Genomic DNA, 72,089 nt, shown 5'->3' on the forward strand with positions numbered 1-72,089 from the left:
CCAAGATTCTACGGCTGAATTGCAAGAAAACAGCAGAATTCTGCACGAAATCATCAAAATTCTTACAGAAAACCGCATATTTCGACGCAAAACGACGATTTCTCGCCGATTTTCGTTGTTTTCTGGCTTGAATTCGCAAAGAGGAGCACGAAATCTACAAAATCATGACTTTTTACCAAGATTCAACAGCTGAATTGCAAGAAAACAGCAGAATTCTGCACGAAATCATCAAAATTCTCACAGAAAACCGCATATTTCGATGCAAAACAACGATTTCTCGCCGATTTTCGTTGTTTTCTGGCTTGAATTCGCAAAGAAAAGCACGAAATCTACAAAATCATGACTTTTTACCCAGATTCAACGGCTGAATTGCAAGAAAACAGCAGAATTCTGCACGAAATCATCAAAATTCTTACAGAAAACCGCATTTTTCGATGCAAAACGACGATTTTTCGCCGATTTTCGTTGTTTTCTGGCTTGAATTTGCAAAGAAGAGCACGAAATCTACAAAATCATGACTTTTTACCAAGATTCAACGGCTGAATTGCAAGAAAACAGCAAAATTCTGCACGAAATCATCAAAATTCTTACAGAAAACCGCATATTTCGATGCAAAACAACGATTTCTTGCCGATTTTCGTTGTTTTCTGGCTTTAATTCGCAAAGAAGAGCACGAAATCTACAAAATCATCACTTTTTACCAAGATTCTACGGCTGAATTGCAAGAAAACAGCAGAATTCTGCACGAAATCATCAAAATTCTTACAGAAAACCGTATATTTCGATGCAAAACGACGATTTCTCGCCGATTTTCGTTGTTTTCTGGCTTGAATTCGCAAAGAAGAGCACGAAATCTACAAAATCATCACTTTTTACCAAGATTCTACAGCTGAATTGCAAGAAAACAGCAGAATTCTGCACGAAATCATCAAAATTCTTACAGAAAACCGCATATTTTGATGCAAAACAACGATTTCCCGCCGATTTTCGTTGTTTTCTGGCGTGAATTCGCAAAGAAGAGCACGAAATCTACAAAATCATCACTTTTTACCAAGATTCTACGGCTGAATTGCAAGAAAACAGCAAAATTCTGCACGAAATCATCAAAATTCTTACAGAAAACCGCATATTTCGATGCAAAACGACGATTTCTCGCCGATTTTCGTTGTTTTCTGGCTTGAATTCGCAAAGAAGAGCACGAAATCTACAAAATCATGACTTTTTACCAAGATTCAACGGCTGAATTGCAAGAAAACAGCAGAATTCTGCACGAAATCATCAAAATTCTTAGAGAAAACTGCATATTTCGATGCAAAACAACGATTTCTCGCCGATTTTCGTTGTTTTCTATCTTGAATTCGCCAAGATGAGCACGAAATCTACAAAATCATGACTTTTTACCAAGATTCAACGGCTGAATTGCAAGAAAACAGCAGAATTCTGCACGAAATCGTCAAAATTCTTAGAGAAAACCGCATATTTCGATGCAAAACGACGATTTCTCGCCGATTTTCGTTGTTTTCTGGCTTGAATTCGCAAAGAAGAGCACGAAATCTACAAAATCATCACTTTTTACCAAGATTCAACGGCTGAATTGCAAGAAAACAGCAGAATTCTGCACGAAATCATCAAAATTCTTAGAGAAAACCGCATATTTCGATGCAAAACGACGATTTCTCGCCGATTTTTGTGGTTTTTTGGCTTGAATTCGCAAAAAAGAGCACGAAATCTACAAAATCATGACTTTTTACCAAGATTCAACGGCTGAATTTCAAGAAAACAGCAGAATTCTGCACGAAATCATCAAAATTCTTACAGAAAACCGCATATTTCGATGCAAAACGATTATTTCTCGCCGATTTTCGTTGTTTTCTGGCTTGAATTCGCAAAGAAGAGCACGAAATCTACAAAATCATGACTTTTTACCTAGATTCAACGGCTGAATTGCAAGAAAACAGCAGAATTCTGCACGAAATCATCAAAATTCTTACAGAAAACCGCACATTTCGATGCAAAACAACGATTTCTCGCCGATTTTCGTTGTTTTCTATCTTGAATTCGTCAAGAAGAGCACGAAATCTATAAAATCATGACTTTTTACCTAGATTCAACGGCTGAATTGCAAGAAAACAGCAGAATTCTGCACGAAATCATCAAAATTCTTACAGAAAATCGCATATTTCGATGCAAAACGACGATTTCTCGCCGATTTTCGTTGTTTTCTGGCATGAATTTGCAAAGAAGAGCACGAAATCTACAAAATCATGACTTTTTACCAAGATTCAACGGCTGAATTGCAAGAAAACAGCAGAATTATGCACGAAATCATCAAAATTCTTAGAGAAAACCGCATATTTCGATGCAAAACGACGATTTCTCGCCGATTTTTGTGGTTTTTTGGCTTGAATTCGCAAAAAAGAGCACGAAATCTACAAAATCATGACTTTTTACCAAGATTCAACGGCTGAATTTCAAGAAAACAGCAGAATTCTGCACGAAATCATCAAAATTCTTACAGAAAACCGCATATTTCGATGCAAAACGATTATTTCTCGCCGATTTTCGTTGTTTTCTGGCTTGAATTCGCAAAGAAGAGCACGAAATCTACAAAATCATGACTTTTTACCAAGATTCAACGGCTGAATTGCAAGTAAACAGCAGAATTCTGCACTAAATCGTCAAAATTCTTAGAGAAAACCGCATATTTCGATGCAAAACGACGATTTCTCGCCGATTTTCGTTGTTTTCTGGCTTGAATTCGCAAAGAAGAGCACGAAATCTACAAAATCATGACTTTTTACCAAGATTCAACGGCTGAATTGCAAGAAAACAGCAGAATTCTGCACGAAATCATCAAAATTCTTACAGAAAACCGCATATTTCGATGCAAAACGATTATTTCTCGCCGATTTTCGTTGTTTTCTGGCTTGAATTCGCAAAGAAGAGCACGAAATCTACAAAATCATGACTTTTTACCAAGATTCAACGGCTGAATTGCAAGATAACAGCAGAATTCTGCACGAAATCATCAAAATTCTTACAGAAAACCGCATATTTCGATGCAAAACGACGATTTCTCGCCGATTTTCGTTGTTTTCTGGCTTGAATTTGCAAAGAAGAGCACGAAATCTACAAAATCATGACTTTTTACCAAGATTTAACGGCTGAATTGCAAGAAAACAGCAGAATTCTGCACGAAATCATCAAAATTCTTACAGAAAACCGCATATTTCGATGCAACTTACAGAAAACCGCATATTTCGATGCAAAACAACGATTTCTCGCCGATTTTCGTTGTTTTCTGGCTTGAATTCGCAAAGAAGAGCACGAAATCTACAAAATCATCACTTTCTACCAAGATTCTACGGCTGAATTGCAAGAAAACAGCAGAATTCTGCACGAAATCATCAAAATTCTTACAGAAAACCGCATATTTCGATGCAAAACGACGATTTTTCGCCGATTTTCGTTGTTTTCTGGCTTGAATTCGCAAAGAAGAGCACGAAATCTACAAAATCATGACTTTTTACCAAGATTCAACGGCTGAATTGCAAGTAAACGGCAGAATTCTGCACGAAATCGTCAAAATTCTTAGAGAAAACCGCATATTTCGATGCAAAACGACGATTTCTCGCCGATTTTCGTTGTTTTCTGGCTTGAATTCGCAAAGAAGAGCACGAAATCTACAAAATCATGACTTTTTACCAAGATTCAACGGCTGAATTGCAAGAAAACAGCAGAAATCTGCACGAAATCATCAAAATTTTTACAGAATACCGCATATTTCGATGCAAAACGACGATTTCTCGCCGATTTTCGTTGTTTTCTGGCTTGAATTCGCAAAGAAGAGCACGAAATCTACAAAATCATGACTTTTTACCTAGATTCAACGGCTGAATTGCAAGAAAACAGCAGAATTCTGCACGAAATCATCAAAATTCTTACAGAAAACCGCATATTTCGATGCAAAACGACGATTTCTCGCCGATTTTCGTTGTTTTCTGGCTTGAATTCGCAAAGAAGAGCACGAAATCTACTGAATAATCTCTTTTTACCAAGATTCAACGGCTGAATTGCAAGAAAACAGCAGAATTCTGCACGAAATCGTCAAAATTCTTAGAGAAAACCGCATATTTCGATGCAAAACGACGATTTCTCGCCGATTTTCGTTGTTTTCTGGCTTGAATTCGCAAAGAAGAGCACGAAATCTACAAAATCATCACTTTTTACCAAGATTCAACGGCTGCATTGCAAGAAAACAGCAGAATTCTGCACGAAATCATCAGAATTCTTAGAGAAAACCGCATATTTCGATGCAAAACGACGATTTCTCGCTGATTTTCGTTGTTTTCTATCTTGAATTCGCAAAGAAGAGCACGAAGTCTACAAAATCATGACTTTTTACCAAGATTCAACGGCTGAATTGCAAGAAAACAGCAGAATGCTGCACGAAATCATCAAAATTCTTACAGAAAACCGCATATTTCGATGCAAAACGACGATTTCTCGCCGATTTTCGTTGTTTTCTGGCTTGAATTCGCAAAGAAGAGCGCGAAATCTACAAAGTCATCATTTTTACCAAGATTCAACGGCTGAATTGCAAGAAAACAGCAGAATTCTGCACGAAATCATCAAAATTCTTACAGAAAACCGCATATTTCGATGCAAAACGACGATTTCTCGCCGATCTTCGTTGTTTTCTGGCTTGAATTCGCAAAGAAGAGCGCGAAATCTACAAAGTCATCATTTTTACCAAGATTCAACGGCTGAATTGCAAGAAAACAGCAGAATTCTGCACGAAATCATCAAAATTCTTACAGAAAACCGCATATTTCGATGCAAAACGACGATTTCTCGCCGATTTTCGTTGTTTTCTATCTTGAATTCGCAAAGAAGAGCACGAAATCTACAAAATCATGACTTTTTACCAAGATTCAACGGCTGAATTGCAAGAAAACAGCAGAATTATCTACGAAATCATCAAAATTTTCACAGAAAACCGCATATTTCGATGCAAAACGACAATTTCTCGCCGATTTTCGTTGTTTTCTGGCTTGAATTTGCAAAGAAGAGCACGAAATCCACAAAATCATCACTTTTTACCAAGATTCAACAGCTGAATTGCAAGAAATCAGCAGAATTCTGCACGAAATCATCAGAATTCTAAGAGAAAACCGCATATTTCGATGCAAAACGACGATTTCTCGCTGATTTTCGTTGTTTTCTATCATGAATTCGCAAAGAAGAGCACGAAATCTACAAAATCATGACTTTTTACCAAGATCCAACGGCTGAATTGCAAGAAAACAGCAGAATTCTGCACGAAATCATCAAGATTCTTACAGAAAACCGCATATTTCGATGCAAAACGACGATTTCTCGCCGATTTTCGTTGTTTTCTGGCTTGAATTCGCAAAGAAGAGCACGAAATCTACAAAATCATGACTTTTTACTACGATTCAACGGCTGAATTGCAAGAAAACAGCAGAATTATACACGAAATCATCAAAATTCTTACAGAAAACCGCATATTTCGATGCAAAACAACGATTTCTCGCCAATTTTCGTTGTTTTCTGGCTTGAATTCGCAAAGAAGAGCACGAAATCTACAAAATCATGACTTTTTACCAAGATTCAACAGCTGAATTGCAAGAAAACAGCAGAATTCTGCACGAAATCATCAAAATTCTTACAGAAAACCGCATATTTCGATGCAAAACGACGATTTCTCGCCGATTTTCGTTGTTTTCTGGCTTGAATTCCCAAAGAAGAGCACGAAATCTACAAAATCATGACTTTTTACCAAGATTCAACGGCTGAATTGCAAGAAAACAGCAGAATTCTGCACGAAATCATCAAAATTCTTACAGAAAACCGCATATTTCGATGCAAAACGACGATTTCTCGCCGATTTTAGTTGTTTTCTGGCTTAAATTCGCAAAGAAAAGCACAAAATCTACAAAATCATGACTTTTTACCAAGATTCAACAGCTGAATTGCAAGAAAACAGCAGAATTCTGCACCAAATCATCAAAATTCTTACAGAAAACCGCATATTTCGATGCAAAACGACGATTTCTCGCCGATTTTCGTTGTTTTCTGGCTTGAATTCGCAAAGAAGAGCACGAAATCTACAAAATCATGACTTTTTACCAAGATTCAGCAGCTGAATTGCAAGAAAACAGCAGAATTCTGCACGAAATCATCAAAATTCTCACAGAAAACCGCAAATTTCGATGCAAAACGACGATTTCTCGCCGATTTTCGTTGTTTTCTGGCTTGAATTCGCAAAGGAGAGCACGAAATCTACAAAATCATGACTTTTTACCAAGATCCAACGGCTGAATTGCAAGGAAACAGCAGAATTCTGCACGAAATCATCAAAATTCTTTCAGAAAACCGCATATTTCGATGCAAAACGACGATTTCTCGCCGATTTTCGTTAATTTCTGGCTTGAATTCGGAAAGAAGAGCACGAAATCTCCTAAATAATCACTTTTTACCAAGATTCAACGGCTGAATTGCAAGAAAACAGCAGAATTCTGCACGAAATCGTCAAAATTCTTAGAGAAAACCGCATATTTCGATGCAAAACGACGATTCCTCGCCGATTTTCGTTGTTTTCTGGCTTGAATTCGCAAAGAGGAGCACGAAATCCCCAAAATCATCACTTTTTACCAAGATTCAACAGCTGAATTGCAAGAAATCAGCAGAATTCTGCACGAAATCATCAGAATTCTAAGAGAAAACCGCATATTTCGATGCAAAACGACGATTTCTCGCTGATTTTCGTTGTTTTCTATCTTGAATTCGCAAAGAAGAGCACGAAATCTACAAAATCATGACTTTTTACCAAGATTCAACGGCTGAATTGCAAGAAAACAGCAGAATTCTGCACGAAATCATCAAAATTCTCACAGAAAACCGCAAATTTCGATGCAAAACGACGATTTCTCGCCGATTTTCGTTTTTTTCTGGCTTGAATTCGCAAAGAAGAGCACGAAATCTACAAAATCATGACTTTTTACTAAGATTCAACGGCTGAATTGCAAGAAAACAGCAGAATTCTGCACGAAATCATCAAAATTCTTACAGAAAACCGCATATTTAGATGCAACTTACAGAAAACCGCATATTTCGATGCAAAACAACGATTTCTCGCCGATTTTCGTTGTTTTCTGGCTTGAATTCGCAAAGAAGAGCACGAAATCTACAAAATCATCACTTTCTACCAAGATTCTACGGCTGAATTGCAAGAAAACAGCAGAATTCTGCACGAAATCATCAAAATTCTTACAGAAAACCGCATATTTCGATGCAAAACGACGATTTTTCGCCGATTTTCGTTGTTTTCTGGCTTGAATTCGCAAAGAAGAGCACGAAATCTACAAAATCATGACTTTTTACCAAGATTCAACGGCTGAATTGCAAGAAAACAGCAGAATTCTGCACGAAATCTTCAAAATTCTTAGAGAAAACTGCATATTTCGATGCAAAACAACGATTTCTCGCCGATTTTCGTTGTTTTCCATCTTGAATTCGCCAAGAAGAGCACGAAATCTACAAAATCATGACTTTTTACCAAGATTCAACGGCTCAATTGCAAGAAAACAGCAGAATTCTGCACGAAATCGTCAAAATTCTTAGAGAAAACCGCATATTTCGATGCAAAACGACGATTTCTCGCCGATTTTCGTTGTTTTCTGGCTTGAATTCGCAAAGAAGGGCACGAAATCTACAAAATCATCAATTTTTGCCAAGATTCAACGGCTGAATTGCAAGAAAACAGCAGAATTCTGCAGGAAATCATCAAAATTCTTAGAGAAAACCGCATATTTCGATGCAAAACGACGATTTCTCGCCGATTTTTGTGGTTTTCTGGCTTGAATTCGCAAAAAAGAGCACGAAATCTACAAAATCATGACTTTTTACCAAGATTCAACGGCTGAATTGCAAGAAAACAGCAGAATTCTGCACGAAATCATCAAAATTCTTACAGAAAACCGCATTTTTCGATGCAAATCGACGATTTCTCGCCGATTTTCGTTGTTTTCTGGCTTGAATTCGCAAAGAAGAGCACGAAATCTACAAAATCATGACTTTTTACCAAGATTCAACGGCTGAATTGCAAGAAAACAGCAGAATTCTGCACGAAATCATCAAAATTCTTACAGAAAACCGCATATTTCGATGCAAAACGACGATTTCTCGGCGATTTTCGTTGTTTTCTGGCATGAATTTGCAAAGAAGAGCACGAAATCTACAAAATCATGACTTTTTACCAAGATTCAACTGCTGAATTGCAAGAAAACAGCAGAATTCTGCACGAAATCATCAAAATTCTTAGAGAAAACCGCATATTTCGATGCAAAACGATGATTTTTCGCTGATTTTCGTTGTTTTCTGTCTTGAATTCGCAAAGAAGAGCACGAAATCTACAAAATCATGACTTTTTACCAAGATTCAACGGCTGAATTGCAAGTAAACGGCAGAATTCTGCACGAAATCGTCAAAATTCTTAGAGAAAACCGCATATTTCGATGCAAAACGACGATTTCTCGCCGATTTTCGTTGTTTTCTGGCTTGAATTCGCAAAGAAGAGCACGAAATCTACAAAATCATGACTTTTTACCAAGATTCAACAGCTGAATTGCAAGAAAACAGCAGAATTCTGCACGAAATCATCAAAATTCTTACAGAAAACCGCATTTTTCGATGCAAATCGACGATTTCTCGCCGATTTTCGTTGTTTTCTGGCTTGAATTCGCAAAGAAGAGCACGAAATCTACAAAATCATCACTTTTTACCAAGATTCAACGGCTGAATTGCAAGAAAACAGCAGAATTCTGCACGAAATCATCAAAATTCTTAGAGAAAACCGCATATTTCGATGCAAAACGACGATTTCTCGCCGATTTTTGTGGTTTTTTTGGCTTGAATTCGCAAAAAAGAGCACGAAATCTACAAAATCATGACTTTTTACCAAGATTCAACGGCTGAATTTCAAGAAAACAGCAGAATTCTGCACGAAATCATCAAAATTCTTACAGAAAACCGCATATTTCGATGCAAAACGATTATTTCTCGCCGATTTTCGTTGTTTTCTGGCTTGAATTCGCAAAGAAGAGCACGAAATCTACAAAATCATGACTTTTTACCTAGATTCAACGGCTGAATTGCAAGAAAACAGCAGAATTCTGCACGAAATCATCAAAATTCTTACAGAAAACCGCATATTTCGATGCAAAACAACGATTTCTCGCCGATTTTCGTTGTTTTCTATCTTGAATTCGTCAAGAAGAGCACGAAATCTATAAAATCATGACTTTTTACCTAGATTCAACGGCTGAATTGCAAGAAAACAGCAGAATTCTGCACGAAATCATCAAAATTCTTACAGAAAATCGCATATTTCGATGCAAAACGACGATTTCTCGCCGATTTTCGTTGTTTTCTGGCATGAATTTGCAAAGAAGAGCACGAAATCTACAAAATCATGACTTTTTACCAAGATTCAACGGCTGAATTGCAAGAAAACAGCAGAATTCTGCACGAAATCATCAAAATTCTTAGAGAAAACCGCATATTTCGATGCAAAACGACGATTTCTCGCCGATTTTTGTGGTTTTTTGGCTTGAATTCGCAAAAAAGAGCACGAAATCTACAAAATCATGACTTTTTACCAAGATTCAACGGCTGAATTTCAAGAAAACAGCAGAATTCTGCACGAAATCATCAAAATTCTTACAGAAAACCGCATATTTCGATGCAAAACGATTATTTCTCGCCGATTTTCGTTGTTTTCTGGCTTGAATTCGCAAAGAAGAGCACGAAATCTACAAAATCATGACTTTTTACCAAGATTCAACGGCTGAATTGCAAGTAAACAGCAGAATTCTGCACTAAATCGTCAAAATTCTTAGAGAAAACCGCATATTTCGATGCAAAACGACGATTTCTCGCCGATTTTCGTTGTTTTCTGGCTTGAATTCGCAAAGAAGAGCACGAAATCTACAAAATCATGACTTTTTACCAAGATTCAACGGCTGAATTGCAAGAAAACAGCAGAATTCTGCACGAAATCATCAAAATTCTTACAGAAAACCGCATATTTCGATGCAAAACGATTATTTCTCGCCGATTTTCGTTGTTTTCTGGCTTGAATTCGCAAAGAAGAGCACGAAATCTACAAAATCATGACTTTTTACCAAGATTCAACGGCTGAATTCCAAGATAACAGCAGAATTCTGCACGAAATCATCAAAATTCTTACAGAAAACCGCATATTTCGATGCAAAACGACGATTTCTCGCCGATTTTCGTTGTTTTCTGGCTTGAATTTGCAAAGAAGAGCACGAAATCTACAAAATCATGACTTTTTACCAAGATTTAACGGCTGAATTGCAAGAAAACAGCAGAATTCTGCACGAAATCATCAAAATTCTTACAGAAAACCGCATATTTCGATGCAACTTACAGAAAACCGCATATTTCGATGCAAAACAACGATTTCTCGCCGATTTTCGTTGTTTTCTGGCTTGAATTCGCAAAGAAGAGCACGAAATCTACAAAATCATCACTTTCTACCAAGATTCTACGGCTGAATTGCAAGAAAACAGCAGAATTCTGCACGAAATCATCAAAATTCTTACAGAAAACCGCATATTTCGATGCAAAACGACGATTTTTCGCCGATTTTCGTTGTTTTCTGGATTGAATTCGCAAAGAAGAGCACGAAATCTACAAAATCATGACTTTTTACCAAGATTCAACGGCTGAATTGCAAGTAAACGGCAGAATTCTGCACGAAATCGTCAAAATTCTTAGAGAAAACCGCATATTTCGATGCAAAACGACGATTTCTCGCCGATTTTCGTTGTTTTCTGGCTTGAATTCGCAAAGAAGAGCACGAAATCTACAAAATCATGACTTTTTACCAAGATTCAACGGCTGAATTGCAAGAAAACAGCAGAAATCTGCACCAAATCATCAAAATTTTTACAGAATACCGCATATTTCGATGCAAAACGACGATTTCTCGCCGATTTTCGTTGTTTTCTGGCTTGAATTCGCAAAGAAGAGCACGAAATCTACAAAATCATGACTTTTTACCAAGATTTAACGGCTGAATTGCAAGAAAACAGCAGAATTCTGCACGAAATCATCAAAATTCTTACAGAAAACCGCATATTTCGATGCAACTTACAGAAAACCGCATATTTCGATGCAAAACAACGATTTCTCGCCGATTTTCGTTGTTTTCTGGCTTGAATTCGCAAAGAAGAGCACGAAATCTACAAAATCATCACTTTCTACCAAGATTCTACGGCTGAATTGCAAGAAAACAGCAGAATTCTGCACGAAATCATCAAAATTCTTACAGAAAACCGCATATTTCGATGCAAAACGACGATTTTTCGCCGATTTTCGTTGTTTTCTGGCTTGAATTCGCAAAGAAGAGCACGAAATCTACAAAATCATGACTTTTTACCAAGATTCAACGGCTGAATTGCAAGTAAACGGCAGAATTCTGCACGAAATCGTCAAAATTCTTAGAGAAAACCGCATATTTCGATGCAAAACGACGATTTCTCGCCGATTTTCGTTGTTTTCTGGCTTGAATTCGCAAAGAAGAGCACGAAATCTACAAAATCATGACTTTTTACCAAGATTCAACGGCTGAATTGCAAGAAAACAGCAGAAATCTGCACCAAATCATCAAAATTTTTACAGAATACCGCATATTTCGATGCAAAACGACGATTTCTCGCCGATTTTCGTTGTTTTCTGGCTTGAATTCGCAAAGAAGAGCACGAAATCTACAAAATCATGACTTTTTACCTAGATTCAACGGCTGAATTGCAAGAAAACAGCAGAATTCTGCACGAAATCATCAAAATTCTTACAGAAAACCGCATATTTCGATGCAAAACGACGATTTCTCGCCGATTTTCGTTGTTTTCTGGCTTGAATTCGCAAAGAAGAGCACGAAATCTACAAAATCATGACTTTTTACCAAGATTCAACGGCTGAATTGCAAGAAAACAGCAGAAATCTGCACGAAATCATCAAAATTTTTACAGAAAACCGCATATTTCGATGCAAAACGACGATTTCTCGCCGATTTTCGTTGTTTTCTGGCTTGAATTCGCAAAGAAGAGCACGAAATCTACAAAATCATGACTTTTTACCTAGATTCAACGGCTGAATTGCAAGAAAACAGCAGAATTCTGCACAAAATCATCAAAATTCTTACAGAAAACCGCATATTTCGATGCAAAACAACGATTTCTCGCCGATTTTCGTTGTTTTCTATCTTGAATTCGCCAAGAAGAGCACGAAATCTATAAAATCATGACTTTTTACCTAGATTCAACGGCTGAATTGCAAGAAAACAGCAGAATTCTGCACGAAATCATCAAAATTCTTACAGAAAATCGCATATTTCGATGCAAAACGACGATTTCTCGCCGATTTTCGTTGTTTTCTGGCATGAATTTGCAAAGAAGAGCACGAAATCTACAAAATCATGACTTTTTACCAAGATTCAACGGCTGAATTGCAAGAAAACAGCAGAATTCTGCACGAAATCATCAAAATTCTGAGAGAAAACCGCATATTTCGATGCAAAACGACGATTTCTCGCCGATTTTTGTGGTTTTTTGGCTTGAATTCGCAAAAAAGAGCACGAAATCTACAAAATCATGACTTTTTACCAAGATTCAACGGCTGAATTTCAAGAAAACAGCAGAATTCTGCACGAAATCATCAAAATTCTTACAGAAAACCGCATATTTCGATGCAAAACGATTATTTCTCGCCGAATTTCGTTGTTTTCTGGCTTGAATTCGCAAAGAAGAGCACGAAATCTACAAAATCATGACTTTTTACCAAGATTCAACGGCTGAATTGCAAGTAAACAGCAGAATTCTGCACTAAATCGTCAAAATTCTTAGAGAAAACCGCATATTTCGATGCAAAACGACGATTTCTCGTCGATTTTCGTTGTTTTCTGGCTTGAATTCGCAAAGAAGAGCACGAAATCTACAAAATCATGACTTTTTACCAAGATTCAACGGCTGAATTGCAAGTAAACGGCAGAATTCTGCACGAAATCGTCAAAATTCTTAGAGAAAACCGCATATTTCGATGCAAAACGACGATTTCTCGCCGAATTTCGTTGTTTTCTGGCTTGAATTCGCAAAGAAGAGCACGAAATCTACAAAATCATGACTTTTTACCAAGATTCAACGGCTGAATTGCAAGAAAACAGCAGAATTCTGCACGAAATCATCAAAATTCTTACAGAAAACCGCATATTTTGATGCAAAACAACGATTTCTCGCCGATTTTCGTTGTTTTCTGGCGTGAATTCGCAAAGAAGAGCACGAAATCTACAAAATCATCACTTTTTACCAAGATTCTACGGCTGAATTGCAAGAAAACAGCAAAATTCTGCACGAAATCATCAAAATTCTTACAGAAAACCGCATATTTCGATGCAAAACGACGATTTCTCGCCGATTTTCGTTGTTTTCTGGCTTGAATTCGCAAAGAAGAGCACGAAATCTACAAAAGCATGACTTTTTACCAAGATTCAACGGCTGAATTGCAAGAAAACAGCAGAATTCTGCACGAAATCATCAAAATTCTTAGAGAAAACTGCATATTTCGATGCAAAACAACGATTTCTCGCCGATTTTCGTTGTTTTCTATCTTGAATTCGCCAAGATGAGCACGAAATCTACAAAATCATGACTTTTTACCAAGATTCAACGGCTGAATTGCAAGAAAACAGCAGAATTCTGCACGAAATCGTCAAAATTCTTAGAGAAAACCGCATATTTCGATGCAAAACGACGATTTCTCGCCGATTTTCGTTGTTTTCTGGCTTGAATTCGCAAAGAAGAGCACGAAATCTACAAAATCATCACTTTCTACCAAGATTCTACGGCTGAATTGCAAGAAAACAGCAGAATTCTGCACGAAATCATCAAAATTCTTACAGAAAACCGCATATTTCGACGCAAAACGACGATTTCTCGCCGATTTTCGTTGTTTTCTGGCTTGAATTCGCAAAGAGGAGCACGAAATCTACAAAATCATGACTTTTTACCAAGATTCAACAGCTGAATTGCAAGAAAACAGCAGAATTCTGCACGAAATCATCAAAATTCTCACAGAAAACAGCATATTTCGATGCAAAACAACGATTTCTCGCCGATTTTCGTTGTTTTCTGGCTTGAATTCGCAAAGAAAAGCACGAAATCTACAAAATCATGACTTTTTACCAAGATTCAACGGCTGAATTGCAAGAAAACAGCAGAATTCTGCACGAAATCATCAAAATTCTTACAGAAAACCGCATTTTTCGATGCAAAACGACGATTTTTCGCCGATTTTCGTTGTTTTCTGGCTTGAATTTGCAAAGAAGAGCACGAAATCTACAAAATCATGACTTTTTACCAAGATTCAACGGCTGAATTGCAAGAAAACAGCAAAATTCTGCACGAAATCATCAAAATTCTTACAGAAAACCGCATATTTCGATGCAAAACAACGATTTCTTGCCGATTTTCGTTGTTTTCTGGCTTTAATTCGCAAAGAAGAGCACGAAATCTACAAAATCATCACTTTTTACCAAGATTCTACGGCTGAATTGCAAGAAAACAGCAGAATTCTGCACGAAATCATCAAAATTCTTACAGAAAACCGTATATTTCGATGCAAAACGACGATTTCTCGCCGATTTTCGTTGTTTTCTGGCTTGAATTCGCAAAGAAGAGCACGAAATCTACAAAATCATCACTTTTTACCAAGATTCTACAGCTGAATTGCAAGAAAACAGCAGAATTCTGCACGAAATCATCAAAATTCTTACAGAAAACCGCATATTTTGATGCAAAACAACGATTTCTCGCCGATTTTCGTTGTTTTCTGGCGTGAATTCGCAAAGAAGAGCACGAAATCTACAAAATCATCACTTTTTACCAAGATTCTACAGCTGAATTGCAAGAAAACAGCAAAATTCTGCACGAAATCATCAAAATTCTTACAGAAAACCGCATATTTCGATGCAAAACGACGATTTCTCGCCGATTTTCGTTGTTTTCTGGCTTGAATTCGCAAAGAAGAGCACGAAATCTACAAAATCATGACTTTTTACCAAGATTCAACGGCTGAATTGCAAGAAAACAGCAGAATTCTGCACGAAATCATCAAAATTCTTAGAGAAAACTGCATATTTCGATGCAAAACAACGATTTCTCGCCGATTTTCGTTGTTTTCTATCTTGAATTCGCCAAGATGAGCACGAAATCTACAAAATCATGACTTTTTACCAAGATTCAACGGCTGAATTGCAAGAAAACAGCAGAATTCTGCACGAAATCGTCAAAATTCTTAGAGAAAACCGCATATTTCGATGCAAAACGACGATTTCTCGCCGATTTTCGTTGTTTTCTGGCTTGAATTCGCAAAGAAGAGCACGAAATCTACAAAATCATCACTTTTTACCAAGATTCAACGGCTGAATTGCAAGAAAACAGCAGAATTCTGCACGAAATCATCAAAATTCTTAGAGAAAACCGCATATTTCGATGCAAAACGACGATTTCTCGCCGATTTTTGTGGTTTTTTGGCTTGAATTCGCAAAAAAGAGCACGAAATCTACAAAATCATGACTTTTTACCAAGATTCAACGGCTGAATTTCAAGAAAACAGCAGAATTCTGCACGAAATCATCAAAATTCTTACAGAAAACCGCATATTTCGATGCAAAACGATTATTTCTCGCCGATTTTCGTTGTTTTCTGGCTTGAATTCGCAAAGAAGAGCACGAAATCTACAAAATCATGACTTTTTACCTAGATTCAACGGCTGAATTGCAAGAAAACAGCAGAATTCTGCACGAAATCATCAAAATTCTTACAGAAAACCGCATATTTCGATGCAAAACAACGATTTCTCGCCGATTTTCGTTGTTTTCTATCTTGAATTCGTCAAGAAGAGCACGAAATCTATAAAATCATGACTTTTTACCTAGATTCAACGGCTGAATTGCAAGAAAACAGCAGAATTCTGCACGAAATCATCAAAATTCTTACAGAAAATCGCATATTTCGATGCAAAACGACGATTTCTCGCCGATTTTCGTTGTTTTCTGGCATGAATTTGCAAAGAAGAGCACGAAATCTACAAAATCATGACTTTTTACCAAGATTCAACGGCTGAATTGCAAGAAAACAGCAGAATTCTGCACGAAATCATCAAAATTCTTAGAGAAAACCGCATATTTCGATGCAAAACGACGATTTCTCGCCGATTTTTGTGGTTTTTTGGCTTGAATTCGCAAAAAAGAGCACGAAATCTACAAAATCATGACTTTTTACCAAGATTCAACGGCTGAATTTCAAGAAAACAGCAGAATTCTGCACGAAATCATCAAAATTCTTACAGAAAACCGCATATTTCGATGCAAAACGATTATTTCTCGCCGATTTTCGTTGTTTTCTGGCTTGAATTCGCAAAGAAGAGCACGAAATCTACAAAATCATGACTTTTTACCAAGATTCAACGGCTGAATTGCAAGTAAACAGCAGAATTCTGCACTAAATCGTCAAAATTCTTAGAGAAAACCGCATATTTCGATGCAAAACGACGATTTCTCGCCGATTTTCGTTGTTTTCTGGCTTGAATTCGCAAAGAAGAGCACGAAATCTACAAAATCATGACTTTTTACCAAGATTCAACGGCTGAATTGCAAGAAAACAGCAGAATTCTGCACGAAATCATCAAAATTCTTACAGAAAACCGCATATTTCGATGTAAAACGATTATTTCTCGCCGATTTTCGTTGTTTTCTGGCTTGAATTCGCAAAGAAGAGCACGAAATCTACAAAATCATGACTTTTTACCAAGATTCAACGGCTGAATTCCAAGATAACAGCAGAATTCTGCACGAAATCATCAAAATTCTTACAGAAAACCGCATATTTCGATGCAAAACGACGATTTCTCGCCGATTTTCGTTGTTTTCTGGCTTGAATTTGCAAAGAAGAGCACGAAATCTACAAAATCATGACTTTTTACCAAGATTTAACGGCTGAATTGCAAGAAAACAGCAGAATTCTGCACGAAATCATCAAAATTCTTACAGAAAACCGCATATTTCGATGCAACTTACAGAAAACCGCATATTTCGATGCAAAACAACGATTTCTCGCCGATTTTCGTTGTTTTCTGGCTTGAATTCGCAAAGAAGAGCACGAAATCTACAAAATCATCACTTTCTACCAAGATTCTACGGCTGAATTGCAAGAAAACAGCAGAATTCTGCACGAAATCATCAAAATTCTTACAGAAAACCGCATATTTCGATGCAAAACGACGATTTTTCGCCGATTTTCGTTGTTTTCTGGCTTGAATTCGCAAAGAAGAGCACGAAATCTACAAAATCATGACTTTTTACCAAGATTCAACGGCTGAATTGCAAGTAAACGGCAGAATTCTGCACGAAATCGTCAAAATTCTTAGAGAAAACCGCATATTTCGATGCAAAACGACGATTTCTCGCCGATTTTCGTTGTTTTCTGGCTTGAATTCGCAAAGAAGAGCACGAAATCTACAAAATCATGACTTTTTACCAAGATTCAACGGCTGAATTGCAAGAAAACAGCAGAAATCTGCACCAAATCATCAAAATTTTTACAGAATACCGCATATTTCGATGCAAAACGACGATTTCTCGCCGATTTTCGTTGTTTTCTGGCTTGAATTCGCAAAGAAGAGCACGAAATCTACAAAATCATGACTTTTTACCAAGATTTAACGGCTGAATTGCAAGAAAACAGCAGAATTCTGCACGAAATCATCAAAATTCTTACAGAAAACCGCATATTTCGATGCAACTTACAGAAAACCGCATATTTCGATGCAAAACAACGATTTCTCGCCGATTTTCGTTGTTTTCTGGCTTGAATTCGCAAAAAAGAGCACGAAATCTACAAAATCATCACTTTCTACCAAGATTCTACGGCTGAATTGCAAGAAAACAGCAGAATTCTGCACGAAATCATCAAAATTCTTACAGAAAACCGCATATTTCGATGCAAAACGACGATTTTTCGCCGATTTTCGTTGTTTTCTGGCTTGAATTCGCAAAGAAGAGCACGAAATCTACAAAATCATGACTTTTTACCAAGATTCAACGGCTGAATTGCAAGTAAACGGCAGAATTCTGCACGAAATCGTCAAAATTCTTAGAGAAAACCGCATATTTCGATGCAAAACGACGATTTCTCGCCGATTTTCGTTGTTTTCTGGCTTGAATTCGCAAAGAAGAGCACGAAATCTACAAAATCATGACTTTTTACCAAGATTCAACGGCTGAATTGCAAGAAAACAGCAGAAATCTGCACCAAATCATCAAAATTTTTACAGAATACCGCATATTTCGATGCAAAACGACGATTTCTCGCCGATTTTCGTTGTTTTCTGGCTTGAATTCGCAAAGAAGAGCACGAAATCTACAAAATCATGACTTTTTACCTAGATTCAACGGCTGAATTGCAAGAAAACAGCAGAATTCTGCACGAAATCATCAAAATTCTTACAGAAAACCGCATATTTCGATGCAAAACGACGATTTCTCGCCGATTTTCGTTGTTTTCTGGCTTGAATTCGCAAAGAAGAGCACGAAATCTACAAAATCATGACTTTTTACCAAGATTCAACGGCTGAATTGCAAGAAAACAGCAGAAATCTGCACGAAATCATCAAAATTTTTACAGAAAACCGCATATTTCGATGCAAAACGACGATTTCTCGCCGATTTTCGTTGTTTTCTGGCTTGAATTCGCAAAGAAGAGCACGAAATCTACAAAATCATGACTTTTTACCTAGATTCAACGGCTGAATTGCAAGAAAACAGCAGAATTCTGCACAAAATCATCAAAATTCTTACAGAAAACCGCATATTTCGATGCAAAACAACGATTTCTCGCCGATTTTCGTTGTTTTCTATCTTGAATTCGCCAAGAAGAGCACGAAATCTATAAAATCATGACTTTTTACCTAGATTCAACGGCTGAATTGCAAGAAAACAGCAGAATTCTGCACGAAATCATCAAAATTCTTACAGAAAATCGCATATTTCGATGCAAAACGACGATTTCTCGCCGATTTTCGTTGTTTTCTGGCATGAATTTGCAAAGAAGAGCACGAAATCTACAAAATCATGACTTTTTACCAAGATTCAACGGCTGAATTGCAAGAAAACAGCAGAATTCTGCACGAAATCATCAAAATTCTGAGAGAAAACCGCATATTTCGATGCAAAACGACGATTTCTCGCCGATTTTTGTGGTTTTTTGGCTTGAATTCGCAAAAAAGAGCACGAAATCTACAAAATCATGACTTTTTACCAAGATTCAACGGCTGAATTTCAAGAAAACAGCAGAATTCTGCACGAAATCATCAAAATTCTTACAGAAAACCGCATATTTCGATGCAAAACGATTATTTCTCGCCGAATTTCGTTGTTTTCTGGCTTGAATTCGCAAAGAAGAGCACGAAATCTACAAAATCATGACTTTTTACCAAGATTCAACGGCTGAATTGCAAGTAAACAGCAGAATTCTGCACTAAATCGTCAAAATTCTTAGAGAAAACCGCATATTTCGATGCAAAACGACGATTTCTCGTCGATTTTCGTTGTTTTCTGGCTTGAATTCGCAAAGAAGAGCACGAAATCTACAAAATCATGACTTTTTACCAAGATTCAACGGCTGAATTGCAAGTAAACGGCAGAATTCTGCACGAAGTCGTCAAAATTCTTAGAGAAAACCGCATATTTCGATGCAAAACGACGATTTCTCGCCGAATTTCGTTGTTTTCTGGCTTGAATTCGCAAAGAAGAGCACGAAATCTACAAAATCATGACTTTTTACCAAGATTCAACGGCTGAATTGCAAGATAACAGCAGAATTCTGCACGAAATCATCAAAATTCTTACAGAAAACCGCATATTTCGATGCAAAACGACGATTTCTCGCCGATTTTCGTTGTTTTCTGGCTTGAATTTGCAAAGAAGAGCACGAAATCTACAAAATCATGACTTTTTACCAAGATTTAACGGCTGAATTGCAAGAAAACAGCAGAATTCTGCACGAAATCATCAAAATTCTTACAGAAAACCGCATATTTCGATGCAACTTACAGAAAACCGCATATTTCGATGCAAAACAACGATTTCTCGCCGATTTTCGTTGTTTTCTGGCTTGAATTCGCAAAGAAGAGCACGAAATCTACAAAATCATCACTTTCTACCAAGATTCTACGGCTGAATTGCAAGAAAACAGCAGAATTCTGCACGAAATCATCAAAATTCTTACAGAAAACCGCATATTTCGATGCAAAACAACGATTTCTCGCCGATTTTCGTTGTTTTCTATCTTGAATTCGCCAAGAAGAGCACGAAATCTATAAAATCATGACTTTTTACCTAGATTCAACGGCTGAATTGCAAGAAAACAGCAGAATTCTGCACGAAATCATCAAAATTCTTACAGAAAATCGCATATTTCGATGCAAAACGACGATTTCTCGCCGATTTTCGTTGTTTTCTGGCATGAATTTGCAAAGAAGAGCACGAAATCTACAAAATCATGACTTTTTACCAACATTCAACGGCTGAATTGCAAGAAAACAGCAGAATTCTGCACGAAATCATCAAAATTCTTAGAGAAAACCGCATATTTCGATGCAAAACGACGATTTCTCGCCGATTTTTGTGGTTTTTTGGCTTGAATTCGCAAAAAAGAGCACGAAATCTACAAAATCATGACTTTTTACCAAGATTCAACAGCTGAATTTCAAGAAAACAGCAGAATTCTGCACGAAATCATCAAAATTCTTACAGAAAACCGCATATTTCGATGCAAAACGATTATTTCTCGCCGAATTTCGTTGTTTTCTGGCTTGAATTCGCAAAGAAGAGCACGAAATCTACAAAATCATGGCTTTTTACCAAGATTCAACGGCTGAATTGCAAGTAAACAGCAGAATTCTGCACTAAATCGTCAAAATTCTTAGAGAAAACCGCATATTTCGATGCAAAACGACGATTTCTCGCCGATTTTCGTTGTTTTCTGGCTTGAATTCGCAAAGAAGAGCACGAAATCTACAAAATCATGACTTTTTACCAAGATTCAACAGCTGAATTGCAAGAAAACAGCAGAATTCTGCACGAAATCATCAAAATTCTTACAGAAAACCGCATATTTCGATGCAAAACGATTATTTCTCGCCGATTTTCGTTGTTTTCTGGCTTGAATTCGCAAAGAAGAGCACGAAATCTACAAAATCATGACTTTTTACCAAGATTCAACGGCTGAATTGCAAGATAACAGCAGAATTCTGCACGAAATCATCAAAATTCTTACAGAAAACCGCATATTTCGATGCAAAACGACGATTTCTCGCCGATTTTCGTTGTTTTCTGGCTTGAATTTGCAAAGAAGAGCACGAAATCTACAAAATCATGACTTTTTACCAAGATTTAACGGCTGAATTGCAAGAAAACAGCAGAATTCTGCACGAAATCATCAAAATTCTTACAGAAAACCGCATATTTCGATGCAACTTACAGAAAACCGCATATTTCGATGCAAAACAACGATTTCTCGCCGATTTTCGTTGTTTTCTGGCTTGAATTTGCAAAGAAGAGCACGAAATCTACAAAATCATGACTTTTTACCAAGATTCAACGGCTGAATTGCAAGAAAACAGCAGAATTCTGCACGAAATCATCAAAATTCTTACAGAAAACCGCATATTTCGATGCAAAACGATTATTTCTCGCCGATTTTCGTTGTTTTCTGGCTTGAATTCGCAAAGAAGAGCACGAAATCTACAAAATCATCACTTTCTACCAAGATTCTACGGCTGAATTGCAAGAAAACAGCAGAATTCTGCACGAAATCATCAAAATTCTTACAGAAAACCGCATATTTCGATGCAAAACGACGATTTTTCGCCGATTTTCGTTGTTTTCTGGCTTGAATTCGCAAAGAAGAGCACGAAATCTACAAAATCATGACTTTTTACCAAGATTCAACGGCTGAATTGCAAGTAAACGGCAGAATTCTGCACGAAATCGTCAAAATTCTTAGAGAAAACCGCATATTTCGATGCAAAACGACGATTTCTCGCCGATTTTCGTTGTTTTCTGGCTTGAATTCGCAAAGAAGAGCACGAAATCTACAAAATCATGACTTTTTACCAAGATTCAACGGCTGAATTGCAAGAAAACAGCAGAAATCTGCACGAAATCATCAAAATTTTTACAGAAAACCGCATATTTCGATGCAAAACGACGATTTCTCGCCGATTTTCGTTGTTTTCTGGCTTGAATTCGCAAAGAAGAGCACGAAATCTACAAAATCATGACTTTTTACCAAGATTCAACGGCTGAATTGCAAGAAAACAGCAGAATTCTGCACGAAATCATCAAAATTCTTACAGAAAACCGCATATTTCGATGCAAAACGACGATTTCTCGCCGATTTTCGTTGTTTTCTGGCTTGAATTCGCAAAGAAGAGCACGAAATCTACAAAATCATGACTTTTTACCAAGATTCAACGGCTGAATTGCAAGAAAACAGCAGAATTCTGCACGAAATCATCAAAATTCTTAGAGAAAACCGCATATTTCGATGCAAAACGACGATTTCTCGCTGATTTTCGTTGTTTTCTATCTTGAATTCGCAAAGAAGAGCACGAAATCTACAAAATCATGACTTTTTACCAAGATTCAACGGCTGAATTGCAAGTAAACAGCAGAATTCTGCACGAAATCGTCAAAATTCTTAGAGAAAACCGCATATTTCGATGCAAAACGACGATTTCTCGCCGATTTTCGTTGTTTTCTGGCTTGAATTCGCAAAGAAGAGCACGAAATCTACAAAATCATGACTTTTTACCAAGATTCAACGGCTGAATTGCAAGAAAACAGCAGAATTCTGCACGAAATCATCAAAATTCTTACAGAAAACCGCATATTTCGATGCAAAACGACGATTTTTCGCCGATTTTCGTTGTTTTCTGGCTTGAATTCGCAAAGAAGAGCACGAAATCTACAAAATCATGACTTTTTACCAAGATTCAACGGCTGAATTGCAAGTAAACGGCAGAATTCTGCACGAAATCGTCAAAATTCTTAGAGAAAACCGCATATTTCGATGCAAAACGACGATTTCTCGCCGATTTTCGTTGTTTTCTGGCTTGAATTCGCAAAGAAGAGCACGAAATCTACAAAATCATGACTTTTTACCAAGATTCAACGGCTGAATTGCAAGAAAACAGCAGAATTCTGCACGAAATCATCAAAATTCTTACAGAAAACCGCATATTTCGATGCAAAACGACGATTTTTCGCCGATTTTCGTTGTTTTCTGGCTTGAATTCGCAAAGAAGAGCACGAAATCTACAAAATCATGACTTTTTACCAAGATTCAACGGCTGAATTGCAAGTAAACGGCAGAATTCTGCACGAAATCGTCAAAATTCTTAGAGAAAACCGCATATTTCGATGCAAAACGACGATTTCTCGCCGATTTTCGTTGTTTTCTGGCTTGAATTCGCAAAGAAGAGCACGAAATCTACAAAATCATGACTTTTTACCAAGATTCAACGGCTGAATTGCAAGTAAACAGCAGAATTCTGCACGAAATCATCAAAATTCTTACAGAAAACCGCATATTTCGATGCAAAACGACGATTTTTCGCCGATTTTTGTTGTTTTCTGGCTTGAATTCGCAAAGAAGAGCACGAAATCTACAAAATCATGACTTTTTACCAAGATTCAACGGCTGAATTGCAAGTAAACGGCAGAATTCTGCACGAAATCGTCAAAATTCTTAGAGAAAACCGCATATTTCGATGCAAAACGACGATTTCTCGCCGATTTTCGTTGTTTTCTGGCTTGAATTCGCAAAGAAGAGCACGAAATCTACAAAATCATGACTTTTTACCAAGATTCAACGGCTGAATTGCAAGAAAACAGCAGAAATCTGCACGAAATCATCAAAATTTTTACAGAAAACCGCATATTTCGATGCAAAACGACGATTTCTCGCCGATTTTCGTTGTTTTCTGGCTTGAATTCGCAAAGAAGAGCACGAAATCTACAAAATCATGACTTTTTACCAAGATTCAACGGCTGAATTGCAAGAAAACAGCAGAATTCTGCACGAAATCATCAAAATTCTTACAGAAAACCGCATATTTCGATGCAAAACGACGATTTCTCGCCGATTTTCGTTGTTTTCTGGCTTGAATTCGCAAAGAAGAGCACGAAATCTACAAAATCATGACTTTTTACCAAGATTCAACGGCTGAATTGCAAGAAAACAGCAGAATTCTGCACGAAATCATCAAAATTCTTAGAGACAACCGCATATTTCGATGCAAAACGACGATTTCTCGCTGATTTTCGTTGTTTTCTATCTTGAATTCGCAAAGAAGAGCACGAAATCTACAAAATCATGACTTTTTACCAAGATTCAACGGCTGAATTGCAAGTAAACAGCAGAATTCTGCACGAAATCGTCAAAATTCTTAGAGAAAACCGCATATTTCGATGCAAAACGACGATTTCTCGCCGATTTTCGTTGTTTTCTGGCTTGAATTCGCAAAGAAGAGCACGAAATCTACAAAATCATGACTTTTTACCAAGATTCAACGGCTGAATTGCAAGAAAACAGCAGAATTCTGCACGAAATCATCAAAATTCTTACAGAAAACCGCATATTTCGATGCAAAACGATTATTTCTCGCCGATTTTCGTTGTTTTCTGGCTTGAATTCGCAAAGAAGAGCACGAAATCTACAAAATCATGACTTTTTACCAAGATTCAACGGCTGAATTGCAAGATAACAGCAGAATTCAGCACGAAATCATCAAAATTCTTACAGAAAACCGCATATTTCGATGCAAAACGACGATTTCTCGCCGATTTTCGTTGTTTTCTGGCTTGAATTCGCAAAGAAGAGCACGAAATCTACAAAATCATGACTTTTTACCAAGATTCAACAGCTGAATTGCAAGATAACAGCAGAATTCTGCACGAAATCATCAAAATTCTTACAGAAAACCGCATATTTCGACGCAAAACGACGATTTCTCGCCGATTTTCGTTGTTTTCTGGCTTGAATTCGCAAAGAGGAGCACGAAATCTACAAAATCATGACTTTTTACCAAGATTCAGCAGCTGAATTGCAAGAAAACAGCAGAATTCTGCACGAAATCATCAAAATTCTCACAGAAAACCGCATATTTCGATGCAAAACAACGATTTCTCGCCGATTTTCGTTGTTTTCTGGCTTGAATTCGCAAAGAAAAGCACGAAATCTACAAAATCATGACTATTTACCAAGATTCAACGGCTGAATTGCAAGAAAACAGCAGAATTCTGCACGAAATCATCAAAATTCTTAGAGAAAACCGCATATTTCGATGCAAAACGACGATTTCTCGCCGATTTTCGTTGTTTTCTGGCTTGAATTCGCAAAGAAGAGCACGAAATCTACAAAATCATGACTTTTTACCAAGATTCAACGGCTGAATTGCAAGAAAACAGCAAAATTCTGCACGAAATCATCAAAATTCTTACAGAAAACCGCATATTCGATGCAAAACAACGATTTCTTGCCGATTTTCGTTGTTTTCTGGCTTTAATTCGCAAAGAAGAGCACGAAATCTACAAAATCATCACTTTTTACCAAGATTCTACGGCTGAATTGCAAGAAAACAGCAGAATTCTGCACGAAATCATCAAAATTCTTACAGAAAACCGCATATTTCGATGCAAAACGACGATTTCTCGCCGATTTTCGTTGTTTTCTGGCTTGAATTCGCAAAGAAGAGCACGAAATCTACAAAATCATCACTTTTTACCAAGATTCTACGGCTGAATTGCAAGAAAACAGCAGAATTCTGCACGAAATCATCAAAATTCTTACAGAAAACCGCATATTTTGATGCAAAACAACGATTTCTCGCCGATTTTCGTTGTTTTCTGGCGTGAATTCGCAAAGAAGAGCACGAAATCTACAAAATCATCACTTTTTACCAAGATTCTACGGCTGAATTGCAAGAAAACAGCAAAATTCTGCACGAAATCATCAAAATTCTTACAGAAAACCGCATATTTCGATGCAAAACGACGATTTCTCGCCGATTTTCGTTGTTTTCTGGCTTGAATTCGCAAAGAAGAGCACGAAATCTACAAAATCATGACTTTTTACCAAGATTCAACGGCTGAATTGCAAGAAAACAGCAGAATTCTGCACGAAATCGTCAAAATTCTTAGAGAAAACCGCATATTTCGATGCAAAACGACGATTTCTCGCCGATTTTCGTTGTTTTCTGGCTTGAATTCGCAAAGAAGAGCACGAAATCTACAAAATCATCACTTTTTACCAAGATTCAACGGCTGAATTGCAAGAAAACAGCAGAATTCTGCACGAAATCATCAAAATTCTTAGAGAAAACCGCATATTTCGATGCAAAACGACGATTTCTCGCCGATTTTTGTGGTTTTTTGGCTTGAATTCGCAAAAAAGAGCACGAAATCTACAAAATCATGACTTTTTACCAAGATTCAACGGCTGAATTTCAAGAAAACAGCAGAATTCTGCACGAAATCATCAAAATTCTTAGAGAAAACTGCATATTTCGATGCAAAACAACGATTTCTCGCCGATTTTCGTTGTTTTCTATCTTGAATTCGCCAAGAAGAACACGAAATCTACAAAATCATGACTTTTTACCTAGATTCAACGGCTGAATTGCAAGAAAACAGCAGAATTCTGCACGAAATCATCAAAATTCTTACAGAAAACCGCATATTTCGATGCAAAACAACGATTTCTCGACGATTTTCGTTTTTTTCTATCTTGAATTCGCCAAGAAGAGCACGAAATCTATAAAATCATGACTTTTTACCTAGATTCAACGGCTGAATTGCAAGAAAACAGCAGAATTCTGCACGAAATCATCAAAATTCTTACAGAAAATCGCATATTTCGATGCAAAACGACGATTTCTCGCCGATTTTCGTTGTTTTCTGGCTTAAATTTGCAAAGAAGAGCACAAAATCTACAAAATCATGACTTTTTACCAAGATTCAACGGCTGAATTGCAAGAAAACAGCAGAATTCTGCACGAAATCATCAAAATTCTTACAGAAAACCGCATATTTCGATGCAAAACCTCGATTTCTCGGCGATTTTCGTTGTTTTCTGGCATGAATTTGCAAAGAAGAGCACGACATCTACAAAATCATGACTTTTTACCAAGATTCAACTGCTGAATTGCAAGAAAACAGCAGAATTCTGCACGAAATCATCAAAATTCTTAGAGAAAACCGCATATTTCGATGCAAAACGACGATTTCTCGCTGATTTTCGTTGTTTTCTATCTTGAATTCGCCAAGAAGAGCACGAAATCTACAAAATCAAGACTTTTTACCTAGATTCAACGGCTGAATTGCAAGAAAACAGCAGAATTCTGCACGAAATCATCAAAATTCTTACAGAAAACCGCATATTTCGATGCAAAACAACGATTTCTCGCCGATTTTCGTTGTTTTCTATCTTGAATTCGCAAAGAAGAGCACGAAATCTACAAAATCATGACTTTTTACCAAGATTCAACGGCTGAATTGCAAGTAAACAGCAGAATTCTGCACGAGATCGTCAAAATTCTTAGAGAAAACCGCATATTTCGATGCAAAACGACGATTTCTCGCCGATTTTCGTTGTTTTCTGGCTTGAATTCGCAAAGAAGAGCACGAAATCTACAAAATCATCACTTTTTACCAAGATTCAACGGCTGAATTGCAAGAAAACAGCAGAATTCTGCACGAAATCATCAAAATTCTTAGAGAAAACCGCATATTTCGATGCAAAACGACGATTTCTCGCCGGTTTTCGTTGTTTTCTGGCTTGAATTTGCAAAGAAGAGCACGAAATCTACAAAATCATGACTTTTTACCAAGATTCAACGGCTGAATTGCAAGAAAACAGCAGAATTCTGCACGAAATCATCAAAATTCTTACAGAAAACCGCATATTTCGATGCAAAACGACGATTTCTCGCCGATTTTCGTTGTTTTCTGGCTTGAATTCGCAAAGAAGAGCACGAAATCTACAAAATCATGACTTTTTACCAAGATTCAACGGCTGAATTGCAAGAAAACAGCAGAAATCTGCACGAAATCATCAAAATTCTTACAGAAAACCGCGTATTTCGATGCAAAACGACAATTTCTCGCCGATTTTCGTTGTTTTCTGGCTTGAATTCGCAAAAAAGAACACGAAATCTACAAAATCATCACTTTTTACCAAGATTCTACGGCTGAATTGGAAGAAAACAGCAGAATTCTGCACGAAATCATCAAAATTCTTACAGAAAACCGCATATTTCGATGCAAAACAACGATTTCTCGCCGATTTTCGTTGTTTTCTGGCTTGAATTCGCAAAGAAGAGCACGAAATCTACAAAATCATCACTTTTTACCAAGATTCTACTGCTGAATTGCAAGAAAACAGCAGAATTCTGCACGAAATCATCAAAATTCTTACAGAAAACCGCATATTTCGATGCAAAACGACGATTTCTCGCCGATTTTCGTTGTTTTCTGGCTTGAATTCGCAAAGAAGAGCACGAAATCTACAAAATCATGACTTTTTACCAAGATTCAACGGCTGAATTGCAAGAAAACAGCAGAATTCTGCACGAAATCATCAAAATTCTTAGAGAAAACTGCATATTTCGATGCAAAACAACGATTTCTCGCCGATTTTCGTTGTTTTCTATCTTGAATTCGCCAAGAAGAGCACGAAATCTACAAAATCATGACTTTTTACCAAGATTCAACGGCTGAATTGCAAGAAAACAGCAGAATTCTGCACGAAATCGTCAAAATTCTTAGAGAAAACAGCATATTTCGATGCAAAACGACGATTTCTCGCCGATTTTCGTTGTTTTCTGGCTTGAATTCGCAAAGAAGAGCACGAAATCTACAAAATCATCACTTTTTACCAAGATTCAACGGCTGAATTGCAAGAAAACAGCAGAATTCTGCACGAAATCATCAAAATTCTTAGAGAAAACCGCATATTTCGATGCAAAACGACGATTTCTCGCCGATTTTTGTGGTTTTCTGGCTTGAATTCGCAAAAAAGAGCACGAAATCTACAAAATCATGACTTTTTACCAAGATTCAACGGCTGAATTGCAAGAAAACAGCAGAATTCTGCACGAAATCATCAAAATTCTTACAGAAAACCGCATATTTCGATGCAAAACGATTATTTCTCGCCGATTTTTGTTGTTTTCTGGCTTGAATTCGCAAAGAAGAGCACGAAATCTACAAAATCATGACTTTTTACTAAGATTCAACGGCTGAATTGCAAGATAACAGCAGAATTCTGCACGAAATCATCAAAATTCTTACAGAAAACCGCATATTTCGATGCAAAACGACGATTTCTCGCCGATTTTCGTTGTTTTCTGGCTTGAATTCGCAAAGAAGAGCACGAAATCTACAAAATCATGACTTTTTACCAAGATTCAACGGCTGAATTGCAAGAAAACAGCAGAATTCTGCACGAAATCATCAAAATTCTCACAGAAAACCGCATATTTCGATGCAAAACGATTATTTCTCGCCGATTTTCGTTGTTTTCTGGCTTGAATTCGCAAAGAAGAGCACGAAATCTACAAAATCATGACCTTTTACCAAGATTCAACAACTGAATTGCAAGAAAACAGCAGAATTCTGCACGAAATCATCAAAATTCTTAGAGAAAACTGCATATTTCGATGCAAAACAACGATTTCTCGCCGATTTTCGTTGTTTTCTATCTTGAATTCGCCAAGAAGGGCACGAAATCTACAAAATCATGACTTTTTACCTAGATTCAACGGCTAAATTGCAAGAAAACAGCAGAATTCTGCACGAAATCATCAAAATTCTTACAGAAAACCGCATATTTCGATGCAAAACAACGATTTCTCGCCGATTTTCGTTGTTTTCTATCTTGAATTCGCCAAGAAGAGCACGAAATCTACAAAATCATCACTTTTTACCAAGATTCAACGGCTGAATTGCAAGAAAACAGCAGAATTCTGCACGAAATCATCAAAATTCTTAGAGAAAACCGCATATTTCGATGCAAAACGACGATTTCTCGCCGATTTTTGTGGTTTTCTGGCTTGAATTCGCAAAAAAGAGCACGAAATCTACAAAATCATGACTTTTTACCAAGATTCAACGGCTGAATTGCAAGAAAACAGCAGAATTCTGCACGAAATCATCAAAATTCTTACAGAAAACCGCATATTTCGATGCAAAACGATTATTTCTCGCCGATTTTTGTTGTTTTCTGGCTTGAATTCGCAAAGAAGAGCACGAAATCTACAAAATCATGACTTTTTACTAAGATTCAACGGCTGAATTGCAAGATAACAGCAGAATTCTGCACGAAATCATCAAAATTCTTACAGAAAACCGCATATTTCGATGCAAAACGACGATTTCTCGCCGATTTTCGTTGTTTTCTGGCTTGAATTCGCAAAGAAGAGCACGAAATCTACAAAATCATGACTTTTTACCAAGATTCAACGGCTGAATTGCAAGAAAACAGCAGAATTCTGCACGAAATCATCAAAATTCTCACAGAAAACCGCATACTTCGATGCAAAACGATTATTTCTCGCCGATTTTCGTTGTTTTCTGGCTTGAATTCGCAAAGAAGAGCACGAAATCTACAAAATCATGACCTTTTACCAAGATTCAACAACTGAATTGCAAGAAAACAGCAGAATTCTGCACGAAATCATCAAAATTCTTAGAGAAAACTGCATATTTCGATGCAAAACAACGATTTCTCGCCGATTTTCGTTGTTTTCTATCTTGAATTCGCCAAGAAGGGCACGAAATCTACAAAATCATGACTTTTTACCTAGATTCAACGGCTGAATTGCAAGAAAACAGCAGAATTCTGCACGAAATCATCAAAATTCTTACAGAAAACCGCATATTTCGATGCAAAACAACGATTTCTCGCCGATTTTCGTTGTTTTCTATCTTGAATTCGCCAAGAAGAGCACGAAATCTATAAAATCATGACTTTTTACCTAGATTCAACGGCTGAATTGCACGAAAACAGCAGAATTCTGCACGAAATCATCAAAATTCTTACAGAAAATCGCATATTTCGATGCAAAACGACGATTTCTCGCCGATTTTCGTTGTTTTCTGGCTTGAATTTGCAAAGAAGAGCACAAAATCTACAAAATCATGACTTTTTACCAAGATTCAACGGCTGAATTGCAAGAAAACAGCAGAATTCTGCACGAAATCATCAAAATTCTTACAGAAAACCGCATATTTCGATGCAAAACGACGATTTCTCGGCGATTTTCGTTGTTTTCTGGCATGAATTTGCAAAGAAGAGCACGACATCTACAAAATCATGACTTTTTACCAAGATTCAACTGCTGGATTGCAAGAAAACAGCAGAATTCTGCACGAAATCATCAAAATTCTTAGAGAAAACCGCATATTTCGATGCAAAACGACGATTTCTCGCTGATTTTCGTTGTTTTCTATCTTGAATTCGCCAAGAAGAGCACGAAATTCACAAAAACATGACTTTTTACCTAGATTCAACGGCTGAATTGCAAGAAAACAGCAGAATTCTGCACGAAATCATCAAAATTCTTACAGAAAACCGCATATTTCGATGCAAAACAACGATTTCTCGCCGATTTTCGTTGTTTTCTATCTTGAATTCGCAAAGAAGAGCACGAAATCTACAAAATCATGACTTTTTACCAAGATTCAACGGCTGAATTGCAAGTAAACAGCAGAATTCTGCACGAGATCGTCAAAATTCTTAGAGAAAACCGCAAATTTCGATGCAAAACGACGATTTCTCGCCGATTTTCGTTGTTTTCTGGCTTGAATTCGCAAAGAAGAGCACGAAATCTACAAAATCATCACTTTTTACCAAGATTCCACGGCTGAATTGGAAGAAAACAGCAGAATTCTGCACGAAATCATCAAAATTCTTACAGAAAACCGCATATTTCGATGCAAAACAACGATTTCTCGCCGATTTTCGTTGTTTTCTGGCTTGAATTCGCAAAGAAGAGCACGAAATCTACAAAATCATCACTTTTTACCAAGATTCTACGGCTGAATTGCAAGAAAACAGCAGAATTCTGCACGAAATCGTCAAAATTCTTAGAGAAAACCGCATATTTCGATGCAAAACGACGATTTCTCGCCGATTTTCGTTGTTTTCTGGCTTGAATTCGCAAAGAAGAGCACGAAATCTACAAAATCATCACTTTTTACCAAGATTCAACGGCTGAATTGCAGAAAACAGCAGAATTCTGCACGAAATCATCAAAATTCTTACAGAAAACCGCATATTTCGATGCAAAACGATTATTTCTCGCCGATTTTCGTTGTTTTCTGGCTTGAATTCGCAAAGAAGAGCACGAAATCTACAAAATCATGACTTTTACCAAGATTCAACGGCTGAATTGCAAGATAACAGCAGAATTCTGCACGAAATCATCAAAATTCTTACAGAAAACCGCAAATTTTGATGCAAAACGACGATTTCTCGCCGATTTTCGTTGTTTTCTGGCTTGAATTCGCAAAGAAGAGCACGAAATCTACAAAATCATGACTTTTTACCAAGATTCAACGGCTGAATGCAAGAAAACAGCAGAATTCTGCACGAAATCATCAAAATTCTCACAGAAAACCGCATATTTCGATGCAAAACGATTATTTTTCGCCGATTTTCGTTGTTTTCTGGCTTGAATTCGCAAAGAAGAGCACGAGATCTACAAAATCATGACTTTTTACCAAGATTCAACAACTGAATTGCAAGAAAACAGCAGAATTCTGCACGAAATCATCAAAATTCTTAGAGAAAACTGCATATTTCGATGCAAAACAACGTTTTCTCGCCGATTTTCGTTGTTTTCTATCTTGAATTCGCCAAGAAGAGCACGAAATCTATAAAATCATGACTTTTTACCTAGATTCAATGGCTGAATTGCACGAAAACAGCAGAATTCTACACGAAATCATCAAAATTCTTATAGAAAATCGCATATTTCGATGCAAAACGACGATTTCTCGCCGATTTTCGTTGTTTTCTGGCTTGAATTTGCAAAGAAGAGCACAAAATCTACAAAATCATGACTTTTTACCAAGATTCAACGGCTGAATTGCAAGAAAACAGCAGAATTCTGCACGAAATCATCAAAATTCTTACAGAAAACCGCATATTTCGATGCAAAACGACGATTTCTCGGCGATTTTCGTTGTTTTCTGGCATGAATTTGCAAAGAAGAGCACGACATCTACAAAATCATGACTTTTTTACCAAGATTCAACTGCTGAATTGCAAGAAAACAGCAGAATTCTGCACGAAATCATCAAAATTCTTAGATAAAACCGCATATTTCGATGCAAAACGACGATTTCTCGCTGATTTTCGTTGTTTTCTATCTTGAATTCGTCAAGAAGAGCACGAAATCTACAAAATCATGACTTTTTACCTAGATTCAACGGCTGAATTGCAAGAAAACAGCAGAATTCTGCACGAAATCATCAAAATTCTTACAGAAAACCGCATATTTCGATGCAAAACAACGATTTCTCGCCGATTTTCGTTGTTTTCTATCTTGAATTCGCAAAGAAGAGCACGAAATCTACAAAATCATGACTTTTTACCAAGATTCAACGACTGAATTGCAAGTAAACAGCAGAATTCTGCACGAGATCGTCAAAATTCTTGGAGAAAACCGCATATTTCGATGCAAAACGACGATTTCTCGCCGATTTTCGTTGTTTTCTGGCTTGAATTCGCAAAGAAGAGCACGAAATCTACAAAATCATCACTTTTTACCAAGATTCAACGGCTGAATTGCAAGAAAACAGCAGAATTCTGCACGAAATCATCAAAATTCTTAGAGAAAACCGCATATTTCGATGCAAAACGACGATTTCTCGCCGGTTTTCGTTGTTTTCTGGCTTGAATTCGCAAAGAAGAGCACGAAATCTACAAAATCATGACTTTTTACCAAGATTCAACGGCTGAATTGCAAGAAAACAGCAGAATTCTGCACGAAATCATCAAAATTCTTACAGAAAACCGCATATTTCGATGCAAAACGACGATTTCTCGCCGATTTTCGTTGTTTTCTGGCTTGAATTCGCAAAGAAGAGCACGAAATCTACAAAATCATGACTTTTTACCAAGATTCAACGGCTGAATTGCAAGAAAACAGCAGAATTCTGCACGAAATCATCAAAATTCTTACAGAAAACCGCGTATTTCGATGCAAAACGACGATTTCTCGCCGATTTTCGTTGTTTTCTGGCTTGAATTCGCAAAGAAGAGCACAAAATCTACAAAATCATCACTTTTTACCAAGATTCTACATCTGAATTGGAAGAAAACAGCAGAATTCTGCACGAAATCATCAAAATTCTTACAGAAAACCGCATATTTCGATGCAAAACAACGATTTCTCGCCGATTTTCGTTGTTTTCTGGCTTGAATTCGCAAAGAAGAGCACGAAATCTACAAAATCATCACTTTTTACCAACATTCTACGGCTGAATTGCCAGAAAACAGCAGAATTCTGCACGAAATCATCAAAATTCTTACAGAAAACCGCATATTTCGATGCATAACGACGATTTCTCGCCGATTTTCGTTGTTTTCTGGCTTGAATTTGCAAAGAAGAGCACGAGATCTACAAAATCATAACTTTTTACCAAGGTTCAACGGCTGAATTTCAAGAAAACAGCAGAATTCTGCACGAAATCATCAAAATTCTTAGAGAAAACTGCATATTTCGATGCAAAACAACGATTTCTCGCCGATTTTCGTTGTTTTCTATCTTGAATTCGCCAAGAAGAGCACGAAATCTACAAAATCATGACTTTTTACCAAGATTCAACGGCTGAATTGCAAGAAAACAGCAGAATTCTGCACGAAATCGTCAAAATTCTTAGAGAAAACCGCATATTTCGATGCAAAACGACGATTTCTCGCCGATTTTCGTTGTTTTCTGGCTTGAATTCGCAAAGAAGAGCACGAAATCTACAAAATCATCACTTTTTACCAAGATTCAACAGCTGAATTGCAAGAAAACAGCAGAATTCTGCACGAAATCATCAAAATTCTTAGAGAAAACCGCATATTTCGATGCAAAACGACGATTTCTCGCCGATTTTTGTGGTTTTCTGGCTTGAATTCGCAAAAAAGAGCACGAAATCTACAAAATCAAGACTTTTTACCAAGATTCAACGGCTGAATTGCAAGAAAACAGCAGAATTCTGCACGAAATCATCAAAATTCTTACAGAAAACCGCATATTTCGATGCAAAACGATTATTTCTCGCCGATTTTCGTTGTTTTCTGGCTTGAATTCGCAAAGAAGAGCACGAAATCTACAAAATCATGACTTTTTACCAAGATTCAACGGCTGAATTGCAAGATAACAGCAGAATTCTGCACGAAATTATCAAAATTCTTACAGAAAACCGCATATTTCGATGCAAAACGACGATTTCTCGCCGATTTTCGTTGTTTTCTGGCTTGAATTCGCAAAGAAGAGCACGAAATCTACAAAATCATGACTTTTTACCAAGATTCAACGGCTGAATTGCAAGAAAACAGCAGAATTCTGCACGAAATCATCAAAATTTTCACAGAAAACCGCATATTTCGATGCAAAACGATTATTTCTCGCCGATTTTCGTTGTTTTCTGGCTTGAATTCGCAAAGAAGAGCACGAAATCTACAAAATCATGACTTTTTACCAAGATTCAACGGCTGAATTGCAAGATAACAGCAGAATTCTGCACGAAATCATCAAAATTCTTACAGAAAACCGCATATTTTGATGCAAAACGACGATTTCTCGCCGATTTTCGTTGTTTTCTGGCTTGAATTCGCAAAGAAAAGCACGAAATCTACAAAATCATGACTTTTTACCAAGATTCTACGGCTGAATTGCAAGAAAACAGCAGAATTCTGCACGAAATCATCAAAATTCTTACAGAAAACCGCATATTTCGATGCAAAACGACGATTTCTCGCCGAGTTTCGTTGTTTTCTCTCTTGAGTTCGCAAAGAAGAGCACGAAATCTACAAAATCATGACTTTTCACCAAGATTCAACGGCTGAATTGCAAGATAACAGCAGAATTCTGCACGAAATCATCAAAATTCTCACAGAAAACCGCATATTTCGATGCAAAACGATTATTTCTCGCCGATTTTCGTTGTTTTCTGGCTTGAATTCGCAAAGAAGAGCACGAAATCTACAAAATCATGACTTTTTACCAAGATTCAACGGCTGAATTGCAAGATAACAGCAGAATTCTGCACGAAATCATCAAAATTCTTACAGAAAACCGCATATTTTGATGCAAAACGACGATTTCTCGCCGATTTTCGTTGTTTTCTGGCTTGAATTCGCAAAGAAAAGCACGAAATCTACAAAATCATGACTTTTTACCAAGATTCAACGGCTGAATTGCAAGAAAACAGCAGAATTCTGCACGAAATCATCAAAATTCTTACAGAAAACCGCATATTTCGATGCAAAACAACGATTTCTCGCCGATTCTCGTTGTTTTCTGGCTTGAATTCGCAAAGAAGAGCACGAAATCTACAAAATTATCACTTTTTACCAAGATTCTACGGCTGAATTGCAAGAAAACAGCAGAATTCTGCACGAAATCATCAAAATTCTAACTGAAAACCGCATATTTCGATGCAAAACGACGATTTCTCGCCGGTTTTCGTTGTTTACTGGCTTGAATTCGCAAAGAAGAGCACGAAATCTACAAAATCATGACTTTTTACCAAGATTCAACGGCTGAATTGCAAGAAACCAGCAGAATTCTGCACGAAATCATCAAAATTCTTACAGAAAACCGCATATTTCGATGCAAAACGACGATTTCTCGCCGATTTTCGTTGTTTTCTGGCTTGAATTCGCAAAGAAGAGCACGAAATCTACAAAATCATGACTTTTAACCAAAATTCAACGGCTGAATTGCAAGAAAACAGCAGAATTCTGCACGAAATCATCAAAATTCTTACAGAAAACCGCGTATTTCGATACAAAACGACGATTTCTCGCCGATTTTCGTAGTTTTCTGGCTTGAATTCGCAAACCGCATATTTCGATGCAAAACGACGATTTCTCGCTGATTTTCGTTGTTTTCTATCTTGAATTCGCAAAGACGAGCACGAAATCTACAAAATCATGACTTTTTACCAAGATTCAACGGCTGAATTGCAAGTAAACAGCAGAATTCTGCACGAAATCGTCAAAATTCTTAGAGAAAATCGCATATTTCGATGCAAAACGACGATTTCTCGCCGATTTTCGTTGTTTTCTGGCTTGAATTCGCAAAGAAGAGCACGAAATCTACAAAATCATCACTTTTTACCAAGATTCAACGGCTGAATTGCAAGAAAACAGCAGAATTCTGCACGAAATCATCAAAATTCTTAGAGAAAACCGCATATTTCGATGCAAAACGACGATTTCTCGCCGATTTTTGTGGTTTTCTGGCTTGAATTCGCAAAAAAGAGCACGAAATCTACAAAATCATGACTTTTTACCAAGATTCAACTGCTGAATTGCAAGAAAACAGCAGAATTCTGCACGAAATCATCAAAATTCTTACAGAAAACCGCATATTTCGATGCAAAACAACGATTTCTCGCCGATTTTCGTTGTTTTCTGGCTTGAATTCGCAAAGAAGAGCACGAAATCTACAAAATCATCACTTTTTACCAAGATTCTACGGCTGAATTGCAAGAAAACAGCAGAATTCTGCACGAAATCATCAAAATTCTTACAGAAAACCGCATATTTCGATGCAAAACGACGATTTTTCGCCGATTTTCGTAGTTTTCTGGCTTGAATTCGCAAAGAAGAGCACGAAATCTACAAAATCATGACTTTTTACCAAGATTCAACGGCTGAATTGCAAGAAAACAGCAGAATTCTGCACGAAATCATCAAAATTCTTACAGAAAACCGCATTTTTCGATGCAAAACGACGATTTCTCGCCGATTTTCGTTATTTTCTGGCTTGAATTCGCAAAGAAGAGCACGAAATCTACAAAATCATGACTTTTTACCAAGATTCAACGGCTGAATTGCAAGAAAACAGCAGAATTCTGCACGAAATCATCAAAATTCTTAGAGAAAACTGCATATTTCGATGCAAAACAACGATTTCTCGCCATTTTCGTTGTTTTCTATCTTGAATTCGCCAAGAAGAGCACGAAATCTACAAAATCATGACTTTTTACCAAGATTCAACGGCTGAATTGCAAGAAAACAGCAGAATTCTGCACGAAATCGTCAAAATTCTTAGAGAAAACCGCATATTTCGATGCAAAACGACGATTTCTCGCCGATTTTCGTTGTTTTCTGGCTTGAATTCGCAAAGAAGAGCACGAAATCTACAAAATCAAAACTTTTTACCAAGATTCAACGGCTGAATTGCAAGAAAACAGCAGAATTCTGCACGAAATCATCAAAATTCTTATAGAAAACCGCATATTTCGATGCAAAACGACGATTTCTCGCCGATTTTTGTGGTTTTCTGGCTTGAATTCGCAAAAAAGAGCACGAAATCTACAAAATCATGACTTTTTACCAAGATTCAACGGCTGAATTGCAAGAAAACAGCAGAATTCTGCACGAAATCATCAAAATTCTTACAGAAAACCGCATATTTCGATGCAAAACGATTATTTCTCGGCGATTTTCGTTGTTTTCTGGCTTGAATTCGCAAAGAAGAGCACGAAATCTACAAAATCATGACTTTTTACCAAGATTCAACGGCTGAATTGCAAGATAACAGCAGAATTCTGCACGAAATCATCAAAATTTTTACAGAAAACCGCATATTTCGATGCAAAACGACGATTTTTCGCCGATTTTCGTTGTTTTCTGGCTTGAATTCGCAAAGAAGAGCACGAAATCTACAAAATCATGACTTTTTACCAAGATTCAACTGCTGAATTGCAAGAAAACAGCAGAATTCTGCACGAAATCATCAAAATTCTTAGAGAAAACCGCATATTTCGATGCAAAACGACGATTTCTCGCTGATTTTCGTTGTTTTCTACCTTGAATTTGCAAAGACGAGCACGAAATCTACAAAATCATGACTTTTTACCAAGATTCAACGGCTGAATTGCAAGTAAACAGCAGAATTCTGCACGAAATCGTCAAAATTCTTAGAGAAAATCGCATATTTCGATGCAAAACGACGATTTCTCGCCGATTTTCGTTGTTTTCTGGCTTGAATTCGCAAAGAAGAGCACGAAATCTACAAAATCATCACTTTTTACCAAGATTCAACGGCTGAATTGCAAGAAAACAGCAGAATTCTGCACGAAATCATCAAAATTCTTAGAGAAAACCGCATATTTCGATGCAAAACGACGATTTCTCGCCGATTTTTGTGGTTTTCTGGCTTGAATTCGCAAAAAAGAGCACGAAATCTACAAAATCATGACTTTTTACCAAGATTCAACGGCTGAATTGCAAGATAACAGCAGAATTCTGCACGAAATCATCAAAATTTTTACAGAAAACCGCATATTTCGATGCAAAACGACGATTTCTCGCCGATTTTCGTTGTTTTCTGGCTTGAATTCGCAATGAAGAGCACGAAATCTACAAAATCATGACTTTTTACCAAGATTCAACTGCTGAATTGCAAGAAAACAGCAGAATTCTGCACGAAATCATCAAAATTCTTAGAGAAAACCGCATATTTCGATGCAAAACGACGATTTCTCGCTGATTTTCGTTGTTTTCTATCTTGAATTCGCAAAGACGAGCACGAAATCTACAAAATCATGACTTTTTACCAAGATTCAACGGCTGAATTGCAAGTAAACAGCAGAATTCTGCACGAAATCGTCAAAATTCTTAGAGAAAATCGCATATTTCGATGCAAAACGACGATTTCTCGCCGATTTTCGTTGTTTTCTGGCTTGAATTCGCAAAGAAGAGCACGAAATCTACAAAATCATCACTTTTTACCAAGATTCAACGGCTGAATTGCAAGAAAACAGCAGAATTTTGCACGAAATCATCAAAATTCTTAGAGAAAACCGCATATTTCGATGCAAAACGACGATTTCTCGCCGATTTTTGTGGTTTTCTGGCTTGAATTCGCAAAAAAGAGCACGAAATCTACAAAATCATGACTTTTTACCAAGATTCAACGGCTGAATTGCAAGAAAACAGCAGAATTCTGCACGAAATCATCAAAATTCTTACAGAAAACCGCATATTTCGATGCAAAACAACGATTTCTCGCCGATTTTCGTTGTTTTCTGGCTTGAATTCGCAAAGAAGAGCACGAAATCTACAAAATCATCACTTTTTACCAAGATTCTACGGCTGAATTGCAAGAAAACAGCAGAATTCTGCACGAAATCATCAAAATTCTTACAGAAAACCGCATATTTCGATGCAAAACGACGATTTCTCGCCGATTTTCGTTGTTTTCTGGCTTGAATTCGCAAAGAAGAGCACGAAATCTACAAAATCATGACTTTTTACCAAGATTCAACGGCTGAATTGCAAGAAAACAGCAGAATTCTGCACGAAATCATCAAAATTCTTAGAGAAAACCGCATATTTCGATGCAAAACGACGATTTCTCGCCGATTTTTGTGGTTTTCTGGCTTGAATTCGCAAAAAAGAGCACGAAATCTACAAAATCATGACTTTTTACCAAGATTCAACGGCTGAATTGCAAGATAACAGCAGAATTCTGCACGAAATCATCAAAATTTTTACAGAAAACCGCATATTTCGATGCAAAACGACGATTTCTCGCCGATTTTCGTTGTTTTCTGGCTTGAATTCGCAAAGAAGAGCACGAAATCTACAAAATCATGACTTTTTACCAAGATTCAACTGCTGAATTACAAGAAAACAGCAGAATTCTGCACGAAATCATCAAAATTCTTAGAGAAAACCGCATATTTCGATGCAAAACGACGATTTCTCGCTGATTTTCGTTGTTTTCTATCTTGAATTCGCAAAGACGAGCACGAAATCTACAAAATCATGACTTTTTACCAAGATTCAACGGCTGAATTGCAAGTAAACAGCAGAATTCTGCACGAAATCGTCAAAATTCTTATAGAAAATCGCATATTTCGATGCAAAACGACGATTTCTCGCCGATTTTCGTTGTTTTCTGGCTTGAATTCGCAAAGAAGAGCACGAAATCTACAAAATCATCACTTTTTACCAAGATTCAACGGCTGAATTGCAAGAGAACAGCAGAATTCTGCACGAAATCATCAAAATTCTTAGAGAAAACCGCATATTTCGATGCAAAACGACGATTTCTCGCCGATTTTTGTGGTTTTCTGGCTTGAATTCGCAAAAAAGAGCACGAAATCTACAAAATCATGACTTTTTACCAAGATTCAACGGCTGAATTGCAAGAAAACAGCAGAATTCTGCACGAAATCATCAAAATTCTTACAGAAAACCGCATATTTCGATGCAAAACAACGATTTCTCGCCGATTTTCGTTGTTTTCTGGCTTGAATTCGCAAAGAAGAGCACGAAATCTACAAAATCATCACTTTTTACCAAGATTCTACGGCTGAATTGCAAGAAAACAGCAGAATTCTGCACGAAATCATCAAAATTCTTACAGAAAACCGCATATTTCGATGCAAAACGACGATTTCTCGCCGATTTTCGTTGTTTTCTGGCTTGAATTCGCAAAGAAGAGCACGAAATCTACAAAATCATGACTTTTTACCAAGATTCAACGGCTGAATTGCAAGAAAACAGCAGAATTCTGCACGAAATCATCAAAATTCTTAGCGAAAACTGCATATTTCGATGCAAAACAACGATTTCTCGCCGATTTTCGTTGTTTTCTATCTTGAATTCGCCAAGAAGAGCACGAAATCGACAAAATCATGACTTTTTACCAAGATTCAACGGCTGAATTGCAAGAAAACAGCGGAATTCTGCACGAAATCGTCAAAATTCTTAGAGAAAACCGCATATTTCGATGCAAAACGACGATTTCTCGCCGGTTTTCGTTGTTTTCTGGCTTGAATTTGCAAAGAAGAGCACGAAATCTACAAAATCATCACTTTTTACCAAGATTCAACGGCTGAATTGCAAGAAAACAGCAGAATTCTGCACGAAATCATCAAAATTCTTAGAGAAAACCGCATATTTTGATGCAAAACGACGATTTCTCGCCGATTTTTGTGGTTTTCTGGCTTGAATTCGCAAAAAAGAGCACGAAATCTACAAAATCATGACTTTTTACCAAGATTCAACGGCTGAATTGCAAGAAAACAGCAGAATTCTGCACGAAATCATCAAAATTCTTACAGAAAACCGCATATTCCGATGCAAAACGATTATTTCTCGCCGATTTTCGTTGTTTTCTGGCTTGAATTCGCAAAGAAGAGCACGAAATCTACAAAATCATGACTTTTTACCAAGATTCAACTTCTGAGTTGCAAGATAACAGCAGAATTCTGCACGAAATTATCAAAATTCTTACAGAAACCGCATATTTCGATGCAAAACGACGATTTCTCGCCGATTTTCGTTGTTTTCTACTTGAATTCGCAAAGAAGAGCACGAAATCTACAAAATCATGACTTTTTACCAAGATTCAACTGCTGAATTGCAAGAAAACAGCAGAATTCTGCACGAAATCATCAAAATTCTTAGAGAAAACCGCATATTTCGATGCAAAACGACGATTTCTCGCTGATTTTCGTTGTTTTCTATCTTGAATTCGCAAAGAAGAGCACGAAATCTACAAAATCATCACTTTTTACCAAGATTCTACGGCTGAATTGCAAGAAAACAGCAGAATTCTGCACGAAATCATCAAAATTCTTACAGAAAACCGCATATTTCGATGCAAAACGACGATTTCTCGCCGATTTTCGTTGTTTTCTGGCTTGAATTCGCAAAGAAGAGCACGAAATCTACAAAATCATGACTTTTTACCAAGATTCAACGGCTGAATTGCAAGAAAACAGCAGAATTCTGCACGAAATCATCAAAATTCTTAGAGAAAACTGCATATTTCGATGCAAAACAACGATTTCTCGCCGATTTTCGTTGTTTTCTGGCTTGAATTCGCAAAGAAGAGCACGAAATCTACAAAATCATCACTTTTTACCAAGATTCTACGGCTGAATTGCAAGAAAACAGCAGAATTCTGCACGAAATCATCAAAATTCTTACAGAAAACCGCATATTTCGATGCAAAACAAATATTTCTCGCCGATTTTCGTTGTTTTCTGGCTTGAATTCGCAAAGAAGAGCACGAAATCTACAAAATCATCACTTTTTACCAAGATTCTACGGCTGAATTGCCAGAAAACAGCAGAATTCTGCACGAAATCATCAAAATTCTTACAGAAAACCGCATATTTCGATGCAAAACGACGATTTCTCGCCGATTTTCGTTGTTTTCTGGCTTGAATTCGCAAAGAAGAGCACGAAATCTACAAAATCATGACTTTTTACCAAGATTCAACGGCTGAATTGCAAGAAAACAGCAGAATTCTGCACGAAATCATCAAAATTCTTAGAGAAAACTGCATATTTCGATGCAAAACAACGATTTCTCGCCGATTTTCGTTGATTTCTATCTTGAATTAGCCAAGAAGAGCACGAAATCTACAAAATCATGACTTTTTACCAAGATTCAACGGCTGAATTGCAAGTAAACAGCAGAATTCTGCACGAAATCGTCAAAATTCTTAGAGAAAACCGCATATTTCGATGCAAAACGATGATTTCTCGCCGATTTTCGTTGTTTTCTGGCTTGAATTCGCAAAGAAGAGCACGAAATCTACAAAATCATCACTTTTTACCAAGATTCAACGGCTGAATTGCAAGAAAACAGCAGAATTCTGCACGAAACCATCAAAATTCTTAGAGAAAACCGCATATTTCGATGCAAAACGACGATTTCTCGCCGATTTTCGTTGTTTTCTGGCTTGAATTCGCAAAGAAAAGCACGAAATCTACAAAATCATCACTTTTTACCAAGATTCAACGGCTGAATTGCAAGAAAACAGCAGAATTCTGCACGAAATCATCAAAATTCTTAGAGAAAACCGCATATTTCGATGCAAAACGACGATTTCTCACCGATTTTCGTTGTTTTCTGGCTTGAATTCGCAAAGAAGAGCACGAAATCTACAAAATCATCACTTTTTACCAAGATTCAACGGCTGAATTGCAAGAAAACAGCAGAATTCTGCACGAAATCATCAAAATTCTCACAGAAAACCGCATATTTCGATGCAAAACGACGATTTCTCGCCGATTTTCGTTGTTTTCTGGCTTGAATTCGCAAAGAAGAGCACGAAATCTACAAAATCATGACTTTTTACCAAGATTCAACGGCTGAATTGCAAGAAAACAGCAGAATTCTGCACGAAATCATCAAAATTCTTACAGAAAACCGCATTTCTCGATGCAAAACGACGATTTCTCGCCGATTTTCGTTGTTTTCTGGCTTGAATTCGCAAAGAAGAGCACGAAATCTACAAAATCATGACTTTTTACCAAGATTCAACGGCTGAATTGCAAGAAAACAGCAGAATTCTGCACGAAATCATCAAAATTCTTACAGAAAACCGCATTTTTCGATGCAAAACGACGATTTCTCGCCGATTTTCGTTGTTTTCTGGCTTGAATTCGCAAAGAAGAGCACGAAATCTACAAAATCATAACATTTTACCAAGATTCAACGGCTGAATTGCAAGAAAACAGCAAAATTCTGCACGAAATCATCAAAATTCTTACAGAAAACCGCATATTTCGATGCAAAACAACGATTTCTTGCCGATTTTCGTTGTTTTCTGGCTTGAATTCGCAAAGAAGAGCACGAAATCTACAAAATCATCACTTTTTACCAAGATTCTACGTCTGAATTGCAAGAAAACAGCAGAATTCTGCACGAAATCATCAAAATTCTTACAGAAAACCGCATATTTCGATGCAAAACGACGATTTCTCGCCGATTTTCGTTGTTTTCTGGCTTGAATTAGCAAAGAAGAGCACGAAATCTACAAAATCATCACTTTTTACCAAGATTCTACGGCTGAATTGCAAGAAAACAGCAGAATTCTGCACGAAATCATCAAAATTCTTACAGAAAACCGCATATTTCGATGCAAAACAACGATTTCTCGCCGATTTTCGTTGTTTTCTGGCTTGAATTCGCAAAGAAGAGCACGAAATCTACAAAATCATCACTTTTTACCAAGATTCTACGGCTGAATTGCAAGAAAACAGCAGAATTCTGCACGAAATCATCAAAATTCTTACAGAAAACCGCATATTTCGATGCAAAACGACGATTTCTCGCCGATTTTCGTTGTTTTCTGGCTTGAATTCGCAAAGAAGAGCACGAAATCTACAAAATCATGACTTTTTACCAAGATTCAACGGCTGAATTGCAAGAAAACAGCAGAATTCTGCACGAAATCATCAAAATTCTTAGAAAAAACTGCATATTTCGATGCAAAACAACGATTTCTCGCCGATTTTCGTTGTTTTCTATCTTGAATTCGCCAAGAAGAGCACGAAATCTACAAAATCATGACTTTTTACCAAGATTCAACGGCTGAATTGCAAGAAAACAGCAGAATTCTGCACGAAATCATCAAAATTCTTAGAGAAAACCGCATATTTCGATGCAAAACGACGATTTCTCGCCGATTTTTGTGGTTTTCTGGCTTGAATTCGCAAAAAAGAGCACGAAATCTACAAAATCATGACTTTTTACCAAGATTCAACGGCTGAATTGCAAGAAAACAGCAGAATTCTGCACGAAATCATCAAAATTCTTACAGAAAACCGCATATTTCGATGCAAAACGATTATTTCTCGCCGATTTTCGTTGTTTTCTGGCTTGAATTCGCAAAGAAGAGCACGAAATCTACAAAATCATCACTTTTTACCAAGATTCTACGTCTGAATTGCAAGAAAACAGCAGAATTCTGCACGAAATCATCAAAATTCTTACAGAAAACCGCATATTTCGATGCAAAACGACGATTTCTCGCCGATTTTCGTTGTTTTCTGGCTTGAATTAGCAAAGAAGAGCACGAAATCTACAAAATCATCACTTTTTACCAAGATTCTACGGCTGAATTGCAAGAAAACAGCAGAATTCTGCACGAAATCATCAAAATTCTTACAGAAAACCGCATATTTCGATGCAAAACGACGATTTCTCGCCGATTTTCGTTGTTTTCTGGCTTGAATTCGCAAAGAAGAGCACGAAATCTACAAAATCATGACTTTTTACCAAGATTCAACGGCTGAATTGCAAGAAAACAGCAGAATTCTGCACGAAATCATCAAAATTCTTAGAAAAAACTGCATATTTCGATGCAAAACAACGATTTCTCGCCGATTTTCGTTGTTTTCTATCTTGAATTCGCCAAGAAGAGCACGAAATCTACAAAATCATGACTTTTTACCAAGATTCAACGGCTGAATTGCAAGAAAACAGCAGAATTCTGCACGAAATCATCAAAATTCTTAGAGAAAACCGCATATTTCGATGCAAAACGACGATTTCTCGCCGATTTTTGTGGTTTTCTGGCTTGAATTCGCAAAAAAGAGCACGAAATCTACAAAATCATGACTTTTTACCAAGATTCAACGGCTGAATTGCAAGAAAACAGCAGAATTCTGCACGAAATCATCAAAATTCTTACAGAAAACCGCATATTTCGATGCAAAACGATTATTTCTCGCCGATTTTCGTTGTTTTCTGGCTTGAATTCGCAAAGAAGAGCACGAAATCTACAAAATCATGACTTTTTACCAAGATTCAACGGCTGAATTGCAAGATAACAGCAGAATTTTGCACGAAATCATCAAAATTTTTACAGAAAACCGCATATTTCGATGCAAAACGACGATTTCTCGCCGATTTTCGTTGTTTTTTGGCTTGAATTCGCAAAGAAGAGCACGAAATCTACAAAATCATGACTTTTTACCAAGATTCAACTGCTGAATTGCAAGAAAACAGCAGAATTCTGCACGAAATCTTCAAAATTCTTAGAGAAAACCGCAAATTTCGATGCAAAACGACGATTTCTCGCTGATTTTCGTTGTTTTCTATCTTGAATTCGCAAAGACGAGCACGAAATCTACAAAATCATGACTTTTTACCAAGATTCAACGGCTGAATTGCAAGTAAACAGCAGAATTCTGCACGAAATCGTCAAAATTCTTAGAGAAAATCGCATATTTCGATGCAAAACGACGATTTCTCGCCGATTTTCGTTGTTTTCTGGCTTGAATTCGCAAAGAAGACCACGAAATCTACAAAATCATCACTTTTTACCAAGATTCAACGGCTGAATTGCAAGAAAACAGCAGAATTCTGCACGAAATCATTAAAATTCTTAGAGAAAACCGCATATTTCGATGCAAAACGACGATTTCTCGCCGATTTTTGTGGTTTTCTGGCTTGAATTCGCAAAAAAGAGCACGAAATCTACAAAATCATGACTTTTTACCAAGATTCAACGGCTGAATTGCAAGATAACAGCAGAATTCTGCACGAAATCATCAAAATTTTTACAGAAAACCGCATATTTCGATGCAAAACGACGATTTCTCGCCGATTTTCGTTGTTTTCTGGCTTGAATTCGCAAAGAAGAGCACGAAATCTACAAAATCATGACTTTTTACCAAGATTCAACTGCTGAATTGCAAGAAAACAGCAGAATTCTGCACGAAATCATCAAAATTCTTAGAGAAAACCGCATATTTCGATGCAAAACGACGATTTCTCGCTGATTTTCGTTGTTTTCTATCTTGAATTCGCAAAGACGAGCACGAAATCTACAAAATCATAACTTTTTACCAAGATTCAACGGCTGAAGTGCAAGTAAACAGCAGAATTCTGCACGAAATCGTCAAAATTCTTAGAGAAAATCGCATATTTCGATGCAAAACGACAATTTCTCGCCGATTTTCGTTGTTTTCTGGCTTGAATTCGCAAAGAAGAGCACGAAATCTACAAAATCATCACTTTTTATCAAGATTCAACGGCTGAATTGCAAGAAAACAGCAGAATTCTGCACGAAATCATCAAAATTCTTAGAGAAAACCGCATATTTCGATGCAAAACGACGATTTCTCGCCGATTTTTGTGGTTTTCTGGCTTGAATTCGCAAAAAAGAGCACGAAATCTACAAAATCATGACTTTTTACCAAGATTCAACGGCTGAATTGCAAGGAAACAGCAGAATTCTGCACGAAATCATCAAAATTCTTACAGAAAACCGCATATTTCGATGCAAAACAACGATTTCTCGCCGATTTTCGTTGTTTTCTGGCTTGAATTCGCAAAGAAGAGCACGAAATCTACAAAATCATCACTTTTTACCAAGATTCTACGGCTGAATTGCAAGAAAACAGCAGAATTCTGCACGAAATCATCAAAATTCTTACAGAAAACCGCATATTTCGATGCAAAACGACGATTTCTCGCCGATTTTCGTTGTTTTCTGGCTTGAATTCGCAAAGAAGAGCACGAAATCTACAAAATCATGACTTTTTACCAAGATTCAACGGCTGAATTGCAAGAAAACAGCAGAATTTTGCACGAAATCATCAAAATTCTTAGAGAAAACTGCATATTTCGATGCAAAACAACGATTTCTCGCCGATTTTCGTTGTTTTTTATCTTGAATTCGCCAAGAAGAGCACGAAATCTACAAAATCATGACTTTTTACCAAGATTCAACGGCTGAATTGCAAGAAAACAGCAGAATTCTGCACGAAATCGTCAAAATTCTTAGAGAAAACCGCATATTTCGATGCAAAACGACGATTTCTCGCCGATTTTCGTTGTTTTCTGGCTTGAATTTGCAAAGAAGAGCACGAAATCTACAAAATCATCACTTTTTACCAAGATTCAACGGCTGAATTGCAAGAAAACAGCAGAATTCTGCACGAAATCATCAAAATTCTTAGAGAAAACCGCATATTTTGATGCAAAACCACGATTTCTCGCCGATTTTTGTGGTTTTCTGGCTTGAATTCGCAAAAAAGAGCACGAAATCTACAAAATCATGACTTTTTACCAAGATTCAACGGCTGAATTGCAAGAAAACAGCAGAATTCTGCACGAAATCATCAAAATTCTTACAGAAAACCGCATATTTCGATGCAAAACGATTATTTCTCGCCGATTTTCGTTGTTTTCTGGCTTGAATTCGCATAGAAGAGCACGAAATCTACAAAATCATGACTTTTTACCAAGATTCAACGGCTGAATTGCAAGATAACAGCAGAATTCTGCACGAAATCATCAAAATTCTTACAGAAACCGCATATTTCGATGCAAAACGACGATTTCTCGCCGATTTTCGTTGTTTTCTGGCTTGAATTCGCAAAGAAGAGCACGAAATCTACAAAATCATGACTTCTTACCAAGATTCATCTGCTGAATTGCAAGAAATCAGCAGAATTCTGCACGAAATCATCAAAATTCTTAGAGAAAACCGCATATTTCGATGCAAAACGACGATTTCTCGCTGATTTTCGTTGTTTTCTATCTTGAATTCGCAAAGAAGAGCACGAAATCTACAAAATCATGACTTTTTACCAAGATTCAACGGCTGAATTGCAAGTAAACAGCAGAATTCTGCACGAAATCGTCAAAATTCTTAGAGAAAACCGCATATTTCGATGCAAAACGACGATTTCTCGCCGATTTTCGTTGTTTTCTGGCTTGAATTCGCAAAGAAGAGCACGAAATCTACAAAATCATGACTTTTTACCAAGATTCAACGGCTGAATTGCAAGAAAACAGCAGAATTCTGCACGAAATCATCAAAATTCTTACAGAAAACCGCATATTTCGATGCAAAACGACGATTTCTCGCCGATTTTTGTTGTTTTCTGGCTTGAATTCGCAAAGAAGAGCACGAAATCTACAAAATCATGACTTTTTACCAAGATTCAACGGCTGAATTGCAAGAAAACAACAGAATTCTGCACGAAATCATCAAAATTCTTACAGAAAACCGCATATTTCGATGCAAAACGACGATTTCTCGCCGATTTTCGTTGTTTTCTGGCTTGAATTCGCAAAGAAGACCACGAAATCTACAAAATCATCACTTTTTACCAAGATTCTACGGCTGAATTGCAAGAAAACAGCAGAATTCTGCACGAAATCATCAAAATTCTTACAGAAAACCGCATATTTCGATGCAAAACAACTATTTCTCGCCGATTTTCGTTGTTTTCTGGCTTGAATTCGCAAAGAAGAACACGAAATCTACAAAATCATCACTTTTTACCAAGATTCTACGGCTGAATTGCCAGAAAACAGCAGAATTCTGCACGAAATCATCAAAATTCTTACAGAAAACCGCATATTTCGATGCAAAACGACGATTTCTCGCCGATTTTCGTTGTTTTCTGGCTTGAATTCGCAAAGAAGAGCACGAAATCTACAAAATCATGACTTTTTACCAAGATTCAACGGCTGAATTGCAAGAAAACAGCAGAATTCTGCACGAAATCATCAAAATTCTTAGAGAAAACTGCATATTTCGATGCAAAACAACGATTTCTCGCCGATTTTCGTTGTTTTCTATCTTGAATTCGCCAAGAAGAGCACGAAATCTACAAAACCATGACTTTTTACCAAGATTCAACGGCTGAATTGCAAGTAAACAGCAGAATTCTGCACGAAATCGTCAAAATTCTTAGAAAAAACCGCATATTTCGATGCAAAACGACGATTTCTCGCCGATTTTCGTTGTTTTCTGGCTTGAATTCGCAAAGAAGAGCACGAAATCTACAAAATCATGACTTTTTACCAAGATTCAACTGCTGAATTGCAAGAAAACAGCAGAATTCTGCACGAAATCATCAAAATTCTTAGAGAAAACCGCATATTTCGATGCAAAACGACGATTTCTCGCTGATTTTCGTTGTTTTCTATCTTGAATTCGCAAAGAAGAGCACGAAATCTACAAAATCATGACTTTTTACCAAGATTCAACGGCTGAATTGCAAGTAAACAGCAGAATTCTGCTCGAAATCGTCAAAATTCTTAGAGAAAACCGCATATTTCGATGCAAAACGACGATTTCTCGCCGATTTTCGTTGTTTTCTGGCTTGAATTCGCAAAGAAGAGCACGAAATCTACAAAATCATGACTTTTTACCAAGATTCAACGGCTGAATTGCCAGAAAACAGCAGAATTCTGCACGAAATTATCAAAATTCTTACAGAAAACCGCATATTTCGATGCAAAACGACGATTTCTCGCCGATTTTCGTTGTTTTCTGGCTTGAATTCGCAAAGAAGAGCACGAAATCTACAAAATCATGACTTTTTACCAAGATTCAACGGCTGAATTGCAAGAAAACAGCAGAATTCTGCACGAAATCATCAAAATTCTTAGAGAAAACTGCATATTTCGATGCAAAACAACGATTTCTCGCCGATTTTCGTTGTTTTCTATCTTGAATTCGCCAAGAAGAGCACGAAATCTACAAAATCATGACTTTTTACCAAGATTCAACGGCTGAATTGCAAGTAAACAGCAGAATTCTGCACGAAATCGTCAAAATTCTTAGAGAAAACCGCATATTTCGATGCAAAACGATGATTTCTCGCCGATATTCGTTGTTTTCTGGCTTGAATTCGCAAAGAAGAACACGAAATCTACAAAATCATCACTTTTTACCAAGATTCAACGGCTGAATTGCAAGAAAACAGCAGAATTCTGCACGAAATCATCAAAATTCTTAGAGAAAACCGCATATTTCGATGCAAAACGACGATTTCTCGCCGATTTTCGTTGTTTTCTGGCTTGAATTCGCAAAGAAGAGCACGAAATCTACAAAATCATCACTTTTTACCAAGATTCAACGGCTGAATTGCAAGAAAACAGCAGAATTCTGCACGAAATCATCAAAATTCTTAGAGAAAACCGCATATTTCGATGCAAAACGACGATTTCTCACCGATTTTCGTTGTTTTCTGGCTTGAATTCGCAAAGAAGAGCACGAAATCTACAAAATCATCACTTTTTACCAAGATTCAACGGCTGAATTGCAAGAAAACAGCAGAATTCTGCACCAAATCATCAAAATTCTTAGAGAAAACCGCATATTTCGATGCAAAACGACGATTTCTCGCCGATTTTCGTTGTTTTCTGGCTTGAATTCGCAAAGAAGAGCACAAAATCTACAAAATCATCACTTTTTACCAATATTCAACGGCTGAATTGCAAGAAAACAGCAGAATTCTGCACGAAATCATCAAAATTCTTAGAGAAAACCGCATATTTCGATGCAAAACGACGATTTCTCGCCGATTTTCGTGGTTTTCTGGCTTGAATTCGCAAAGAAGAGCACGAAATCTACAAAATCATGACTTTTTACCAAGATTCAACGGCTGAATTGCAAGAAAACAGCAGAATTCTGCACAAAATCATCAAAATTCTTACAGAAAACCGCATATTTCGATGCAAAACGATTATTTCTCGCCGATTTTCGTTGTTTTCTGGCTTGAATTCGCAAAGAAGAGCACGAAATCTACAAAATCATGACTTTTTACCAAGATTCAACGGCTGAATTGCAAGAAAACAGCAGAATTTTGCACGAAATCATCAAAATTCTTACAGAAAACCGCATATTTCGATGCAAAACGACGATTTCTCGCCGATTTTCGTTGTTTTCTGGCTTGAATTCGCAAAGAAGAGCACGAAATCTACAAAATCATGACTTTTTACTAAGATTCAACGGCTGAATTGCAAGAAAACCGCAGAATTCTGCACGAAATCATCAAAATTCTAACAGAAAACCGCATTTTTCGATGCAAATCGACGATTTCTCACCGATTTTCGTTGTTTTCTGGCTTGAATTCGCAAAGAAGAGCACGAAATCTACAAAATCATGACTTTTTACCAAGATTCAACGGCTGAATTGCAAGAAAACAGCAGAATTCTGCACAAAATCATCAAAATTCTTACAGAAAACCGCATATTTCGATGCAAAACAACGATTTCTCGCCGATTTTCGTTGCTTTCTGGCTTGAATTCGCAAAGAAGAGCACGAAATCTACAAAATCATGACTTTTTACCAAGATTCAACGGCTGAATTGCAAGAAAACAGCAGAATTCTGCACGAAATCATCAAAATTCTTACAGAAAACCGCATATTTCGATGCAAAACGACGATTTCTCGCCGATTTTCGTTGTTTTCTGGCTTGAATTCGCAAAGATGAGCACGAAATCTACAAAATCATGACTTTTTACTAAGATTCAACAGCTGAATTGCAAGAAAACCGCAGAATTCTGCACGAAATCATCAAAATTCTTACAGAAAACCGCATTTTTCGATGCAAATCGACGATTTCTCACCGATTTTCGTTGTTTTCTGGCTTGAATTCGTAAAGAAGAGCACGAAATCTACAAAATCATGACTATTTACCAAGATTCAACCGCTGAATTGCAAGAAAACAGCAGAATTCTGCACGAAATCATCAAAATTCTTACAGAAAACCGCATATTTTGGTGCAAAACCACGATTTCTCGCCGATTTTCGTTGTTTTCTGGCTTGAATTCGCAAAGAAGAGCACGAAATCTACAAAATCATCACTTTTTACCAAGAGTCTACGGCTGAACAGCAGATTTCTGCACGAAATCATCAAAATTCTTACAGAAAACCGCATATTTCGATGCAAAACGACGATTTCTCGCCGATTTTCGTTGTTTTCTGGCTTGAATTCGCAAAGAAGAGCACGAAATCTACAAAATCATGACTTTTTACCAAGATTCAACGGCTGAATTGCAAGAAAACAGCAGAATTCTGCCCGAAATCATCAAAATTCTTAGAGAAAACTGCATATTTCGATGCAAAACAACGATTTCTTGCCGATTTTCGTTGTTTTCTATCTTGAATTCGCCAAGAAGAGCACGAAATCTACAAATTCATGACTTTTTACCTAGATTCAACGGCTGAATTGCAAGAAAACAGCAGAATTCTGCACGAAATCATCAAAATTCTTACAGAAAACCGCATATTTCGATGCAAAACAACGATTTCTCGCCGATTTTCGTTGTTTTCTATCTTGAATTCGCCAAGAAGAGCACGAAATCTATAAAATCATGACTTTTTACCTAGATTCAACGGCTGAATTGCAAGAAAACAGCAGAATTCTGCACGAAATCATCAAAATTCTTAGAGAAAACCGCATATTTCGATACAAAACGACGATTTCTCGCTGATTTTCGTTGTTTTCTATTTTGAATTTGCAAAGAAGAGCACGAAATCTACAAAATCATGACTTTTTACCAAGATTCAACGGCTGAATTGCAAGTAAACAGCAGAATTCTGCACGAAATCGTCAAAATTCTTAGAGAAAACCGCATATTTCGACGCAAAACGACGATTTCTCGCCGATTTTCGTTGTTTTCTGGCTTGAATTCGCACAGAAGAGCACGAAATCTACAAAATCATCACTTTTTACCAAGATTCAACGGCTGAATTGCAAGAAAACAGCAGAATTCTGCACGAAATCACAAAAATTCTTAGAGAAAACCGCATATTTCGATGCAAAACGACGATTTCTCGCCGATTTTCGTTGTTTTCTGGCTTGAATTCGCAAAGAAGAGCACGAAATCTACAAAATCATCACTTTTTACCAAGATTCAACGGCTGAATTGCAAGAAAACAGCAGAATTCTGCACGAAATCATCAAAATTCTTAGAGAAAACCGCATATTTCGATGCAAAACGACGATTTCTCGCCGATTTTCGTTGTTTTCTGGCTTGAATTCGTAAAGAAGAGCACGAAATCTACAAAATCATGACATTTTACCAAGATTCAACCGCTGAATTGCAAGAAAACAGCAGAATTCTGCACGAAATCATCAAAATTCTTGCAGAAAACCGCATATATCGGTGCAAAACAACGATTTCTCGCCGATTTTCGTTGTTTTCTGGCTTGAATTCGCAAAGAAGAGCACGAAATCTACAAAATCATCACTTTTTACCAAGAGTCTACGGCTGAACAGCAGAATTCTGCACGAAATCATCAAAATTCTTACAGAAAACCGCATATTTCGATGCAAAACGACGATTTCTCGCCGATTTTTGTTGTTTTCTGGCTTGAATTCGCAAAGAAGAGCACGAAATCTATAAAATCATGACTTTTTACCAAGATTCAACGGCTGAATTGCAAGAAAACAGCAGAATTCTGCACAAAATCATCAAAATTCTTACAGAAAACCGCATATTTCGATGCAAAACGATTATTTCTCGCCGATTTTCGTTGTTTTCTGGCTTGAATTCGCAAAGAAGAGCACGAAATCTACAAAATCATGACTTTTTACCAAGATTCAACGGCTGAATTGCAAGAAAACAGCAGAATTTTGCACGAAATCATCAAAATTCTTACAGAAAACCGCATATTTCGATGCAAAACGACGATTTCTCGCCGATTTTCGTTGTTTTCTGGCTTGAATTCGCAAAGAAGAGCACGAAATCTACAAAATCATGACTTTTTAATAAGATTCAACGGCTGAATTGCAAGAAAACCGCAGAATTCTGCACAAAATCATCAAAATTCTAACAGAAAACCGCATTTTTCGATGCAAATCGACTATTTCTCACCGATTTTCGTTGTTTTCTGGCTTGAATTCGCAAAGAAGAGCACGAAATCTACAAAATCATGACTTTTTACCAAGATTCAACGGCTGAATTGCAAGAAAACAGCAGAATTCTGCACAAAATCATCAAAATTCTTACAGAAAACCGCATATTTCGATGCAAAACAACGATTTCTCGCCGATTTTCGTTGTTTTCTGGCTTGAATTCGCAAAGAAGAGCACGAAATCTACAAAATCATGACTTTTTACCAAGATTCAACGGCTGAATTGCAAGAAAACAGCAGAATTCTGCACGAAATCATCAAAATTCTTACAGAAAACCGCATATTTCGATGCAAAACGACGATTTCTCGCCGATTTTCGTTGTTTTCTGGCTTGAATTCGCAAAGATGAGCACGAAATCTACAAAATCATGACTTTTTACTAAGATTCAACAGCTGAATTGCAAGAAAACCGCAGAATTCTGCACGAAATCATCAAAATTCTTACAGAAAACCGCATTTTTCGATGCAAATCGACGATTTCTCACCGATTTTCGTTGTTTTCTGGCTTGAATTCGTAAAGAAGAGCACGAAATCTACAAAATCATGACTATTTACCAAGATTCAACCGCTGAATTGCAAGAAAACAGCAGAATTCTGCACGAAATCATCAAAATTCTTACAGAAAACCGCATATTTTGGTGCAAAACCACGATTTCTCGCCGATTTTCGTTGTTTTCTGGCTTGAATTCGCAAAGAAGAGCACGAAATCTACAAAATCATCACTTTTTACCAAGAGTCTACGGCTGAACAGCAGAATTCTGCACGAAATCATCAAAATTCTTACAGAAAACCGCATATTTCGATGCAAAACGACGATTTCTCGCCGATTTTCGTTGTTTTCTGGCTTGAATTCGCAAAGAAGAGCACGAAATCTACAAAATCATGACTTTTTACCAAGATTCAACGGCTGAATTGCAAGAAAACAGCAGAATTCTGCCCGAAATCATCAAAATTCTTAGAGAAAACTGCATATTTCGATGCAAAACAACGATTTCTCGCCGATTTTCGTTGTTTTCTATCTTGAATTCGCCAAGAAGAGCACGAAATCTACAAATTCATGACTTTTTACCTAGATTCAACGGCTGAATTGCAAGAAAACAGCAGAATTCTGCACGAAATCATCAAAATTCTTACAGAAAACCGCATATTTCGATGCAAAACAACGATTTCTCGCCGATTTTCGTTGTTTTCTATCTTGAATTCGCCAAGAAGAGCACGAAATCTATAAAATCATGACTTTTTACCTAGATTCAACGGCTGAATTGCAAGAAAACAGCAGAATTCTGCACGAAATCATCAAAATTCTTAGAGAAAACCGCATATTTCGATACAAAACGACGATTTCTCGCTGATTTTCGTTGTTTTCTATTTTGAATTTCCAAAGAAGAGCACGAAATCTACAAAATCATGACTTTTTACCAAGATTCAACGGCTGAATTGCAAGTAAACAGCAGAATTCTGCACGAAATCGTCAAAATTCTTAGAGAAAACCGCATATTTCGACGCAAAACGACGATTTCTCGCCGATTTTCGTTGTTTTCTGGCTTGAATTCGCACAGATGAGCACGAAATCTACAAAATCATCACTTTTTACCAAGATTCAACGGCTGAATTGCAAGAAAACAGCAGAATTCTGCACGAAATCACAAAAATTCTTAGAGAAAACCGCATATTTCGATGCAAAACGACGATTTCTCGCCGATTTTCGTTGTTTTCTGGCTTGAATTCGCAAAGAAGAGCACGAAATCTACAAAATCATCACTTTTTACCAAGATTCAACGGCTGAATTGCAAGAAAACAGCAGAATTCTGCACGAAATCATCAAAATTCTTAGAGAAAACCGCATATTTCGATGCAAAACGACGATTTCTCGCCGATTTTCGTTGTTTTCTGGCTTGAATTCGCAAAGAAGAGCACGAAATCTACAAAATCATCACTTTTAACCAAGATTCAACGGCTGAATTGCAAGAAAACAGCAGAATTCTGCACGAAATCATCAAAATTCTTACAGAAAACCGCATTTTTCGATGCAAATCGACGATTTCTCACCGATTTTCGTTGTTTTCTGGCTTGAATTCGTAAAGAAGAGCACGAAATCTACAAAATCATGACTTTTTACCAAGATTCAACCGCTGAATTGCAAGAAAACAGCAGAATTCTGCACGAAATCATCAAAATTCTTGCAGAAAACCGCATATTTCGGTGCAAAACAACGATTTCTCGCCGATTTTCGTTGTTTTCTGGCTTGAATTCGCAAAGAAGAGCACGAAATCTACAAAATCATCACTTTTTACCAAGAGTCTACGGCTGAACAGCAGAATTCTGCACGAAATCATCAAAATTCTTACAGAAAACCGCATATTTCGATGCAAAACGACGATTTCTCGCCGATTTTTGTTGTTTTCTGGCTTGAATTCGCAAAGAAGAGCACGAAATCTACAAAATCATGACTTTTTACCAAGATTCAACGGCTGAATTGCAAGAAAACAGCAGAATTCTGCCCGAAATCATCAAAATTCTTAGAGAAAACTGCATATTTCGATGCAAAACAACGATTTCTCGCCGATTTTAGTTGTTTTCTATCTTGAATTCGCCAAGAAGAGCACGAAATCTACAAAATCATGACTTTTTACCTAGATTCAACGGCTGAATTGCAAGAAAACAGCAGAATTCTGCACGAAATCATCAAAATTCTTACAGAAAACCGCATATTTCGATGCAAAACAACGATTTCTCGCCGATTTTCGTTGTTTTCTATCTTGAATTCGCCAAGAAGAGCACGAAATCTATAAAATCATGACTTTTTACCTAGATTCAACGGCTGAATTGCAAGAAAACAGCAGAATTCTGCACGAAATCATCAAAATTCTTACAGAAAACCGCATATTTCGATGCAAAACGACGATTTCTCGCCGATTTTCGTTGTTTTCTCGCTTGAATTCGCAAAGAAGAGCACGAAATCTACAAAATCATGACTTTTTACCAAGATTCAACGGCTGAATTGCAAGAAAACAGCAGAATTCTGCACGAAATCATCAAAATTCTTACAGAAAACCGCATATTTCGATGCAAAACGACGATTTCTCGCCGATTTTCGTTGTTTTCTGGCATGAATTTGCAAAGAAGAGCACGAAATCTACAAAATCATGACTTTTTACCAAGATTCAACGGCTGAATTGCAAGAAAACAGCAGAATTCTGCACGAAATCATCAAAATTCTTAGAGAAAACCGCATATTTCGATGCAAAACGACGATTTCTCGCTGATTTTCGTTGTTTTCTCGCTTGAATTCGCAAAGAAGAGCACGAAATGTACAAAATCATGACTTTTTACCAAGATTCAACAGCTGAATTGCACGAAAACAGCAGAATTCTGCTCGAAATCATCAAAATTCTTACAGAAAACCGCATATTTCCATGCAAAACGACGATTTCTCGCCGATTTTCGTTGTTTTCTGGCATGAATTTGCAAAGAAGAGCACGAAATCTACAAAATTATGACTTTTTACCAAGATTCAACGGCTGAATTGCAAGAAAACAGCAGAATTCTGCACGAAATCATCAAAATTCTTAGAGAAAACTGCATATTTCGATGCAAAACAACGATTTCTCGCCGATTTTCGTTGTTTTCTATCTTGAATTCGCCAAGAAGAGCACGAAATCTACAAAATCATGACTTTTTACCAAGATTCAACGGCTGAATTGCAAGTAAACAGCAGAATTCTGCACGAAATCGTCAAAATTCTTAGAGAAAACCGCATATTTCGATGCAAAACGATGATTTCTCGCCGATTTTCGTTGTTTTCTGGCTTGAATTCGCAAAGAAGAGCACGAAATCTACAAAATCATCACTTTTTACCAAGATTCAACGGCTGAATTGCAAGAAAACAGCAGAATTCTGCACGAAATCATCAAAATTCTTAGAGAAAACGGCATATTTCGATGCAAAACGACGATTTCTCGCCGATTTTCGTTGTTTTCTGGCTTGAATTCGCAAAGAAGAGCACGAAATCTACAAAATCATCACTTTTTACCAAGATTCAACGGCTGAATTGCAAGAAAACAGCAGAATTCTGCACGAAATCATCAAAATTCTTAGAGAAAACCGCATATTTCGATGCAAAACGACGATTTTTCGCTGATTTTCGTTGTTTTCTCGCTTGAATTCGCAAAGAAGAGCACGAAATGTACAAAATCATGACTTTTTACCAAGATTCAACGGCTGAATTGCAAGAAAACAGCAGAATTCTGCTCGAAATCATCAAAATTCTTACAGAAAACCGCATATTTCGATGCAAAACGACGATTTCTCGCCGATTTTCGTTGTTTTCTGGCATGAATTTGCAAAGAAGAGCACGAAATCTACAAAATCATGACTTTTTACCAAGATTCAACGGCTGAATTGCAAGAAAACAGCAGAATTCTGCACGAAATCATCAAAATTCTTAGAGAAAACTGCATATTTCGATGCAAAACAACGATTTCTCGCCGATTTTCGTTGTTTTCTATCTTGAATTCGCCAAGAAGAGCACGAAATCTACAAAATCATGACTTTTTACCAAGATTCAACTTCTGAATTGCAAGTAAACAGCAGAATTCTGCACGAAATCGTCAAAATTCTTAGAGAAAACCGCATATTTCGATGCAAAACGATGATTTCTCGCCGATTTTCGTTGTTTTCTGGCTTGAATTCGCAAAGAAGAGCACGAAATCTACAAAATCATCACTTTTTACCAAGATTCAACGGCTGAATTGCAAGAAAACAGCAGAATTCTGCACGAAATCATCAAAATTCTTAGAGAAAACCGCATATTTCGATGCAAAACGACGATTTCTCGCCGATTTTCGTTGTTTTCTGGCTTGAATTCGCAAAGAAGAGCACGAAATCTACAAAATCATCACTTTTTACCAAGATTCAACGGCTGAATTGCAAGAAAACAGCAGAATTCTGCACGAAATCATCAAAATTCTTAGAGAAAACCGCATATTTCGATGCAAAACGACGATTTCTCACCGATTTTCGTTGTTTTCTGGCTTGAATTCGCAAAGAAGAGCACGAAATCTACAAAATCATCACTTTTTACCAAGATTCTACGGCTGAATTGCCAGAAAACAGCAGAATTCTGCACGAAATCATCAAAATTCTTACAGAAAACCGCATATTTCGATGCAAAACGACGATTTCTCGCCGATTTTCGTTGTTTTCTGGCTTGAATTCGCAAAGAAGAGCACGAAATCTACAAAATCATGACTTTTTACCAAGATTCAACGGCTGAATTGCAAGAAAACAGCAGAATTCTGCACGAAATCATCAAAATTCTTAGAGAGAACTGCATATTTCGATGCAAAACAACGATTTCTCGCCGATTTTCGTTGTTTTCTATCTTGAATTCGCCAATAAGAGCACGAAATCTACAAAACCATGACTTTTTACCAAGATTCAACGGCTGAATTGCAAGTAAACAGCAGAATTCTGCACGAAATCGTCAAAATTCTTTGAGAAAACCGCATATGTCGATGCAAAACGATGATTTCTCGCCGATTTTCGTTGTTTTCTATCTTGAATTCGCAAAGAAGAGCACGAAATCTACAAAATCATCACTTTTTACCAAGATTCAACGGCTGAATTGCAAGAAAACAGCAGAATTCTGCACGAAATCATCAAAATTCTTAGAGAAAACCGCATATTTCGATGCAAAACGACGATTTCTCGCCAATTTTCGTTGTTTTCTGGCTTGAATTCGCAAAGAAAAGCACGAAATCTACAAAATCATGACTTTTTACCAAGATTCAACGGCTGAATTGCAAGAAAACAGCAGAATTCTGCACGAAATCATCAAAATTCTTAGAGAAAACTGCATATTTCGATGCAAAACAACGATTTCTCGCCGATTTTCGTTGTTTTCTATCTTGAATTCGCCAAGAAGAGCACGAAATCTACAAAACCATGACTTTTTACCAAGATTCAACGGCTGAATTGCAAGTAAACAGCAGAATTCTGCACGAAATCGTCAAAATTCTTAGAGAAAACCGCATATTTCGATGCAAAACGATGATTTCTCGCCGATTTTCGTTGTTTTCTGGCTTGAATTCGCAAAGAAGAGCACGAAATCTACAAAATCATCACTTTTTACCAAGATTCAACGGCTGAATTGCAAGAAAACAGCAGAATTCTGCACGAAATCATCAAAATTCTTAGAGAAAACCGCATATTTCGATGCAAAACGACGATTTCTCGCCAATTTTCGATGTTTTCTGGCTTGAATTCGCAAAGAAAAGCACGAAATCTACAAAATCATCACTTTTCACCAAGATTCAACGGCTGAATTGCAAGAAAACAGCAGAATTCTGCACGAAATCATCAAAATTCTTAGAGAAAACCGCATATTTCGATGCAAAACGACGATTTCTCACCGATTTTCGTTGTTTTCTGGCTTGAATTCGCAAAGAAGAGCACGAAATCTACAAAATCATCACTTTTTACCAAGATTCAACGGCTGAATTGCAAGAAAACAGCAGAATTCTGCAGGAAATCATCAAAATTCTTAGAGAAAACCGCATATTTCGATGCAAAACGACGATTTCTCGCCGATTTTCGTTGTTATCTGGCTTGAATCTGCAAAGAAGAGCACGAAATCTACAAAATCATCACTTTTTACCAAGATTCAACATCTGAATTGCAAGAAAACAGCAGAATTCTGCACGAAATCATCAAAATTCTTAGAGAAAACTGCATATTTCGATGCAAAACAACGATTTCTCGCCGATTTTCGTTGTTTTCTATCTTGAATTTGCCAAGAAGAGCACGAAATCTACAAAATCATGACTTTTTACCAAGATTCAACGGCTGAATTGCAAGAAAACAGCAGAATTCTGCACGAAATCGCCAAAATTCTTAGAGAAAACCGCATATTTCGATGCAAAACGACGATTTCTCGCCGATTTTCGTTGTTTTCTGGCTTGAATTCGCAAAGAAGAGCACGAAATCTACAAAATCATGACTTTTTACCAAGATTCAACGGCTGAATTGCAAGTAAACAGCAGAATTCTGCTCGAAATCGTCAAAATTCTTAGAGAAAACCGCATATTTCGATGCAAAACGACGATTTCTCGCCGATTTTCGTTGTTTTCTGGCATGAATTTGCAAAGAAGAGCACGAAATCTACAAAATCATGACTTTTTACCAAGATTCAACGGCTGAATTGCAAGAAAACAGCAGAATTCTGCACGAAATCATCAAAATTCTTAGAGAAAACTGCATATTTCGATGCAAAACAACGATTTCTCGCCGATTTTCGTTGTTTTCTATCTTGAATTCGCCAAGAAGAGCACGAAATCTACAAAATCATGACTTTTTACCAAGATTCAACGGCTGAATTGCAAGTAAACAGCAGAATTCTGCTCGAAATCGTCAAAATTCTTAGAGAAAACCGCATATTTCGATGCAAAACGACGATTTCTCGCTGATTTTCGTTGTTTTCTATCTTGAATTCGCAAAGAAGAGCACGAAATCTACAAAATCATCACTTTTTACCAAGATTCAACCGCTGAATTGCAAGAAAACAGCAGAATTCTGCACGAAATTATCAAAATTCTTACAGAAAACCGCATATTTTGGTGCAAAACAACGATTTCTCGCCGATTTTCGTTGTTTTCTGGCTTGAATTCGCAAAGAAGAGCACGAAATCTACAAAATCATCACTTTTTACCAAGAGTCTACGGCTGAACAGCAGAATTCTGCACGAAATCATGAAAATTCTTACAGAAAACCGCATATTTCGATGCAAAACGACGATTTCTCGCCGATTTTCGTTGTTTTCTGGCTTGAATTCGCAAAGAAGAGCACGAAATCTACAAAATCATGACTTTTTACCAAGATTCAACGGCTGAATTGCAAGAAAACAGCAGAATTCTGCCCGAAATCATCAAAATTCTTAGAGAAAACTGCAATATTTCGATGCAAAACAACGATTTCTCGCCGATTTTCGTTGTTTTCTATCTTGAATTCGCCAAGAAGAGCACGAAATCTACAAATTCATGACTTTTTACCTAGATTCAACGGCTGAATTGCAAGAAAACAGCAGAATTCTGCACGAAATCATCAAAATTCTTACAGAAAACCGCATATTTCGATGCAAAACAACGATTTCTCGCCGATTTTCGTTGTTTTCTATCTTGAATTCGCCAAGAAGAGCACGAAATCTATAAAATCATGACTTTTTACCTAGATTCAACGGCTGAATTGCAAGAAAACAGCAGAATTCTGCACGAAATCATCAAAATTCTTACAGAAAACCGCATATTTCGATGCAAAACGACGATTTCTCGCCGATTTTCGTTGTTTTCTCGCTTGAATTCGCAAAGAAGAGCACGAAATCTACAAAATCATGACTTTTTACCAAGATTCAACGGCTGAATTGCAAGAAAACAGCAGAATTCTGCACGAAATCATCAAAATTCTTACAGAAAACCGCATATTTCGATGCAAAACGACGATTTCTCGCCGATTTTCGTTGTTTTCTGGCATGAATTTGCAAAGAAGAGCACGAAATCTACAAAATCATGACTTTTTACCAAGATTCAACGGCTGAATCGCAAGAAAACAGCAGAATTCTGCACGAAATCATCAAAATTCTTAGAGAAAACCGCATATTTTGATGCAAAACGACGATTTCTCGCTGATTTTCGTTGTTTTCTATCTTGAATTCGCAAAGAAGAGCACGAAATCTACAAAATCATGACTTTTTACCAAGATTCAACGGCTGAATTGCAAGTAAACAGCAGAATTCTGCACGAAATCGTCAAAATTCTTAGAGAAAACCGCATATTTCGATGCAAAACGACGATTTCTCGCCGATTTTCGTTGTTTTCTGGCTTGAATTCGCAAAGAAAAGCACGAAATCTACAAAATCATCACTTTTTACCAAGACTCTACGGCTGAATTGCAAGAAAACAGCAGAATTCTGCACGAAATCATCAAAATTCTTACAGAAAACCGCATATTTCGATGCAAAACAACGATTTCTCGCCGATTTTCGATGTTTTCTGGCTTGAATTCGCAAAGAAGAGCACGAAATCTACAAAATCATCACTTTTTACCAAGATTCTACGGCTGAATTGCCAGAAAACAGCAGAATTCTGCACGAAATCATCAAAATTCTTACAGAAAACCGCATATTTCGATGCAAAACGACGATTTCTCGCCGATTTTCGTTGTTTTCTGGCATGAATTTGCAAAGAAGAGCACGAAATCTACAAAATCATGACTTTTAACCAAGATTCAACGGCTGAATTGCAAGAAAACAGCAGAATTCTGCACGAAATCATCAAAATTCTTAGAGAAAACCGCATATTTCGATGCAAAACGACGATTTCTCGCTGATTTTCGTTGTTTTCTCGCTTGAATTCGCAAAGAAGAGCACGAAATGTACAAAATCATGACTTTTTACCAAGATTCAACGGCTGAATTGCAAGAAAACAGCAGAATTCTGCTCGAAATCATCAAAATTCTTACAGAAAACCGCATATTTCGATGCAAAACGACGATTTCTCGCCGATTTTCGTTGTTTTCTGGCATGAATTTGCAAAGAAGAGCACGAAATCTACAAAATCATGACTTTTTACCAAGATTCAACGGCTGAATTGCAAGAAAACAGCAGAATTCTGCACGAAATCATCAAAATTCTTAGAGAAAACTGCATATTTCGATGCAAAACAACGATTTCTCGCCGATTTTCGTTGTTTTCTATCTTGAATTCGCCAAGAAGAGCACGAAATCTACAAAATCATGACTTTTTACCAAGATTCAACGGCTGAATTGCAAGTAAACAGCAGAATTCTGCACGAAATCGTCAAAATTCTTAGAGAAAACCGCATATTTCGATGCAAAACGATGATTTCTCGCCGATTTTCGTTGTTTTCTGGCTTGAATTCGCAAAGAAGAGCACGAAATCTACAAAATCATCACTTTTTACCAAGATTCAACGGCTGAATTGCAAGAAAACAGCAGAATTCTGCACGAAATCATCAAAATTCTTAGAGAAAACCGCATATTTCGATGCAAAACGACGATTTCTCGCCGATTTTCGTTGTTTTCTGGCATGAATTTGCAAAGAAGAGCACGAAATCTACAAAATCATGACTTTTTACCAAGATTCAACGGCTGAATTGCAAGAAAACAGCAGAATTCTGCACGAAATCATCAAAATTCTTAGAGAAAACTGCATATTTCGATGCAAAACAACGATTTCTCGCCGATTTTCGTTGTTTTCTATCTTGAATTCGCCAAGAAGAGCACGAAATCTACAAAATCATGACTTTTTACCAAGATTCAACGGCTGAATTGCAAGTAAACAGCAGAATTCTGCACGAAATCGTCAAAATTCTTAGAGAAAACCGCATATTTCGATGCAAAACGATGATTTCTCGCCGATTTTCGTTGTTTTCTGGCTTGAATTCGCAAAGAAGAGCACGAAATCTACAAAATCATCACTTTTTACCAAGATTCAACGGCTGAATTGCAAGAAAACAGCAGAATTCTGCACGAAATCATCAAAATTCTTAGAGAAAACCGCATATTTCGATGCAAAACGACGATTTCTCGCCGATTTTCGTTGTTTTCTGGCTTGAATTCGCAAAGAAGAGCACGAAATCTACAAAATCATCACTTTTTACCAAGATTCAACGGCTGAATTGCAAGAAAACAGCAGAATTCTGCACGAAATCATTAAAATTCTTAGAGAAAACCGCATATTTCGATGCAAAACGACGATTTCTCACCGATTTTCGTTGTTTTCTGGCTTGAATTCGCAAAGAAGATCACGAAATCTACAAAATCATCACTTTTTACCAAGATTCAACGGCTGAATTGCAAGAAAACAGCAGAATTCTGCACGAAATCATCAAAATTCTTAGAGAAAACCGCATATTTCGATGCAAAACGACGATTTCTCGCCGATTTTCGTTGTTTTCTGGCTTGAATTCGCAAAGAAGAGCACGAAATCTACAAAATCATCACTTTTTACCAAGATTCAACATCTGAATTGCAAGAAAACAGCAGAATTCTGCACGAAATCATCAAAATTCTTACAGAAAACCGCATATTTCGATGCAAAACGACGATTTCTCGCCGATTTTCGTTGTTTTCTCGCTTGAATTCGCAAAGAAGAGCACGAAATCTACAAAATCATGACTTTTTACCAAGATTCAACGGCTGAATTGCAAGAAAACAGCAGAATTCTGCACGAAATCATCAAAATTCTTAGAGAAAACTGCATATTTCGATGCAAAACAACGATTTCTCGCCGATTTTCGTTGTTTTCTAACTTGAATTCGCCAAGAAGAGCACGAAATCTACAAAATCATGACTTTTTACCAAAATTCAACGGCTGAATTGCAAGAAAACAGCAGAATTCTGCACGAAATCGTCAAAATTCTTAGAGAAAACCGCATATTTCGATGCAAAACGACGATTTCTCGCCGATTTTCGTGGTTTTCTGGCTTGAATTCGCAAAGAAGAGCACGAAATCTACAAAATCATGACTTTTTACCAAGATTCAACGGCTGAATTGCAAGAAAACAGCAGAATTCTGCACAAAATCATAAAAATTCTTACAGAAAACCGCATATTTCGATGCAAAACGATTATTTCTCGCCGATTTTCGTTGTTTTCTAGCTTGAATTCGCAAAGAAGAGCACGAAATCTACAAAATCATGACTTTTTACCAAGATTCAACGGCTGAATTGCAAGAAAACAGCAGAATTCTGCACGAAATCATCAAAATTCTTACAGAAAACCGCATATTTCGATGCAAAACGACGATTTCTCGCCGATTTTCGTTGTTTTCTGGCTTGAATTCGCAAAGAAGAGCACGAAATCTACAAAATCATAACTTTTTACTAAGATTCAACGGCTGAATTGCAAGAAAACCGCAGAATTCTGCACGAAATCATCAAAATTCTAACAGAAAACAGCATTTTTCGATACAAATCGACGATTTCTCACCGATTTTCCTTGTTTTCTGGCTTGAATTCGCAAAGGAGAGCACGAAATCTACAAAATCATGACTTTTTACCAAGATTCAACGGCTGAATTGCAAGAAAACAGCAGAATTCTGCACAAAATCATCAAAATTCTTACAGAAAACCGCATATTTCGATGCAAAACAACGATTTCTCGCCGATTTTCGTTGATTTCTGGCTTGAATTCGCAAAGAAGAGCACGAAATCTACAAAATCATGACTTTTTACCAAGATTCAACGGCTGAATTGCAAGAAAACAGCAGAATTCTGCATGAAATCATCAAAATTCTTACATAAAACCGCATATTTCGATGCAAAACGACGATTTCTCGCCGATTTTCGTTGTTTTCTGGCTTGAATTCGCAAAGATGAGCACGAAATCTACAAAATCATGACTTTTTACTAAGATTCAACGGCTGAATTGCAAGAAAACCGCAGAATTCTGCACGAAATCATCAAAATTCTTACAGAAAACCGCATTTTTCGATGCAAATCGACGATTTCTCACCGATTTTCGTTGTTTTCTGGCTTGAATTCGTAAAGAAGAGCACGAAATCTACAAAATCATGACTTTTTACCAAGATTCAACCGCTGAATTGCAAGAAAACAGCAGAATTCTGCACGAAATCATCAAAATTCTTACAGAAAACCGCATATTTCGGTGCAAAACAACGATTTTTCGCCGATTTTCGTTGTTTTCTGGCTTGAATTCGCAAAGAAGAGCACGAAATCTACAAAATCATCACTTTTTACCAAAAGTCTACGGCTGAACAGCAGAATTCTGCACGAAATCATCAAAATTCTTACAGAAAACCGCATATTTCGATGCAAAACAACGATTTCTCGCCGATTTTCGTTGTTTTCTATCTTGAATTCGCCAAGAAGAGCACGAAATCTATAAAATCATGACTTTTAACCTAGATTCAACGGCTGAATTGCAAGAAAACAGCAGAATTCTGCACGAAATCATCAAAATTCTTACAGAAAACCGCATATTTCGATGCAAAACGACGATTTCTCGCCGATTTTCGTTGTTTTCTCGCTTGAATTTGCAAAGAAGAGCACGAAATCTACAAAATCATGACTTTTTACAAAAATTCAACGGCTGAATTGCAAGAAAACAGCAGAATTCTGCACGAAATCATCAAAATTCTTACAGAAAACCGCATATTTCGATGCAAAACGACGATTTCTCGCCGATTTTCGTTGTTTTCTGGCATGAATTTGCAAAGAAGAGCACGAAATCTACAAAACCATGACTTTTTACCAAGATTCAACGGCTGAATTGCAAGAAAACAGCAGAATTCTGCACGAAATCATCAAAATTCTTAGAAAAAACCGCATATTTCGATGCAAAACGACGATTTCTCGCTGATTTTCGTTGTTTTCTATCTTGAATTCGCAAAGAAGAGCACGAAATCTACAAAATCATGACTTTTTACCAAGATTCAACGGCTGAATTGCAAGTTAACAGCAGAATTCTGCACGAAATCGTCAAAATTCTTAGAGAAAACCGCATATTTCGATGCAAAACGACGATTTCTCGCCGATTTTCGTTGTTTTCTGGCTTGAATTCGCAAAGAAGAGCACGAAATCTACAAAATCATGACTTTTTACCAAGATTCAACGGCTGAATTGCAAGAAAACAGCAGAATTCTGCACGAAATCATCAAAATTCTTAGAGAAAACTGCATATTTCGATGCAAAACAACGATTTCTCGCCGATTTTCGTTGTTTTCTAACTTGAATTCGCCAAGAAGAGCACGAAATCTACAAAATCATGACTTTTTACCAAAATTCAACGGCTGAATTGCAAGAAAACAGCAGAATTCTGCACGAAATCGTCAAAATTCTTAGAGAAAACCGCATATTTCGATGCAAAACGACGATTTCTCGCCGATTTTCGTGGTTTTCTGGCTTGAATTCGCAAAGAAGAGCACGAAATCTACAAAATCATGACGTTTTACCAAGATTCAACGGCTGAATTGCAAGAAAACAGCAGAATTCTGCACGAAATCATCAAAATTCTTAGAGAAAACTGCATATTTCGATGCAAAACAACGATTTCTCGCCGATTTTCGTTGTTTTCTAACTTGAATTCGCCAAGAAGAGCAAAATCTACAAAATCATGACTTTTTACCAAAATTCAACGGCTGAATTGCAAGAAAACAGCAGAATTCTGCACGAAATCGTCAAAATTTTTAGAGAAAACCGCATATTTCGATGCAAAACGACGATTTCTCGCCGATTTTCGTGGTTTTCTGGCTTGAATTCGCAAAGAAGAGCACGAAATCTACAAAATCATGACTTTTTACCAAGATTCAACGGCTGAATTGCAAGAAAACAGCAGAATTCTGCACAAAATCATAAAAATTCTTACAGAAAACCGCATATTTCGATGCAAAACGATTATTTCTCGCCGATTTTCGTTGTTTTCTAGCTTGAATTCGCAAAGAAGAGCACGAAATCTACAAAATCATGACTTTTTACCAAGATTCAACGGCTGAATTGCAAGAAAACAGCAGAATTCTGCACGAAATCATCAAAATTCTTACAGAAAACCGCATATTTCGATGCAAAACGACGATTTCTCGCCGATTTTCGTTGTTTTCTGGCTTGAATTCGCAAAGAAGAGCACGAAATCTACAAAATCATAACTTTTTACTAAGATTCAACGGCTGAATTGCAAGAAAACCGCAGAATTCTGCACGAAATCATCAAAATTCTAACAGAAAACCGCATTTTTCGATGCAAATCGACGATTTCTCACCGATTTTCGTTGTTTTCTGGCTTGAATTCGCAAAGGAGAGCACGAAATCTACAAAATCATGACTTTTTACCAAGATTCAACGGCTGAATTGCAAGAAAACAGCAGAATTCTGCACAAAATCATCAAAATTCTTACAGAAAACCGCATATTTCGATGCAAAACAACGATTTCTCGCCGATTTTCGTTGATTTCTGGCCTGAATTCGCAAAGAAGAGCACGAAATCTACAAAATCATGACTTTTTATCAAGATTCAACGGCTGAATTGCAAGAAAACAGCAGAATTCTGCACGAAATCATCAAAATTCTTACATAAAACCGCATATTTCGATGCAAAACGACGATTTCTCGCCGATTTTCGTTGTTTTCTGGCTTGAATTCGCAAAGATGAGCACGAAATCTACAAAATCATGACTTTTTACTAAGATTCAACGGCTGAATTGCAAGAAAACCGCAGAATTCTGCACGAAATCATCAAAATTCTTACAGAAAACCGCATTTTTCGATGCAAATCGACGATTTCTCACCGATTTTCGTTGTTTTCTGGCTTGAATTCGTAAAGAAGAGCACGAAATCTACAAAATCATGACTTTTTACCAAGATTCAACCGCTGAATTGCAAGAAAACAGCAGAATTCTGCACGAAATCATCAAAATTCTTACAGAAAACCGCATATTTCGGTGCAAAACAACGATTTTTCGCCGATTTTCGTTGTTTTCTGGCTTGAATTCGCAAAGAAGAGCACGAAATCTACAAAATCATCACTTTTTACCAAGAGTCTACGGGCTGAACAGCAGAATTCTGCACGAAATCATCAAAATTCTTACAGAAAACCGCATATTTCGATGCAAAACAACGATTTCTCGCCGATTTTCGCTGTTTTCTATCTTGAATTCGCCAAGAAGAGCACGAAATCTATAAAATCATGACTTTTTACCTAGATTCAACGGCTGAATTGCAAGAAAACAGCAGAATTCTGCACGAAATCATCAAAATTCTTACAGAAAACCGCATATTTCGATGCAAAACGACGATTTCTCGCCGATTTTCGTTGTTTTCTCGCTTGAATTTGCAAAGAAGAGCACGAAATCTACAAAATCATGACTTTTTACAAAAATTCAACGGCTGAATTGCAAGAAAACAGCAGAATTCTGCACGAAATCATCAAAATTCTTACAGAAAACCGCATATTTCGATGCAAAACGACGATTTCTCGCCGATTTTCGTTGTTTTCTGGCATGAATTTGCAAAGAAGAGCACGAAATCTACAAAACCATGACTTTTTACCAAGATTCAACGGCTGAATTGCAAGAAAACAGCAGAATTCTGCACGAAATCATCAAAATTCTTAGAAAAAACCGCATATTTCGATGCAAAACGACGATTTCTCGCTGATTTTCGTTGTTTTCT

This window comes from Gnatocerus cornutus, chromosome 1, assembly GCF_029298725.1.
Source record: "Gnatocerus cornutus isolate USDA-ARS CGAHR chromosome 1, icGnaCorn1.1, whole genome shotgun sequence".
Taxonomy (NCBI): domain Eukaryota; kingdom Metazoa; phylum Arthropoda; class Insecta; order Coleoptera; family Tenebrionidae; genus Gnatocerus; species Gnatocerus cornutus.